The sequence below is a fragment of the Magnolia sinica genome, chromosome 17 (genome assembly GCF_029962835.1).
Source record: "Magnolia sinica isolate HGM2019 chromosome 17, MsV1, whole genome shotgun sequence".
Taxonomy (NCBI): Eukaryota; Viridiplantae; Streptophyta; class Magnoliopsida; order Magnoliales; family Magnoliaceae; genus Magnolia; species Magnolia sinica.
The window spans coordinates 64354596-64426684 of NC_080589.1; the positions used below are offsets into that span (position 1 = coordinate 64354596).

Consider the following 72089-nt stretch of genomic DNA (forward strand, 5'->3'; position numbering starts at 1 on the left):
CCCCCAGTTTGTTCTGTTCTACGAGAGAACGGCAAATATTCCACCCCTCCAGCAAGTCTGGCCAAGATGTATGGCCCCCCACAATGACGAACCAAGGTCAGCCTACCCTTGTTAATGGAGGTGCGAAGGTCGTCGTACCTTGATAGAGAAAGACATTTTTCTTGTGTGTGTGTGTGTGTGTGTGTGTGTGTGTGTGTGTGTGTGTGTGAGAGAGAGAGAGAGAGAGAGAATTCATAGAAATGCGATTTCTGAAAATTGCAATCTCTTGGTTTACACCGGTTCTAAATATAGGCTTTCCAAAGCCTAACACATGTCAAGCAGTCTTTGACTCACCACGTGTGTGGGCGTTTTGGTGGGCCCCACCACATGGGGTCCACGTCCAATACATATGCAACTTGATTGTCATGTATAAATGACACATATGGATGGATGGCGTGGATAAGCACATGCATCAACGTGGGGCCCATGGATGTCATGGATTTCGAAATCCACCAGAAATCTCATGGTATCTCCTATTGGGACTAGATGATATGATACTTGGATTAATCCAATCCTTCCCGTCCTTTCCAAACGCCGGATGAAATTTACATTAAACCAAATGTAATTCCATACCATGTAATCCCTTAATGCCCAATAAATACCCTAGAGAGCCTAGATCCTTTATATCAAACTCTGACTCCAAAAAAAAAAAAGTTTCAGATTCCTTATCCCTCCTATAATAACAATATCACGACATAAACAATCTTACAATTGTTTTGCCAAAGTTTCTCTTGAGGAATAAGGTATGATCAATATTGACATTATCGGCCGATAATATCGGTATCGCGCTTGGACGATCCTGTTAGGGCCTCTGTGGGCCACCATGACATATATGTTGTATCCATCTCATCCGTCTTAACAAATAATTTTAGTATATGAGCCCAAAAAGGAGGCCGGTTGAAGGCTCAAGTGGACCACACCCACAGAAAGCGGTAGGGATTGAAATCCTATTGTTGAAAATTTCTGTGGGGCCCACCATAATGTTTATTTGCCATCCAACCTATTCATAAGGTCATATAGATCTAGATGACGGGAAAACATGAATATCAGCTTTGATTCAAAACTTTTGGGGCCCCCAAGAAGTTTTCAACAGTACGCTTTCTTTCACCATTGCTTCCTGTGGCGTGGTCCACATGATCCATCGATCAGCCTTCTTTTTGGCCTCATGCCATAAAATGATATGTCGAAATGGATGGATGGGTTGGACTGTAAATAAACATCATGGTGGGCCCTAGGATGTTTTCAACGGTAAGAGTTCAATCCTCACTACTTAATGTCATGTGGTCCACTTGAGCCTTCGATATGCCTCCTTTTTGGGCTAATGCCCTAAACTGATCTATCAAAATAGATGGACAGCTTGGATCAAACATATAGATCATGGTGGGCCCATGTCCTAATATGGTCCGGCAAAACTGATGGACGGAATGGATTTCTCACAAACATCACAGTGGACCCCACCTAGCCGGCACGGACAGATAAGATGGATGGGATGGATTTCACTTCTGTCTTATTTTAATGCTCTAGCCAAGCATCTGGCTTCTTACCTATAGCTTTTTTTTTCCCCTCCGTTTACTATGCTTTGGTGATAGTAGTGGTGGACCTTTTCCAATTAAATCTCAACTATATGCTGTACCTCCTCATTATTTTTTCAATCAATCCAATTGCAAGCCACCATTAGCATGGTTAAAATTACTTTGAAAACCCAGGGCTGAATTTTTCGATAAACCTTGAATTGAAGGAAAATTTTGAAATGACACTCTATGGCCCACCTGATGAAAATTTTTAGTTCTCTTTTGCTCTAGTTTTTTTTCCCACATTACAAGCATTTCAAATACATTGGCCCACTTTTATGGCCCACCTGATGATTAGCTTAGGCTAAGAATCAACCCAACTATTCATCTAGATGGGCTCAATAAAATAATATACACCCCTGCTTTCTTATGTGTTAATCTAATTTTTAAATGATTCCCTACTTAAAGCTCTCCTTATTGTGAATATATAACTTATTATCTGTAACTAACTTACAACCTGTAAGTCACTTACAGGCAAATCTTCTAAAAAACTGCAGGGGGATGGGGGTGGTAAGTTACTTCCCTGTAAGTCACTTACAGGCTCAACGTTCAGATTTTTAAAAAGAGGGGAAGAGGGAGAAACGCACCAACCCACCAAATCTCTCTCCGTCTCTACAATCTCTCGCTGCAGTTACAGCCTTCCGTCTCTTCTCCTCCTAAAACGGTAGGATTTCATCTACCCTTTTTTTCTCCTTTGAAAACGGGAGTGGTTTGATGTTACTCTATAAGGCATGTTGGCATCCAAACAGTCACGCACCTGCATATTTTTTCACACGTGTCATGGGCCTCTAAACCGAATGGACCATGTGATGCAGCATCCCATGAAACTGTCAGGGACTGTGGCCTGTGGTTGGTGATCCTGTAGATCGTTTATCTGGTTGGTCTCACTGTGGCCTGTGGTTGGTGATCCTGTGATGTACTCGCAGTGTTGGTGAATCTCTTAGATTGCACAGTTAGAATGCAAGTAATTTAACGATCTACATCAGTGTTGGTGAATCTCTTAGATCCTGAGCATCAAACTCCTCATTAGAGAATGAGAAAAACTTTGATGATAGAGTGGGATTGATGATGCGCTGGCCCTTGGAAATTACATCAGATTGCACAGTTGGAATGCAAGTAATTTAATTATTAGATTTTCTATTAATGTTTTTAAGTTTATTCTCAATGCTTAAATTGAGTTATTACTCCATATTATAGATTTTTTGAATTCGTGGGCCCACTTTTATAGCCCACTTGATGATTGGTTTAGCTTAATAATTATCTCAAATATTCATCTTGATGGGCTTAGCAAAATAACATATTTGATCCCCTGTTTTTTTATATGATTAGAACATTTTAGAACGATTCCTCAATCTAAGCTATGCTCGATGTAAATATACAGCTTTCTACCTGCAAGTAACTTATAGGTTATCCAAACAGAAAAAGTAACTTACCTGTAAGTGACTTACAACTTATATTCAAACAGATTACCTGTAAGTAACTTTCACCTGTAAGTCACTTACAGGTAAGTCACTTGCAACTTAAAAGAACTTACAGGCATCCAAACAGGCCCTTATGGACTCATATAAACCTTTAAATGATTCCCTACTTAAAGCTCTCCTTATTGTGAATATATAACTTATTATCTGTAACTAACTTATAAGTTATCCAAACAAACAAAGAAATTAAGTTATTTGTAAGTAAGTTAGAGGTTACATCCAAACAGGATTATATGTAATTTTCTTACATCTTAAAAAACTTACAAGCATCCAAACGCTCCCAAAATAACTTGTATAGTGGGAAATACCGCACGATGTCACAACATATCGACGATATGGAGATATCATGAGAAATTTCGCAACCCCTCTTTACATATTTTACAATGTATCCAAGTATCAATCGATATCAATTGATAGAGCAGGAAAAATCCCAAAAAAGGAAAAACCCAAAAAGATTTTGAGTTTTCTGAGAGAGAGAAGAGAATAAAAGAGAGACTAAAAAAATACCAGTGATAACCGATCAAGCGATTCTTTCTCTTCTTCTTCTCCTTTTCTTTCCTCTGCTGCGTTTCTCTTGAAGAAGAATCTCTCCCTCTTTTCTTTTCTCTACCTGTGCCATTTTGAAGGACGTGGATTGCCTGTGTCCATGTAGTCGGAGGCTGTGTGGGGCCACAGAGACGAATGTAACAAATCCAGTCCGTCCATCAGCTTTTCAAAATCACAATATGGTATGAGGTTAAAAACCAGGCAGACCCAAAACTCATGTGGGCCATACCACCGAAACATCAGGGATTGAACGACCACCATTGGAAACTTTGTGGGGGGCCACAGAAGTTATGTATCAAGATGATATTATCCTTACAGATTATCTGAGTGGTAATAATCCAATGAACGGTTTAGATGGAAAGTAAACATCATGGTCAGCTCCAAGAAGGTTTCAACGGTGGATGTTTCTGTCCCACTGTTTCATTTGGTGCAGCCCATATGAGTTTTAGATCCACTTGATTTTTATATCTCTGCCCTATCATGGTCTTGAAAAAACTGATGGACGGAGTAGATTTGTCACCAGAATCTATGTGGCCCCACACTGCTTACGTCTATAGGAACTTCCTAAGGGGGCGTTCAGCGCGTGGCATTGGGAAGAACTAGGTGGGATTGTTATGCATAATTATTACACATGGTAGGAATTATCTGAGTTACCGTGGGATAAGCTTAATTTCATGCTAGCACAATGATACATTGAAATGGATATACCTAATATTATTTGAAATTACCGAGAATAACGTGTTATATTCAAACTGTTTATCCATTTTGTAACCTCATTTTATAGCATGGCCAAAAAATGAGGCCGATTCAAAACTTACATGGCTCCAAAGAAGTTTTCAGCGCTAGGTATTCAGTTCCCGCTACTTTCTATGGTGGGCCCACTTGAGCTTTAGATTTACCTAATTTTTGGCCCATGCTCTAAAATGGTCTAGAAAAATGGATGGATGGTGTGGATATAGCCCACATATCATGGTGGGATCTACATAACTTATTAAAATTGAATGAAATTAGCATGGACCCAATGCAATTCCATCTCATCTAATTTCAAGTTTTTTCTATTCTTCCCCAACATTGAGTGGAATTGGCATGAGACCAAATACAATTCCATCCCACCTAATCCCAACTGATACCATGCGCCAAGACGCGCCCCCTAAGGACACGGGCAATCGGTCCTTTCTCTTTCTGCCACCGACACTTAAGATAAAATTGAAAAAAACGGTTGGTGTGCAGTCACTGTTCTAAAAACAAATGGCCTACTAGATGAGTGGTCCTAATTAGATTTAAGCATTGAACATTGATTACAAGACACACCTGAAAAAACGGTGCTATGAAAAGGGCAGCATGTCCCATCGCCATGAAATCACCTGAACAAAAATCAAATTGGTCCTCTCATCAAATGGGGCAGTATATCGGCATCAATGAACGGTCTGATTCACATATATAGGTATGGACCACTTAGTAAGTGGATATTTACGGTGAGTCCTATGGTTTTCATGGCACAGATGTACTGCACAAGGGGCGTGTTAGCGGTAAAGATGGTGCGGCACCACAGCTTGTAGTGCAGTTGCGTGCAGGCGATTATATAAACAAGAAAAAGCGGGTTTTTTTTGGTACGAATGGCCCTGTCCTCTGGTTATTGCGGGAATTCATACTTACCATACTTAAGATTTGCATCCTGGAATCATTTTTTAAGGACGAAAATGTCGGGTAGGCTCTTGTCTTATAAAGAAAAATATGCTTTCAAGAAGGAACTTGGACTCATCAAAAATCAAAATTTGACCCACTTCCTGGGCAATTTGATCCATTCGTTTCAATGAGATGATTGTGAACCATGATAGGTTTTTTCTCTTTTCTATTATAAGTTATTTGTAGCCTACAAATACATTAATGTTGTGCATTAATTTTTAATCATTTTTTATGTGGTTTATATATAATAAGTTTTGCTCTTAAATTTGTACGATGACACAACAAATATATATATATTTACATATGAACAAGTTAAATTTGCTTCATGATAATCCAGTGAGCCCCACATATGGATGAGTTAAAAATGTGGGGCCCTTTCATATGAGAGTCATTTGGCCGTTACCTTCTTCCTTAATTTTTTTTTTCATAGAAGGGGAGGAAGGTGTATGTTTTTCGTTCCATTCATTCTCTCCTTTATAGGTTTTTTGTAGTTGTTTTTTAGATTAATATTTTTATATATAAATTGTGAGAGTCTGCGAAAAGGAATAAAGTATGGAAAAATATTGTAATGGAATAATTTTTATAATACAATGTTGTTGTATTGGATGAATTTTGTAATAAAAGAGTGTTTGTAATGCATGAAATTTATGATGGAAGAATGGTGTATGGTGGATCATTGATATTTATTGTGGATCACCCATATTTACTGTAGATCGTCGATATTTTCACAATGGATCGTCGATATTTTCACAGTGGATCATCGATATTCAAATGTAAATCGTCGATATCTTATGGATTGTGATGTTAAAAGGGGATTATTGATATTCATTGTGAACCACTGATATTAATAGTGGACCACTAATATTCAGGATAGACCGTTGATATTTCTAATTGGATCACAAATATACATCATAGGCTATCGATCTGACGAAAATGCTCATAATCCCTCGTTACATGTCCAAATTTGGTGATCTTATGCTCGTTTGGAAGGTAACGTGATGAAAATTTTAAATAATTTGAAATCATCTTATTTGGATACTATTTGATTGCCAAAAGGTGAGCCCAATGTTTACCAAGATTACCGTGGGTCACTGATATTCACTGAGTCATCGATCTTACAAAAACAATCATAACTCACTCGTTACATGTCCGATTTGGGTAATCCTATGCTCATTAGAAAGATAATTTGATAAACTTTCAAATGGCTTTGGAATCATATTATTTGGATGCCATTTGACTGACAAGTTCACCATTCATTATGGATTGCTAATATTAATCGAGGCTTACTTTTGGGCATTCAAATAATATTCAAATAATATGATTTTAAAACCATTTGAAAGTTAATCAAATTACGTTTCTAACGAGTGCAAGATTACTCCAAATCAGACATGTGATGAGGAAGTTATTGTCATTTTCATCAAATTGATAGCCTGTACTGAATATCAGAGATCCACAGTGATCTTGATGAACTTTGGGTCCAATTTTTTAAAATCAAATGGTGTCCAACTGAGATAATTCCAAATCCTTTTAAAATTTCATTAAATTACCTTCATAATAAATACAAAATCACCCAAATTAAACATATAAGAAGGGAGTTATAACCGTTTTTGTCGGATTGATGGCCCATAACGAATATATGCGATACATAGTGAAAATATCAGCAATCCGCTTTTAATATCAATGGTCTATAGTGAATACCAGTGGTTCATCCTTAGTATCAGCGATTCACAGTGAATATCGACGATTTACATTGAACATCGCATGATCCACAATGAAAATACTGGGTAATCCATAGTATATATGGGCGATTTATAGTAAATATCGATGATCTGATATAAAACATCATCAATTACAAAATACTTTCATTATAAAAATTCATCAATTATAATATTCATTGCATTCATCTATTACAAAATTCATGCATTCCAATATTATTTTCTAACAAAATTAATCTACTGTAACATCTTTTTATTATAAAAATTCATTTGTTACAATATTCTTTCACACCCACTTCTATTTTACAAACTCTCACTATTCATTAAAATAAAAAAAAAAAACTAAAAAGCATATATAAAGGAAACCAATGAAAGATGAGGGAAGAAGAAAGAAGGAAGAATGAACAACGAAGAAGAAAGGGAGCTAAAAAACATCCTCCTCCCCGTGAAAAAAACCAAGAAAGGAAGAAGGAATTAGTCAAATGACCCTCGTGCGGAAGGACACCACCTTTTGAACACATTCACATTTTATGTGGAGCCACTGGGTTATCTTTTAGCAAATTCAACCCGTTCATATGTAGGGAGTTTTAATTTCATGTTATTGTTGTCATAAATTTAAAGGCAAAACTCACTACAGATAGAACACATATGAGAAAATAGTTCAGAATAAGTGCAAAATGATAGTGTAGTTGTGGGCCACGTATAATTCAAACATAAAATTGAAAAATTTTTTTCGTTAATTCACGACTATTCAATTAAAATGAACGAATCAGATCGACCAAGGAGGTAGCTTAATTTTTTTACTTTGAGATAAAAGCCTACCATACCGGTACATTTGTGGCTGGGCATTGAAAAGTCGATTCAAGGCTATAAATTCTTAAATATTGTTTGCATGAGCTTCCACCACAACTACATCAAAATATGAGGCCATCCGGACAAAAATCCATAAAAACGAAAACCAGTGCAAAAAGAACACATTTATTATAGAAGTGCGTCCAATGATACCCAACCACTCACTGATTACTTAAAAATTGGATACGTGGCATAAAATTAATAAAAAAATAAACCATTCAAATTATATGTAATAGCTTAGATTTTTTACTACCAACTTTTTTACTTATTTAACTATTTTAAATATCAGATTAGTTAATATTCATTGGACGGTTAAAAATGAAATTTCCAATGACTCATTTAAACAAACAAATGGGATGAATTAGAGGTTATGATTTTAACCATCTGTTCTTGGATTGTAACGTGCGCTGGGAAGCAAGGTGGGGCCCACCGTAAAGTTTGTACGAAATCAACCCCGCCCATCTGTTTTAAAAATAATTTTAGGACACCCAACCGAAAATGAGGTGGATGCAGAACAGTGGGGATTGAATGACCACCGTTGAAACATTTATATGGCCACAAAAATTTTGTATCAGTCTACATTTTCGGTTTTCTCGGTTCATCCCAGATAGAATGACAATATAAACGGTTTAGATGGCATATAAACATCAAGGTGAGCCCAGGAAAGTTTCAACGGTAGACATTTCTTTCCCTAGTTTTCCCTCTTACGTGGCACATTTGAGATTTGGATCCGCCTCATTTTTGGTGGAATATTCTAGAAATGATCTGGGAAAACGGATGGACGGGTTGGATAGCTTATAAACATCAAAGTGGGCCCCACATAGCTTCCAAGCGCGGGAACTTCTGGTGAAACGCTCTCGCAGGAAATCCGCGTCCTAAAAGAGAAGGGGTAAATGAGGTAGTATACAGGGGGAGAGATCAGAAACCGAAACGGAAGCTGCGTTTCCTTGTGATCTGCGAGAGAAAAGCGAGAGAGAAAGAGAAAACCCTAGCCATGAATCTCAGAAGGTTATTCCTCTAGCTCTCTGTATTGAAGATCCGGAATATCCCAAAGATTTCTCACCGGATTCATAGCATTCGTATCGAATTTTAACAAATCAGCAATCTTTCTTTCTTGATCTTTTTTCGTATTCGATTGTGTATTTTGTGTGAATCTCATCTTCTTTTATTAGGTTATTCATTCTTAATTTTATTTATTTATTATTATTATTTTTGCAATTGCAATCTAACTAGCGGTTCTGAAGGTTAGCACTTTATAAGATCATTTGAGAAATTTGACAGCCGTTGGAATCCTACTTACATTAGAGATCCAGGTTGTTCATTCAGTGGGCCCTGCCATTTATGTGCTGTGGATGTGATGCAATGCTATTGAATCAATGAGATTTTGATATGAAAATTGCTAGACTGGATGAAGATCAGACCCAAAATAATATCGGAGTAGAGAGGGATAAAACGATTTATTGGAATTGAAACTTCTTCAATTCTTACGAATTCATCAATAGAACTCACCTCAAAATCCACATGAATCTTTAATTAAGGTTTTTTTTTTTTTTCTCTTCTAAATTGTAAGGGCCTAAAAATAATAAAAGGATCTTCAAAATCAACAGCCATGATCTTTAGAATCAGAATCTGTAATCATCCAAAAACGGTAGTGATAGTCTCTCAAATTCAGCCTCCAAAACTAGTAGCAAACAACACAATCAACACATGGTGAGCCACCCCCTCTCCCCCAACTTGACCTAGACAAGTTATGCTTAATACAAGTAGCAGAGGTTCCGATTCAATATTTTTAGTCAGTTGGCCATGATCCATGTGCATTTAGAATGGGCTTGTTCTTCCATTTCACCAAGTTCTGCTTGTATCTGCCTCATCGGGTGTTGTAGTCTTTGTGCCCAATATGTGTCAACTTCTTTCCTCCTTTTATCACAGACTTGTTTGTCCATATGAGCATTAACTCTGCCTTGCATGTTAGGCACCTCTCCATGTCACTCGGCCAAATCATCCGCATTCGAAGTCGATGAGATATCAAAGTAATCTGGCAACTTGATCTCATAGGTGTTGTTACCTAGCTTCCTCTTGAGTTTGCATTGCCCAATCTTCTTAGACTTAAGATTGTTATTAGTTTCCTCAAAAACCTTTGTTCTTTTGGAAATAAAATATTACCAAGTCACCTTCTTTATATATCTTCTTGATGGTGTTCATTCGCAACTTCAAGGTACTTGGCATTTCTTATATTGTCAACTAAGATTTTATTAAAAGAGAGGCCAATAGGCTATTACATAGCTAAACATTACAAGAAATCTCTAGCCACTGGAGAGGAGTTCCGACCAAAGAGGATGGAGGAAAGGAACCCGAAGCCTCCACCCAAGAGCAAACAAGGCATTTGACACAAGAGATGGTGGCTGACATTGAATCACTTTTGTCATCAAAAGTGCGGCCATTCCTTTCTTTCCAAACAGTTGAAAGGTTGACCAGAAAGTAGAGATCTCACACCATTTTGTGCTTCCATCCTGAAGGATGCAACCTCCAAGCCGCAAGAAGATGCTGAATCAATTGGAGTATCGTCCAAGCCATGTTGAATTGTTGAAAGTACCAATTCCACATAGCCGCCCCGAACGAACAATGAATGAAGAGATGGTTGTAGTCTTCTGCATCCCTTAGACACATGCAACATCCACTAACTAGAATCATATTTCTTCTTTGAAGCCAATTGATCGTAAAATATGATCCCAACTAGCAAGCCATGCAAAGGCTATAACTCTAGTCCAGATCCACCCCATAGAAACTTCACGGCCACCTTCGTCTGTAACCTTCATATACACAATGTTTTAAATATCGTTATCGCGTAATGTATCGCACCCTTGGGATACGGATAAATATCAGTTATCGCATGGGATATATCGGTTGTATCGCGTAATGTATCGTTGTTGTTGGGGAACATGGGAAATTGGGAAATTGGTCGAATGTTTCAATGAAACTTCAGGGATTGTTGAAAAAGACATCAATACACACTTAGAAATCAAAACATTACAAAAAAAAAGTGCACATAATAGGGGTTTCTTTTGTATGGGGTCCTGATATATATGCTTTCTAACTGAACTGATGGAAGTATATTCAAAGTCTATTCATATAATTTATAAACGTAAGAAGACATGTATGGAAATACAAGTAATACATTCAAAAGCAAAAGAAGAATCACTAGATCAAGTCACACACATGTTTAATTTTGTGTTTAGATACAACGATTATAACTGATTTGTGAGAAATTGAGAAATTTTGTTTTTTCTTAATTTTGCACAACTTGACCTGTCTCCCCCAAATCTCAAAATTGAGGTTCCAAATCCATAATTTTTCATGGAAAACATGAAGAATCATAGATTTGTAACCATTTGACGCTGGTTTAACATGATTTACAACAAAAACATGGATTGAAAATTGAAAATGCTCACTAGATCAAATAGGTGGAATATATTGGCACTACTTTTGTTTTTCGTATCGCACAGGTGGGATACAAGATATATCGTGGGATATATCAGTTGATATCGTCGATATTTAAAACACTACCTATACATTGACTTGACTGTGAAATGGCAAGACGATCCTACTACCAAATCACAATATCCTCTCTCAAGTTATCAATCTTCACCTGAGCTAGGGAATGAGAAAACCTCAAAAAGCTCTTCCTCCGCGGCTTCTAAAAGTGCTTTCTAAAAGTTGGGGTCCAGACAATCTGGTCATCCATGATTTCAACAGTCCCTCACATTGAAAGAAAATTTCAGCGGTGAATCCTGAGACTACCAGTCCTTCCAATATCTAATCAACAGCTTATTCCTAACGTCAATAGCCATGCCTTGTATCACCTTTGATTATGTTGCCATTATATCCTTCCAACAACCTGAACATCTGTATCTAGCTGATAGCATAATGCCTCTCCCATCTTCGTGACACCCATACTTTTCCACCACCACTCTTCTCCAAAATGCTAGATGTTCAATAGAGAACCACCACACCCATTTGCTAAGTAATGCCTCATTGATCAGATTCTTGCCGCCACCTTCTACTCAAGAAGATGAAATTTTTGTTCAAATTCTGACCCATCCTATGAGAAATCCAGCTGAATTTTCTTGATTCTAGATATAACACTCGTTTGGCATCGAAAGAGAAACAAAGTACACTGGCGTGGCCACTGTCACTGTGTTGATAAGAATCAGCCTACCACTGAAGGAGAGATACCTTCCTTTTTATGAGGCCAACTTCTTTCCATTCTGGTTATTCACTGGCTCCTTAAGGGCTTTGGGTGGCGTACTCACACACAATGGCAGCCCTAGGTAGGTGGAGGGAGATAACTCAGCTTGCATCCCATAACATTTGCAAGCTCTTGAATGCTTTAGCTGTCTATATTTATGCCGATCATTTCACTCTTTGAGCGATTCACCTTAAGGCCTGAGGATGCATTGAAACATCTAAGGATACAACACAGATTTAACATGTGCTTGCTCGTAGCATCACAGAAAATGAGAGTATCATTTGGCAAATTGAAGCAGAGAAGAGGTATTCTTTGTCAGTGGCTGACTCCTCACAGCAGCTGGAACTATAATCGACCAAGCTGCCCCAAATGCTTGAATCACCCACTCTGCAAAATGCCAAAGGGAAGCTTGTTCGACTTGGAACATGCCAAGTCACTTTCTACATGTTGAGAGACGGTGGCTGCCTTAACAAAAGTCTACCTTCAATATCTCACGAGATATTTCCTCTTCTCGAATACCGGAGGTGGCGAGAAATGTCCCATCTGCTAGCCTGTCGAATTACAAAAATCATCTAATGCCACGCAAGGTGTTCCGTATCCGTTATGATACGTCCGTAAAGGCCGATACGTATAGGTAACAGCCATGCATGTTACGCGATACGGGAGTGAAACAGGGCAGTTGATTTTTTGGGATTGTATCGGCCGTTATGGGGCATAACGACCGTTATCCCTGTAATGGTTGAAAAACGACCATGTTTTTTTTTCCTATTTAAATCCAATTTTCTCCTATATATATAAACTTTTCTCATTCCAAAAACTCTCCTAGATCATTTTACGATAGATTTCGACCACTCTTAATAGTTTTTAATATGAAAATCGTAGATTGAAGTGATTTGAGTGAATTGAAGCTCCGATGGCCTTTTTTTTTTTCTTCCAAAAAATTGAAAAAGTAGTATTTATGCAAATTTTCTTATTTCTAGTTTTAATGCTTGATTGTGATGTGTAAACATTAGATACATATAATCATGTTCACAAATTCACTAGACAGCCGGATACAACACTCTCACCAAAGGGTAGACCGTTACAGTACCATAAACATGTTCAAAACGAAAAATGAATACATATTTGGAATATTTACATTCTTCTTGATTTTCTAAATATTTTTTTTTTCAGATTTTTTTGGGCAAAAGAAAATTTTCAACCGTTATGGTGGTCGTAACAGTCATTACGCCCCTGTATTAGCCGTTACAGCTGATACCCGCATCGGTAACGGTGGTGACCGTTACGGCCACCGTTACCGATACGGAATACCTATTGCCACGTCTCCTCACCCGATGCCACGCCAAAACCATATCTTACCTTGAAGCTAATGGTTTCCTTTGGTTCAAGTAGTTCATTTTGTTTAACCAAATTAGACCCCTTTTGAAACTTAACAGTTTGCAATTTCTACAATGACCCGGAAAATTAGGTAATTGCAGTTCCCATTCCAGAAGTATCTATCTATGCTTAGGAAAACTGGTGCAACTATTTACTGTGTAATCTCCTTTCATGCAGAGATTACCGCAGCAACAGGAGTGCTTTGCTTGATGGAATTGAGGAGGGTGGAATCAGGGCCTCCTCGTCCTACACCTCGCATGAAATTGATGAGCATGATAATGATAGAGCTATTGAGGGGCTGCAAGATAGAGTCAATATACTAAAGAGGGTAAGCTTCGTCTTTTTGTGTGAGGATTTCACTATTGAATGATTTATTTGCAACCTCTGTCATGGGCCGTGCATGGTCCTTGAGTTGTCTCCCTCACATCACGTAAGTACTGATCCAGGTGCTTTGGTTCACCATTTTTCATGAAATTTTCAATTTGGAATATATGTTTTACTTCCTTGTTTGTGTTCAAGCCTTTTGCATTCATTTCAACCATTGCTGCAATAGTGAGTAATGTAAAAGGGACCGGAAACATTTCCATTCCCAATTTATGTTTTTATAGTTGTTTTTGTTGTGTGAAGGTTTTCCAGTTATGTTTGCAGCACTTCTTCCCAAACCACTAGGATTTAGCAAAAAAAGGTTTCAGATAGAATCTCTCTTTGATGTTTATGAGATCATTGTGTTGCACTGCTGAAGTCAACATTTGCTGGAACATAAGTTTAATATAAAGCAGAATGGTAGCTTGAGAAGTGTAGTGAGTATACGTCGGGTTAACAAGGGTGGAAAGTGGGTTGCGATGGCCTGGCCTGAGCCAGCCTGAGACCGGCCTCCCTTGGGCTACGTGGAACAGGGGTTGGGTTACATATTGTTAGTGTCACTGTTTTTGTGGGGGTATATGGAAGTTTTGAAATACCTAAGTGCCCTTGGTCTGAAAAGGATATTTACTCCCGATTTTTTTTTTCTTGCACATATGACATTCATCTTGGCTTAGGGATTCTGGGTTCTTGAGATTTTTCAGCAACTGGGTTTGAATTTCTGTGATTTTGTAAAAAAAATGCAGCAAATTTGGGGCTTTTGGAGCAGAAGTGGGACTGATCCAAATCATTGAGTTCTTTTGGGTATTTTTTGAGTTGAGGTTGTGTTCGTTTTAGTTTGCAATTTGATATTCGTGGATGAATTTTGACTATTTTATAGAAAGAAGTTGGATTTTGAAAGGCGGGGGTTTTCCAATATCTGGGCTGTTCTTGGTAATTGTTTTTTGATTCGCGGGCGGGTGGACTTCTGAGCAAAGTCTGCAAATGGGTATGTATTTGTTTGGCAAGAGATTGGATCTTTATTTGATATTTTTGGTTATTGAAGCTCATATTGTTTTGGGCTTTGGTGGTTAGAAAGTGGGGTATATTCGATAGCTTTCATGTTGTCCTAATGTGTTGAATTTGCTTTGAATCTTCATATGTAGTTTGCGAAGTTCCAGTTTCTAGAATACATCCGGTGCTCAAATCCTGTAAATGCTTCTTTTTTTTTTTCCCTTTTAGGGCCTCTTTGGATTGTGAATTACGGCCGTAATGTATTATAAAAGTGCAATGATTAGAAATTACAAACCGGTCTGCTGGAAAACATGTAATTTGACTGATCATTTCTGTGTTTCGATAGGCGTGGTAAAATCTTAATGATCATACTTTTACGTTACTGAAATGTCCAATCAACAGGAAAAATACACTGTCCATGTTTGGATAGGAGGTTTCCACTTCAATTCAATATAAAATTGTAATGATTACAAATTCCTTTACATGTCTCCTATTACATATGCGTTTGACCGCTGAATTACATGCCAAAATACTTGTTTAATCAATCGTTGTAAAATCATAACGATGGCGCTTTTATATTAAATTACAGTGTAATTCGCAATCCAAACAGGCCCCATTGTTAATTTCGGAAGAAAAATATATCAAATGTGTTTGCTTTGGATGGTTTTTGGATGCAAGGTTGATTGAGGTTTTGATAATTGAAGTTGCAACGTTTTTCCAGTTAGAAATTATTAGCTATCTTGACATTACTGCATTTATTTTATTTCATCTCGAACTTAAAATGAATTCAAGCACAGTTGGCTGAGCCAAACCTTCCATCTAGGAGGCCTATCTTCTTGACGGAGAGTTGCAAAAAATTTCACAAGTGGGATGTTCCAAACTATCTAACCTCCACTATTGAATATGGATTTTGGTTTTGCCCCTTTTTTTTTTTTTTTTTGGAACAAGTTTTGCCCATTTTCTATTCCAAGCTGTTTGACAAATTGCATATAGGCCCATCCTTGGCCATTCCACACTAGGTGGGTGTTTGACAAACAACATTCTGGCATGTCCAAGCAATATGTCTAGACAAGCTATTCCATAATAAATGTGTCTAGACGGTCTTGTCCAGAACACAACCTCGATGGTTGCCAAACGATCCTTGAAGGTTTGCCAACCCCAAATGCACTTCTCGGCTCGTGAAATGCACACCTACATGCAAGCACATTTGTAGCTTATCTAACATCCAATCTAAAGCTTTGCTCTACTATATTGATGATTGGGTCCAATAGGCTGGTCTGCTCATTCGGTGGGCCACAAATACAAAAATGGATGGCCAACTATCCACAAATAAAAAGAAATTTGAATGAGGAAAAAATTGGATGAAGCTTTAAATGATCGAAGGAGATGTATGCTTGAAGTGAGAGATTCAAAGTGATATCAACGTGAGGTAGGTTCAATGATCGAAGGAGGGTGGACGATCGAGGAAGACAATGACACTCAAGATGGGGTTCGAGGATGGGCCGAAGAGTCTCTCGAGAGAAGGGGCGTTTAGCAAATGAGGGTGAAGGTGGTGAGGGGACTTCACCATTGGGGGTTGGGAAAGGGAAGGGGGTGTGCAAGGACACCATTGCATCTGACAGAGAGACTTTAAGAGAGAATGAGGCTGAGGTCTTGTTGGGGTGAGGAAGACGAGGACAATTGCTATCGATCGAAAATGGGGTGAAGAGGTCTTGTTGGGGTGAGGAAGACGAGGACAATTGCTATCGATCGAAAATGGGGTGAAGAGGTCTTGTTGGACGAGCTGTCAACCTTATTCGTCAAGGGTTTCCCAGAAGGTTGGTTGCTGATAAACTTCTCGAGAGTTTTGGGGCGAGCAAGATCAGTGATGGAGGTGGTGATTTTGTGTCACAAGGGAATGACCATCTCTCATGGATTTGCTTTCTTTAGGATGAAATCGAAGTGGATCTGGAAAAAGCTGTGGAGATATTGGACGCAAGGTATTTTGTAACAGTAACAGTGGCTGTAACGGCCACCACCATAACCTTTACAATATGGGTTGTAATGGCCTTTATGGGCCTCGTAATGGCTGTTACGGCCTCTCTTTAAAAAAAAAATGAAAAAAAAACCCGAAAAACCTCTATCAGTCTTATAATTGACCATTATTGGGCTGTTATGGCCTTTACAAGGGGGTTTAGTGTGCTGTTACGGGGGTTGTAATGGCTGCTATGGGTCATTTTTCCGTAATGACCATTACGCCTCCGTAACGTGTAAAGGTTGCCATTGTTACCTTTTATGGCCCCATAACGACTGTTATAACACACCATGGTTGGACGGGGAGAGCTTCACAAGGAAGAAACTGCCTGTGCAGAGGGTTAGATATGGTCTAGATGTTGTTAATATGAAAGAAGCTTTGAAAGGAAAGGGCATCAATGGGGGGAATAGGAAGGTAGAAGGAATCTGGAGGGTTGAGAGGATACAAGGGAAGTCGGTCTAGGGAAAGTCTCCTGCAGTAGACACTAGAGGGGAGGGAGACAAGCCCAAGTCCTTAAAGGAAGTAGTGGTTGGGGTAAGAAATGAGCAGAAAAAGTGGTCTAGTGGCGATGACAACCAGTAAGAGAAGGGTCTCAAGTTGGAATGAGGGAAGAGGTTGTGGAAGACTAATACTGCAGAGGGCCCATAGGTATGTGTCAACCCTATTGTTGTGGAAGAAGCTTGGGAGGAGCTCCAATGGTTGATGGTGGCTGTGGCATAGTCTCTGAGGTGAAATCTTGGCTGAAAGCTTGTTGCCATTTGGAGGAGAGTGATCACAAGATCAAATCATTAAACAAGAATGTGCTCTGGATCTATACGAGACCGGGAAATAACCTAGATGAAATGGTGATGGTGGCTGCATTGTTCAATAATGGGCCGATCAAGTCCATTAAGAAGTGGGAGGATGAGTCCTTTTTCGGTAGAGAGGAAGCTTGGTTTCTCTTTTGGGTTATTTCTCTAGAGATGTGGAGTAAGGATGCCATCATGATTCATAGCTATTAAAGAATGTATCGGGAAGGTGGTAGCTAGCGATGAAGGCACGGAGGCAGGCAAAGAAGTCATTGAGGTTCGACTCTACATCAGGAAGAAGAATGCCTTTCTTGTGTCAGAGTCGGTGAAGTTATGGGTAGGAGAGTCTCATCTATTACTGAAAGACGAAAGGGAGAGGGTGTGGGGAGTCTCTCGTAGGTGTGGGGAGGACTGGAAAAGGGACAATGCAACGCTATTAGCCATGGCTAGAGGTTAGAGTTTGGGTAAAGGAGCACCATCTCATTGGACCGACAAAGTACTGATTGAAGAGAGGATGCTATGCTTGACGCTGGTTGGACCGTAGAGGGTAGGTGGTTACATGGATCCCTCTAGTCCTTTTGATGCTTTGCGGGTGCATTGGACGCATGCTTCTCTCTCTTAATAGGCTATGTGGAACTGGAAGATGTTTCGCATGGGGACGCTAGTCACACACGTGCCGGGGAGGCCTTTCCTTGGGTCTCAATGGTCGAGGATTGTTATATGGTTCGGTCGATGGTGCAAGCTCGAGATGCGCTTCATGGTCACACGTGAGGGCTACCAATGAGGGCTACGTGGTGGCCTCGAGCAGTGCACTACTACTCTCTTACCGTTTGAGAATGAGACACTTGTAGGTCTTGAGCCGTGCACCGATCTTAGGCGGAAAGGGATCTCGTTGCGTGGTGTCTCTATTCCGGCACAGTATGACAGGTGTATGCTGACCTTAGACGAAGGTGTTAATCTACAACATTTATTAACGGGTAAAATGGAACATGAGAGGAACGATCCTCAGTTCTTGCTCATGTCTCCAAAGGCACTTGTTATTGACTTGGGTTTTCTACTTTGAGAGGAGAGACCCCTCATTCTGTTCTGTAGAGAAGGTCCGAGAGCAATCCTTTTTCGAGGGTGGGAAGATTCTTCTTCTCCTGGAGAAGCTACGATTATTGAATGTAAGCTTATCATCTCTGGAGCCGAAAGCCAAGAACAACCGGGTAGGGAGAATAATGAAAGGGCATGGTAGTTACCTTGAGCTTCGTAGCTGATGGAGGGATCTTGGCGTTAGCAAAGTATCACTCTTAGTCAAATGAGGATAGCAATGCATCGATGGAGATGGATGCAAGCCTTCAGGGTGAAGATCTCACGGAGACATTGGATATTACTCGGCTATAGATAACTGATGCTAGTTTCGGGGGAGTAGACACGGATATAGAACGACTACTTATGATGGCTTGATGGACCAACCTCAAGGCAAGCAATAGTAATTTGATGGCATAAGAACTCGAGTGGTTGAAGGACGTTATAAATAGAGTAGGCAGAAAGTTGTGGCTCTCCTTTTAAGCTTGTGATGAGGATGCAATGGCTTGAGCAAAGGGGGAGTCATTGTCAGAATTCGAGCCTCGGATGTTTGATGAAGTGGAATCAAAAGGGTCAGAGAGCGTTGTTGAGATTGGAGAGCTTAGTTAACTACGAAGTGGGTAGCAAAATCAATACTTCTTAGAGGGAGAGAAGGGCGAGGTCAGTATTTCAATGAATGTTCTAAGTTGGAACGTCAGGAGTTTGGGATGCAAATAAAAAAAGGTTCCAAGTTAGGGAGGTGTAGAAAATCAAAAGCTCATATAATTCCTTTTTAAGAGACTAAGCTTCAGTCTATTGATAGATTCTCTATTGACAGATTGCTTCTCTATTTTGTTTAGGGGGTTAAGAATAAAGACTGGATTTCTTTAGACGTGTCTAGGTCGTCAGGGAGTATTTTTGTGTTATAGAACTCGGATGTCTGTTTTTAGTCTGGCATCTCTACTCTAATTCAATAAGGGCTACTCCAATATCTTTTGTTTTAGCTCTTGTTTTAAATAAGCTTGTTTGGTAAAATCACCTTTTCAAGTCCAAAAAAAGCTCTTATTTGAAATAAGCACGTTTGATAAACTTTCAAATGAGAGCTTTTTTAAAAAAGGGTAGTTGACGTCATTTTTAAAGATTACAACAACTCTATTATAAGAGCAATCCAGATGGTTATTTTGGTGGATCTCACTATAGATGAACCATGCCCCAAATGGCAAAAGAATGGATGGCTACAATCTTCTTTTTTTAAGACATGGGCCATCCATTATGTTGTACATTAGATGTGGATCATCCATCATATGAAGCTCACCTTTGATGTGGACCGTCCATCGTGTGAGCTAAACCTTCAAAGTGAGTTATCCATCATGCAAGGCCCATCTTGGATGTGGACCATTCATCATTAGGGGCCCTCCTTAATGTAGGTTATCCATCATGTGGGGCCTACCATCAATGTTACTTGTCCTTAATGTGGGGCCCCTCAATGTCCACTACACATCATCCATCTCGTGGAGTCCACATTTGATGTGTCTATAGTGTGGGGCCTACCTTTGAAGTAGATTGTCCATCATGTGGGGCCCACTTTTGATATCCACCATTCATCATGTGGGTGCACCTTCTATGTAGATCATCCATCATGTGGCCCACTTTGGATATGGGTCATCCATCATGCGAGACCTTGGATGTGGATTGTTCATTAGGTCAGGCCCACTTGATGTGGATCATCCATTATGAGGGGCCACACTTTGATCTAGGTCATCCATCATGTGAAGCCTAATCTGTCCAATATGTGGGCCCACCTTGATGTGGACCATTCATTGTGTGGGGCCCCACCTTCAATATGGGTCATTCATCATGTAGGCCCACCTTTGATGTCAACCAACCATCATGTGGGCCCACCTTCAATGACCATCATCCATCATGTGGGTCCTGCCTTTGATGTGGACTGCCTATTAAATGGGGCCCGCTTGATGTGGATGTTCCGTCATGCCGTACCACACTTTGATGCAGGCCATCCATCATGTGGGGGCCACCTTGATGTGGACCTGAACATCATGTGGGGCCCTACATTCAATATGGGTCGTTCTTCATGAGGGGCCCACCTTTGATGTCCACCATCCATCATATGGGTCCCACTTTTGTTGTGGAGCATCTATCATGTGGGGCCCACTTGATGTGGATAGTCGATAATATGGGGCCACATTTTGATCTGAGCCATCCATCATTTAGGACCCATCTTTGATGTCCACCATTCATCCTGTACGTCCCACCTTTGTTGTGGACCGTCCATCATGTGGGGGCCCAACCTTCAATATGGGTCATTCACCATGTTGGCCCACCTTTAATGTCAACCCTCCATCATTTTCACACATCCAATGTCCACCATCCATCATGTGGCTCCCAACTTTGATGTGGACCGTCCATCAGGCAAGGCCTGCTTGATGTGGATCGTCCATCATGTGGGGCTCACCTTTGCTGTGGACCATTCATCATGTGGGGCCCCACCTAATATGGGTCGTTCATCATGTGGGCCTACCTCGAAGAGATTGTAAAGAGAAGGAAAGAGGCAAGATGGGAATTAGTTGAAAAGTTCAAGGACAAACTTGTCCAAAAAATACCCAAAAATGTCTATCCGCCTAAGCCAAATATGCTCTTTTTCAATAAGTAACCCCTCCCCGACTTATAAAATTGGAGCTTATGAATCTTGCCCTGCCCTCCTAGGAAAATGGCTATGGTGCTTCGGAAACCAAACATGCAGCTTTTGGTGTGAGATCATTGCAGGCAAATATGGTCTCAAGGATGGAGGTTGGGAAGTGAAATAGTCCTCTCTTTATAGGACCTCAAACATTTGGAAATCGATTCTCTTTGAAGTCAAAGTTTTGAGAATGTGTTTCCCTCTCGATAGGAGATGGCTCATCAATTAGATTTTGGAAGGATGTTTGGTGCGGTAACCAATCCTTGCAACAGGAATAACCTAATTTGGCCTGTTAGGCTCCTTCCAGCGATATTAAAGTGGCTGACTGTTTTTCTCTTTGCGAGACCTATACGATTTGGATGCCTCCATTTAGGTGGGGCTTATCTTACGTGACTGGGAGCTGGGTGACTTCATCAGATTATTGGATTGTCTGCAGGCCGCTCAAAATCCAATTGGAGGTGAAGATTTTGTTGTGTGGCGAATTCATAGTTCTGGGAGATTCTCGGTTAAATCCTTTTATTGGTTGCTTTGTGCATTCGGGCTGGGTGAATCCTGTGCTCATGCATATCATTATGGTTTTATGGCGTGCCTCCCAAGGTTGTCTCGTTCACTTGGTTTGTAAGAAGGAAAAAGGTCTTGACAATAGACAATCTCCAAAAAGGGGTCTATGTTCATTCCAAATATGTGTTCTTTATGCATGAAAGCGGCAGAAACTGTTTATCACCTATTTATCCATTTTCCCCTTCACCTTTAAGGTTTGGGTGCGTTTCCTTGTCATTTTTTGTATCACAATGGGTAATGCCTCAATCTGTGAGGGGAGCTTCTTTGGGCATGGCATGGAAAAATAGGCAAGATGATTTTGGTATCTCATGCTTCCGGTTATCTGGTGAGTTAGTTGGGGCGAAAAGAATGGTCAGTGTTTTCAGAATAGTGCAGGCTATGAGGAGCCTTCCATTGCAACTTCGTATTTAGAGGTATGGATAAGCCCACAATAATTCCCACCACCACATGCGATTGTTGCATGCTTAATAGCAGAAAATTGGCATACACTTTCTATGGGGATTCTTCTTAGATGCAGAAAAGTGTCCATTTCTGTGGATCAGCAGGATAGCACATTTCCTTTAATCTGCTGCCTTTTGAGTTTGTTCTTGAGGATTCACTACTCTAGAGAAGAATTCTATTGGGCCTTTAAAAAAAAAGAATAATTTTATTTGTTACATTGAATAACTAAAGAAGAATGCTGTTTGGCCATTGCAAAAAAAAAAAAAAGAAAAAAAAAAGAAAAAAAAAGAAAAAGAAAAAGAAAAGAATAATGCTATTTGTTCAGTTGAAATAACTAAGTGGTTAACTTGGGTTCAAGCCTGTAGCCCAATGTTGGATGGTCTGCATTTCAACATTGAGGTCTTTGTTCCGAGCTCAAGATTACCAATTTAAAAACAAGTGATAGCCTTTACCATGTACTGTTGGATATGTGATTTTTGTGTGCGCGCGCGGGCGCGTGTGTTTTGAGAAGGATATGGAATATGAATCTTCCCATCTTATCAAAATGGCACTGTCAGTAGTTAAAGATTGTGATGTTCTGGTTTTGTTTTTCCGGCCATTACATCCCAATTTCTTATTCCTAAGATGATGATGTATTTGAATAAAAAAAAAGAAATTGAATGTTTCTGTTTCGACACTTCAGACCTTCACAGATGCTTTTTCACGGTTATCCAGTTTAGAAAGGCTACTGAAAGTGCCTTCTTGACTGTGAGTTCTTTCCCATGCATCATTTCTGCAGCAAACTTGACTGTGCAGAAATGATATCTCTTGAAGAGACATTCATCAAAATAAGGTGATCCTTCTTTAGTTGGGATTCTGTCTTGCAAGGGTTTTCCTGTTTTGGTAATAGCTTCAGCTTGTCAACTGTGTCGTGCTTGCTAGAAGTTATTATACCCCTTGGAGTTGGCATCAAATTGGTGGTTGGAAACTCAATGTTGGAGGTTGACCATACTATGGAACAGCGGCATAAGGAAAGCGACTAGTCACTTCTAGCAAAGCTTCTAGAATCATTCAAAGGAAATGTTTCAGTGAGCAGAGATTTCTGTACAAAATTGGAAAGAGTACTATGGTACAGTACTATAGTACCTGCATTGGCAGCAAAAGGCATTTGGGTAGTTACTAGTTGCTTCTGGCGAAGCTTCTGAAAGACATTCCAAGGAAATGCTTTGGCCTGCAGGAGAGGCGTCTGATTTTCTTATTGACTGACTCACCTGAATCAGTTGGAGGTTTCTACTGGAAGAGTAGCAACTCAGCATTGAAGCAGACCAGGGCCATGGTGGGCCATCAAGATCTGTTTACCTGGTCCTGCAGCTTGGTGGCCCCTTTGAAGCAGAAGCAAATGCACTTTATCGCACATCTTCCTTGAGTCCTTTGTCAGTTCTGTTGCCATCATCGGGGTTTCTAAGTTCTAACTTGATCTGGAAAGGAACTTCTGAGGCCTAAGAGACTGGCTTTAATTTTCAGTGATACTAGGAAGTTACTTTGACTCTAAACATTTCATTTTCCTTTGCTCCTAGCGAAGCTAACTTGTTGGCCACGTTAATAGGAAAAGATGGGGATCACAATCTTCACTTCATACTGGGATTCAATCCCTTGACACAATTTTGTTCTTTTTCTTTCCTCCTTGGCAGAAGTTTTGGTTATCCACCAATAAGAAAAGACGGTAAAAGAGAATAACAGAGACTAATGGTCAAGTTGGTAGAGTGTATAGAGCTATGCTGTATAAGTAAAAATTGGATTATGGTTGGATGGTTTAATCATGCAGACAGAGAAAGGAACACTTTTCTATTGCTGGATTTAATCAGTTGTCGTGCAATTAGCCTTAAACAGTGTTTTTAATAGCGAGTAACGTGTAGTGTAGCATCATACCTCCAAAGCATGAGGTGTAAGCTACGTAGCATATAGCTTAATGCTACATGCTACCTCTAAATTTTTAATTAGGGTTGTGCTTGGTTGCACCAAATATCAAGAAATTTCATCAACCAAACACACCCTAAATGATAGGAAAAAGAGAGCAAATATTATGCATAAAGATAAAGAAATAACAAAACTGATTCAACACTGTTATGTATATTATTTTACCAGAATAATTGAAAACATTAATTGATTCTTATTGAAAATATAAAATATAATAAATCATTGAAAAATATTAATTAATTTTTATGTTTGGTTAAAACCATGTTTTAAGTATCACAGTATCGGCCGATATATCCCATGATATATCTTGTATCCCACCTATGCGATACGAAACGCACTAGTGGGATATATCCCACATGTTCGATCCAGTAAGCATTTTCGATTTTTGATCCTTTTTTTTATTTCTTCTATAAATCATGTTAAATCAATGTCAAATTGTTACAAATCCATGATTTTTCATGTTTTGATTTGGAGATTTGGAGGAGATGGGCCGAGTTGCGGAAAATTGGAAAAAATAAATCAAAAATTTTCAATTTCTTGCAAATTGGTTACATTCTGTGTCCAAACATAAAATCAAACATGTATGTAGCTTGATCTAGTGATTCTTCTTTTGCTTTTGAATATATTGCTTGTGTTTCTGCACATCTTCTTACATTTATAAATTATATGAATAATCTTTTAATATACTTGCATCAATTCAGTTAGACAGCGCATAGATTAGGATCCCATACAAAGAAAACATATTATGTGCACGTTTTTTTGTAATGTTTGGATTTATAAGTGTATATTGATGTCTTTTTTAACTGTCATTGAAGTTTCATTGAAAAATTCGACTAATTTCCAAATGTTTCCCCATGTTTCCAACAACAGTGATACATTACGCGATACTACCGCTATATCCCATGCAATAATCGATACATCTCTGTCATTGAAGTTTCATTGAAAAATTCGACTAATTTCCCAATGTTTCCCCATGTTTCCAACAACAGTGATACATTATGCGATACTACTGCTATATCCCATGCAATAATCGATACATAGCTGTATCCCAAGGGTGCGATACGTAACGCGATACTGATATTTCGAACACTGGTTAAAACTAACTTGCAGTGTAAGCGTAGGCCACATGAATTAAGCTAATTTCATGAGCTACATAGTGTGAAGGCTAAGCTATGCTATGTAGTGTGAGCTATTTTAAACACTGGTCTTAAATACGATTTTAGTTGCCACTGATTTATCCCCACAGCTCAATTATGTAGGCCGAGCTTTTACTGCTCTCTTGGGATCGTTGTCTCTCATGAATTGAAATTCCTTTCTCACTGGGAAATTTGTTTTCATAATGACTTCCAGTTGATGTTTGGTTTTGGATATCTCCCAACAAGTCCTGATAGAATGATGTTTTCTGTTTGAATTTTGACAGTTGACAGGTGATATTGATGTTTGGTTTTGGATATCTCCCAACAAGTCCTGATAGAATGATGTTTTCTGTTTGAATTTTGGCAGTTGACAGGCGATATTCATGAAGAGGTGGATAGTCATAATCGCATATTGGATCGAATGGTATGTGTTCTACCCCTGAAGTGTTTTCCTAATTAACCAAAAATAGTGACATGAATTTTTATTCTGTGGATTGAATTCAGGGCAATGATATGGATTCATCAAGAGGAGTCCTGTCAGGAACCATGGATCGATTCAAGATGGTAAGTGAAATAGAACCCTGTTCTTTGAGTTTAGTTATTCGAAGAATGCTATTGCAAGCACCAATCCAAATGCCAGAAATGTGCACCATACGTGCCAATCAGGCATGCATTCAAAATCTGAGTTCTTCATGGGTGGGTTCCATTGCTACTTGCTCTGGCCCCAAAAATCAGGCTGGCGCAATCACTGATATGACCACACATCTTCTGTTGATTGTGAACTGCGGGAAGGGAGTATACCCATCGGAATGGCCAGAAGAACAAGTATTGCATTTATTGTCTGTTCATTTCCTTGATACAGAAGGGTGGACTGGCTGATTTTAGTCAACGGCAAGGTATTAAAAAACGGTTACATTATAGTAATGGTGGTGCCTCTTGTATTATACATTGTGATACTGCCCAATTTGAAAAAAAAAAAAACTCCGTAACAGGCCGATACGGTGCTGATACATTTTTTTTTTCTCCTTATTAAAAAAGAAAAAAAGAAAAGAAAAGAAGAAGAAGACCATTACAGGGCTGTAATGGCCATTACCGCCTGTATCATGAAGGTCATAAGCCGGCTGTCACACCAGCTGCTACCAAATATGATGGTCCATGTTACATGTCATGATGCCCCATGCGATGTATGGCCTGCATCTCATGCACGTGTTCGATGTTGGAACATGTTGGGGTGCTCATGGATTGGCATTTGCTGGTGGGGGCTTGCGAGGAGCATTCTGCTTCTACCATGTCACAGAGTTACATGCTTACCTCTATTGCAGGTGTTCGAGACGAAATCAAGCCGCAGAATGGCTACCCTCATTGCATCCTTTCTGGCACTCTTCCTGCTCATTTATTACTTGACCAAGTAGAGCCATCTTCTGAAATGAACTAAGGTACTATTGTTAGTGTTTTACAAGGACTCAAAGACTCCTTTTCAGCTTATGACGGATCCTTACCTTACTAGTTCCCTCTGTGTGATATTGTTTTTCTTTTTTCTTTTCTTTATAACCATTGTGAAACAAACTCTTGTCAATCTATACATATCTTTTCATTTGAAATGTTTGGCATGCATGGATGACAGTATTGTTTGTGATGCCACAGATATTACGTGTTATCTTCACCTTTTAATTGCATTTAGGCATTCAAGAGGTTTTTTTTTTTTCCATGTGACTCTCTTCAACATTGTGACAAATATTGTGGGGATTTTTAAATATCTCACAATATTTTTTGTGAAAAATAATGAAACAATATTATCACAATAATCTCATGAGATTTTCAAAATATCACCACTTTTCAAATTTCGTGATTTTATCCTGATATTATCCCGGTATTGACACCGCAATTATTTAGTATCTTAACTAATTCACTAAGAATAATGTAGGAGAAATGCCCCAGAGCACTCGGAACGCTATTAGTGCTCCTAGTTGCATCAGGACACTCAGACATTCCAATCAATTGAACTAGACTGTTCTTTCAGTTTTTTTTTTTTACATGCACACACACCCCACACACTCACGCTGCAGTGGGATTTCACCACCTATGGATACTCGAACCCTTGACTGGGTGTTGAAACTCCTAAGAGTTTACCACTGGAGCAAGAGTAAGGATCCTGTTCATTAGGTTCTGTACACAATTCATGGGCTACCATGTAAATATGGCATGGACCTGACAAATATAAACCATTTGATCAATGGTCTTTAATATGTACAGTCAAGACAATTTACACAAAATAGGTCCAATTGATCCATCTATTTGTTAGGGGGCCTATCATGGATTGCATATGATTCTAAAGAATTCACTTGTTGTTGGGTAATGGTAACAATCCAATCTGTGGCTTCGAAAATGAATGGCTATAGAAAATAAGGCCAAATAAAAGATGTATTGGATCATTCAACTAATAAGATTTCTGTAAGATAGCCCATGAAATGTCTTCTGAACCTAATGGACAGTTTAGGTCAACTGAACGGCCTGTCCAAGCGTACCAATCTACTAGGAGCATGATAACTTATAGTGCTCTAAGAGCACTGGTGCATTTGACATTAATATATATATATATATATATAGCAATATTTTCCTGATAACATCCCAAGAAAACTGTTTTGAAAATCACGAGAAATTCCAAAGAAAGAGATTTGTCCATATTATCTTCAATACAGTGATTGTAACTCTCAATTTGTGCAGTGGTAATTCACATTCAACTGGAAAAAGGTTAAAGATTGATGGCTAGGATCTCTCCTGGAGATTTTTGGGGTGTAATCCTTCGATGGAGGGTATGATCAAACCAAGGGTTAGAAGGAGAGGGAACTTTGGATTAGGTTGTAGGTTGTAGGTGATTAGTTCTCAGAGACTATAAGGGATGGAGGTTATGAGACTACTAGAAGGGAAGGGATGTGAAGTCCCGTTGGCTTACCCACGATAGGGCCTTGGTATTTTTGTTGAAGTAGGATGATGGTAGCTTTGCTGAAGGAGCATTTCCTCCAACAGGAGAAACCATGGTGTACACACCAGGCGAGCGTCTGGGGATCCAAGAAGAGATTGGGAAGATAGTGACCCTTGGATCAAAGGCCTGCAGATGACAGGGACTGGGAATTAATGGCTGTGAGAAGAGATTGGGAAGATGCCTCAGAATGGATCTTCCAGATGGTAAAGATCTTATATCAATGGCCTGCAAATGACAGTTAAGGAGAATAAGCCGTTCACATTCAGTGGGAAATAGTACAAATATTGGGTGGGTTGGAGACTTACAATCTGGGAGATGGGTGGGCCATCCCTGCTCATGGTCCGAAGCTTGGGCACTGCATGTATGGATCCTGTGCTGCTTTTGCTGATGGATGTGATCCTACAAAGTCCTCTTGCTAGATGGTGGTCTGTTTTGTCTCAAGAACTGATAACCTGCTATTGGTTGTAGGCTACAACATTCTGTTCTTCAGAATTTCAGATGTGGGCCTGTCCATGCACAGGTAATAATAGCCCATGTCTTTTTTATCTACTTTATTAGCCGTCTGATTGGTGAACCGCTAATAAACACTTGAGCCCCGTTTGGGAGCTTGTAAATGGAGGTAAATGGGAAATGGAATTGGAGGTAAATGTATTGGGAGTAAATGACTTAAAGTTGTGTTTGGATGAAAGTAAATGAAATTCAATGAAATTCAAAATATTCTGTTTGGATGAGAGTAAATGAGAGGAATTGAAATGTGTTTGAAATTTTCAATATATTTGCAGGAACATATGTGATATTCTAAATAAGCTTTAATATTCTAAATTAGTGTACAAATGTGATATTTAAAAAAATAATTGTAATTAAGCCCATTGAAGTATGCCCTTTTAGCCAAAAGTGAGGAAATTTTGAGCCTTAAGTGGGCCACAAATGTAAGGATCACAAACAATTGACTTGTCAACTTTTTTAACCGTCCATTTGGATGGCCAATATTTGAACGGTTTAGATCATTCTACTGGTGTGATTTTAGTGATATAGCTGATAAGTGACTTGTTTCAAAGTATCATCAACATGCCGCATGTACGGTGGACACATAGATGCATAGTGACACTTTTGTTTACTCGTGCGACTCTCCAAAGAGAACCCAAAAAGGCATTTACCTCCATTTACTCTCAAATCTCTACATTGAGTGAGGATTTCATATGCATCCCCATTTACTCTCAATTCATTTCATTTACCTACATTTACTTCCTTCCCGACCCAAAAAAAGCCATTTACTTCCATTTACCTCCGTTTACTCACAGTCCCTCCCATTTATTCTCATCCAAGAATGAAATGCAGCAGTGTTTTCGCTGTGATGAAACCATCTTTGGTTCAGCATAACTGAACAGTGACCACAGCCCATGTTGGTCTGCTACAAGGAATTCAGATCGTCCATCTAGTATGCCCCATGATGCCCATGATTACCATCCATGCAACCTTGGCCGTTGGATTTGTGGTCATCAAATTGATGTGTATAGAAGCATGTTGAAGGGATCACATCCAAAGGGGTAATTTGACCATGCCCATGATTGGAAGTATAGGTTTCTTGAAACAATCATGCTCACTGCATGTGCAACCCTGGCCGTTGGATTTGTTGTTTTCGAACTGATGATGAGTGGAAATATGTTTGATGATAGCATTTGAAAAGATAAAAAGTCCTGAAATGACTTGAAGCGGAACGTTATTTCTGCGGCCAATATCATTTTGTTTTTAATGCAAGCAAACTGCCTTGAGTAGGAAGATTAGTTACAAAACCAAGTTTAGGGCCTGTTTGGATGCAAATTTGGCAAATGCGTTTTCATTGACTAGGCAATGGGACTTTTTAGCTTCAATTTCGTTGGGTGATTTTGAAAGCGGCAAATTCAGGTGGGTTTCCAAACGAGCCACAATCCTCCGTTTGGATCTGAAATGGAGTGTCCTCCACAAACAGCTGTTTTGATGTGTATCCAAACACGCTGGAGTTGTTATAAACCTGAGGAAACTAGAGAGAGTTCGTTTTGCCGACATTTTTGTTACTATCTCATCATTAAATGAAACTACGGGTATGGCACATGCAATGCATGTGGTGAAATGAGGGGAAGGGAAAGGTGTTGGTTACAAGCAGTTGTGACACGTGATACATACGTGTTTAAAGAGAGTGAATGACATATAATGATTTCAATGTTGGGTGACCTATCTCCAATCTTTCTCATATTGTGGCTCATTGGATTTTCCAATCTACTTCGGTTGTTTTTTAAGATAATATCTTGACACAAGCTGACATTAAATGTATGAAGTAGATGTCATAAAATTATAATGGTAAGTTTTATAAAGCCTTTATAACACTAGCTTCCTAGTTAAGGAGGTTAATGAGCTCAGTTGACTTTCAGCCTGATCTACCCAGGGTCGGGCTTGGGCTGGAGTATCAGGTTCGATGGCTAGGCTCAGGTTTAAAATTCATGCCCGTTTCTCAGTTGAGCTGGGTTTAGACTGTATAAAACAACCTATCAGTCCAGCCCAGTTTATTGCGGTTTGCAAGACAATTTTTTTAATACACTATATAAAAATCCTCATTTACTCATGTTTTCGTTGCAATCCTATATATATATATATATATATATATGTGGGGAAAAGGTTCTATGCGGTCGAGTTGTGTGGGCCCCTCCTTGATGTATGTTGAACATCGACACCGTGCATTTGATGGGTCCCCTTTAAATTATGGGATATGCCAAAAATCAGCCATATAAGGAACTTAGGTGTGCCATACCACCTAAAATCATGTGAGGACATGTCTAAAACATATAAAAGCACTTGGTGGGGCCCACCTGAAATTTAGATGCATCTGAAACTTGGTTTGACCTCTCATCCAAGTGGGCCACACATAATGGATGAGCTGGATTTGTGAACCACATCTCGGTGGGCCCAACAAATGATTATGAATGTTTTAATGGATGGTAACCCCTCTCAACTTTTGTAAGTGGTGTAGCTCACACAAGTCATGGATTGACTTGATTTTTAAGCCCTAGGCCCACCATGGAATGGTGCATCTGACTGATGGGTAGATGTTCAACACACATCACGGTGGGCCCACACAACTCAACCTCATGGGAAGTTCCCGTGAGCAGAACCACACACACACACACATATATCTCTATTTATATGGAGGAATTCTCAATGGTTCTAAGCGGTACACCTTATGGGATCTTCCCATGAGGTCCAACTATGTAGGCCCCACCATAATGTGTGTCGAACATCAACACCATGCATTTGATGGATCCCCTTTAAATTAGGGGATATCATAAGAATCAGCCGTACATGGAACTTAGGCGGGCCATACCATCTAAAATCATATGAATTCATGCTTAAAACATATAAAAGCACTTGGTGGGGCCCATCCGAAATTTGTATGCGTATGAAACTTGGTCTAACCCCTCATCCAAGTGGGACACACATAATGGATAGACTGGATTTGTGAACGACATCTCGATGGGCCCAAAAAACGATTATGAATGTTTTAACAGGAGGATAACCCCTCTCAACTTTTGTATGTGGTGTGGCCCACAAAAGTCATGGATTGACTTGATTTTTAAGCCTGAGGCCCACCATGGAATGGTGCATCTGACTGGTGGGGTAGATGTTCAACACGCATCACGGTGGGGCCACACAGCTTGACCGAATATATATATATATATCCAACCTGACCAACCTTAAGCTTGGGCTGCACTATTTTGGATTGTCCTAGCCCAAGCCTATGCTGGATAATGCGAGCCAAGCTTGAACAATGGATTGAAGGGACAACAATGATCTTGTTCTCATCCTGACCATTCTCAATCTTGTTGTTCTCATCCAATAAGATTCACCATTGATTGAAAAGATAATCAGTTTCATTGGCCAATATTACAAAACTGGGGAAAAAATAAAAATAAAAATACAATTTAATTGTATCCCACCAATTTAAAGGTTGAGATCATCTGAACACCGTTGATTGAAAATATAAAAAAGGAATGCACCAGCCGGGAATCGAACCCGGGTCTGTACCGTGGCAGGGTACTATTCTACCACTAGACCACTGGTGCTTCGTATATTTGAAACTGCATATGAAATCCTCCATTCTATAGAATAAAAAGAAAAAAAATTCAGATACTCTGAAAGAGCATGACGGATCATATGCAGGCAATTACCAATTACTTATAAATTGTACACGTCGATTATAGGTCCCACTTTAGAGGTATGACGCCTCTTGACTGTAAACTCCAAGCTCTGTGGGGTCCACCGTGTTGTCAGTGTTATATATCTTCTCGGTCCATCCGTTTCTCCCGTTCATTTTAAGACATGAGGCAGATCCAAAATTCAAGTGGGCCACACCAAAGGAAGCAGTAGGGACAGAAACACCTACCGTTGAAATCTTCTTGGGGCTATCCATGATGTTTATATGCCATCCAACCCGTTCATAAGGCGGGTCCCACAAGGACGAAGGGAAAACACAAATATCATTTTGATCAAAATTTCCAAGAGTTTTCAATGGTGGCAGTTCAATCCCCACTGTTGTGTGGCACACTTGAATTTTGGATCTGCCTCATGTCCTAAAATGAACTAGAGAAACAGATGGACAGAGTAGATATAACACAGACTTCATGGTGGGCCCCACAAGCAAGTAGCGTCCCATGTTTTATAAACTAACTTATTGGATTGGTGGACACTCATGGACCGTTGAAAATGAAAAATACCCGGTGATCCTATTTTAACAAACAGGTATCCACGAATCAAAGGTTAGGATTGTTCATCCAATCTGATTTGGGGTCCGGGTTTGCGACTTAAGTGACTGAGAGCCGTGTGCAATTTTTGGGTGCCTAAGTATCAAGAGTCATACTCTCCAGAATATCAAATAACTCCCCAATTAGAAAATCCCAACCGTTAAACCACAAAATCTTTGGTCAGATTCAAGGAATTATTAACCAATTTTATATCATGATGTCTATTTGTGGGCGGTGATGGGATTGATTAGATCATCTAATGTTTTTGAATTTTGACCGGCCTGGATCATCTCAAGTACGGCTATCAATTATGAGCGGTTGTAATCTCATCCATGCTTGACACTAGCGCTTAGGATTCAATCCCACCGTTGAAACGTTTGTGGGTCCACAAGTTTTAGATAAGGCTGATGTGTCTTCCATTCATGCCAGTCAGAGTAACCTTATAAAGGGCTTGGATGGTATATAAACATCAGGGTGGGCTCAAGGTCTTAACTGCGGCTGTTTCCATCCCCACTGTTTCGTGTGGTGTGGCTCACTTTATTTTTGAATCTACCTTATTTTTTGGCTCATGTCCTGACAAGATCTTGCAAAACTGATGGACGGAGTGGATGTCACACGAGCATCATGGTCGGCCACAGCCTCAGGAACAGTCAAGATTGAATGGAGAAACAAGCCACATCGACTAACCAACCCGTGGGCCTGGTCTGACTTGGATCCAGATATCGGATGTCTGATTAATTATCGAGTCCGATCCAAATCTAGAAATAGGTTTGGGTCCATATCAAGATCGTGGGTTCTGATCAGGTTCAAATGTTGTGACCATCTATTACAGTTTTAAAAGAGTCGATCAGGTTTACTGAAATAAAAAAACAAGCCCCTTTAGGATACACCTATATAAAAAAGCCTTTTTAGCTAAATTCTACTTAGCATTGTGCATTTGGATACATTTTTACCAATCTTGTATAATTTTCTATTTATTGCACTAAAATGCCCACCCCCAATATATATATATAGTCAAATTTCAGTTAGTATTGTGCATTTGGATACATTTTTATTGATATTAGATAATTTGCTATCTACTTTACTAAAATGCCTATTGCCCAAATTTATTTATTTTTATTTTTATTTTTAAAAAAACCCATCTTTTAATAGCAAAACTCCGGTTAGCATTGTGAATTTGGATACATTTTTACCAATCTTGGATAATTTCCTATCCGATGCACTAAAATGCTTGCCCAGGAAAAAAAAAAAAAAAAAACTGCCCAGCCACAACAAAGAGGAATTAGAATATGTGGACACAGTAGGGCCCATCATCAAGAATTATAGGACCATTAATAGCCTGGGCTATTTCTACTGAGCCCCAACCAAACCTTAAAGCCATGACCGATTACGATGCGCCATTAGTCTTGGCTCAGGCACAAACATCAAGATCAGATGACAGGCTTAGGCTAAAATTTTTGCTGGAAAAATAAGAAAGGTCTGCCCTAAGGTGGACATCAGCCCCACCGATGGTCAAGATTGATGGACCGATCATACACATATGGACAATTTGGTGCAAAAAATAAATCCTTCAATAAAATAAAAATAAAATCATAGCGGGCAAAAATCAAGTAACAAATTCCCTAAATTGCAGTCTGGTCTGTATTTACAATCCAAACTCTGATCACCCATATCAGAAACCCTAATCAAGTATCACCACCACCATCTAAGCCTTAAATGCCAATTAATTGGGGTTGCAAACCCTAATCGAGCACAAAAGAAGAAAATAGACACATGAATGGTATGATGTAGAGAGGATCCAATGTTATAAAAAATATCATCTTGGTCATCAGGCACTCTAGATCCTATCACCGATGAGGCATACCCCAAAAATTCACAAGGAATGAGTTGATCTTTAGCCACTGTTCAGGGGATTGTTCGAAATTACAAATGGATGGCTAGAAAATATTCCAATCAATGGTATGCAAAAGTCATCAAATCGATGGCTAGGATCACATCACGGGTGTGCCATAGGGTACAATGTATGAACAGTCCAGATCTTGTGTACTTGTCTCACATCATTAGCGTTTGGCGTTGGATACTTTATCATCAATATAAACCATGGGTAGAATCCTTCCACAGTGAAATCATCCACACCGACCATCCAAGGCAGGACTGTCCAATGCCCATGATCGACAGCGAGGTATGCTAAGCTCACATGCAACTCTCCATTAGGAGGGTCAAACCGACTGGATATCCTAACCCAAAAATCAAGCTCGTCAACTCATTAGGCGGACCACAGCTACTGGTTAAATGTGGACTGTTGCAATATTTAAACTGCCCGTGGTTTTGGTGCATGCTTCATGACCCACCTGATGGATTGAACTTCCGACTTTTGAGTCAGGTCATCTAGATGATGGGCCCCACCTCATCCACGTTTGGGGTCCCAGATGCGTTCCTGGGAAACAAGATGTGGCCACACGTATATGCATGGGATTAGCAAACTCAATTTCGATATAGAAGAGTAGTGAAAAATATAAGTTGATTACTTCTCTCATTACCTCCAGTAATGTGCTGATGCTTGATAGGCAGCTTCAGATAGGCTTCTGGAACTTTGCATGAACCCAAACCCGCCGCATGTCCTTCCCACTTCGGCGATTCACTGACTTGACACAACAATACTCAAGCTCCAGCTGCATGTATAAGACAAGCAGTTGTTACAACCAGCTTTAAAAAGGACAATGGCACTACAAAATACAATCTCAACAACAGGAGTTTTAAATACTCAAATGGGTTGACTCAATCAATGTCAAGTTGGCTCGACAAAAATCTTGATTGTAACTGGCTCTTGTACATCTTGGAGGAAAGTCAATGAGTCTACTCAAAAACCCGACTGAGTCTATTTGAGTCACCAGAGTCAATCGAGTTTCATTAATTTGTTTGAACTTAAAAGGGAATTTGTCCAGTTTTTTCTTATAATCTACCCTATATACAATGCGAGTAGCATTTGACCGATTTAGCCCCACAATTAGTTTCCTAGAGAGGGGAACTTTGAATATTATAAGGGCATGGAAAGACATTTTAAATGAAGTTAGAGCCTTATGGGTATTTTTGGGAACTAGAAAGTGTGGCTGGTGTCCAATGTATGGTTCAAATTCCACCTGCAAAAAGCCACAAATGACTTGGATCTCACTCGAAAGCAGCACTTGGCTAATTTTATCCCTACAATAGTAATATGAAGAGATGTAAGCTTCGTTTTTTCTAAGAGCATTTTTATCCTTTCAATTCCTATATGCGGTCTCCCTCCTTCCCTCCTCCCTCCCTCAAGCTCATTACTTTATGAGAGATTCTATTTAAGAAGATCATACAAATGAGAATGCCGCAGATATGTTGACAAAGTCGGTGACCACAGAGAAGTTCAACCACTACTTGGGCTTGATCAATGTCACCAGCCATTTATGAGATTAGGCACCTTTGCACATGGGTGTAGATGGAGTTACGTTTTAGGTGGAGAATGAAGGGAGCAGTTTACGCTCGAGGTGGATGTTGCATAGGAGGTCTTCAAGGTGACTTGGCAAAATATAAGTCAAGGTGGAGATTGTTGTGTAGGATGCCTTGCATTATGACTTTAGGTTGCAGGTGCAGTTCGGTCGACCGAGAAATTCAGGGGTCAACCAAACCACGCTATGTTGTTCGTGATCGACCGAAGATTATTTTGGTCGATCGAGAGTCTCTATTGAAAGCTCGGTCGACTGAAGGTGCGACCAACAGTTTGCGTAAGTGAATGGTATTTAAGCCTAATTCTGAATCAGGGCTTGTACCAGACAAACGTTTCCCTCTAAGGGCAAGGGTTTCCAATGTTTGTAAGGTTTTGGAAAGGGTTTTCCATGGGTTGTGGATAGCAAGGGAGATCAAGCGATCCTGTAATCGAAGAAGGTGAGTGATGTACTCTAAGGTTTTGATTATAGTTGAGATATTTGTTGCTTTGTGCTGTGGTCTTTTCCCGCAAGGGTTTTCCACATAAAATATCGTGTATTTTGTGGTTGATTACTTTTGGTTTGGTTATCTACTTTATTATATTGTTTTATCTTCGTTTATCATGCTTCCACAAAGCGCACGAATTAGCAGTGGTGTTAGAGCCGAATTTCTAATACCTAGGGTTTGATCTGAGTTTGTTGTGGCTTGGGTTTACATCGTTGTGATGTGATAAGGAGCTGGTTTACTCCAATACTTATCATGTATGCATTCTTTTTGCAAATTTTTTATATTATTAAATACGCAAATATGTGTATTTTAGCATCTCTTGAAGTTTCATTGAAAAATTTCACAATTTTCTGCATGTTTCGCCGCATGTATGGGTGTCGGCGTATCGATATTGTTTCTATATCCCCGGCCAACGAAACTTGTAGTGATATTGATACTTCGAACATTGATAGTGACACATGCATGATCCATTCATCAATCAATCCATGCATATATATATACGCACATACGCACATACATGGATCCATCCATCCATGCATGCATATATACACACGCATACATGCATGCATTTCATCACACAACCATGCTCCTATAAAAAAAAGTTTTTGAAATTGATTTTTTTAATTAGTAGATTTCTGGCGATATCGATAAATTGGCAATACTATCCATATGCCAGCTCGGTGATACCTTTAACAGTGGTAATATCAGAAATTCCATGTATCGGCAATATATCGTTGATATATCACAAAGTTTTGCCAATGTGCGATATTTTTTACTATATAAATTTCTAATGTCGCTTGTATCACCAATGTATTGGTGATATTATCAATAATATTGCCAATATTCGGAACAATGGGTTGGGTCCTCTTGAGGTCGGGTATGGCTTAGTTGACCATCAACCAGACTCAACCCACCCAAGTTGCACCCCTACCAGGTAGTATTCTGCTTGAGAAACTGTGGAAACTACTTTAAATAATGGCTTGGACAGATACCTTAAATAGGTCAGTATTCTTTTCCATCAGGTTTTGAATCTTTTGATAGAATGTGGGGCCATGCATCAAAGCCACCATGCCAGGTAGCTTCTCACTATTGGATGACATGCATGTCATAGATTCGGACCATTCATCAGGTAGTGTGAACATGCCCTTGACCAGAAAATAATATTGGTCCACACTGATCAGGTAGATCACACTTGTTTGAGAAAAATGGGTGTTTAGGAAAAAAAGAACAACAGTCCAAATTCAACTTACATGAGGCATACTTGATGAGTGTAGTGTTCGAAATATCGGTATCGCACTACGCAAGACAGCTTTGGGATACAGAAACATATCGGTTATCGCATTTGCATGGAATATATTGGTTGTATCGCGTAATGTATCGTTGTTGATGGAAACATGGGGAAACATTGGGAAATTGGTCGAATTTTTCAATGAAATTTCAATGATTGTTAAAAAAGACATCAATACACACTTACAAATCAAAACATTATAAAAAACCAAGTGCACATAATAGGTTTTCTTTGTATAGGGTCCTAATCTATGCATTGTCTAACTGAATTGATGCAAATATATTCAAAGTCTATTCATATAATTTATTAAAAAAAAAAATGTAAGAAGACGTGTGGAAACACAAGCAATACATTCAAAAGAAAAAGAAAAATCACTAGATCAAGTAGGTTATATACATGTTTGATTTTATGTTTGAAAACAAAAATTGCAATCGATTTGCGAGAAATTGGGAAATTATTATTTTTTTTTTCAATTTTCTGCAACTTGGCTCATCTCCTGGATTTGTAACAATTTGACAGTTGACACTAATTTAACATGACTTACAGAAAAAAGGATCAAAAAAATCGAAAATGCTCACCAGATCGGACATGTAGGATATATCCCACTACTTGTGTGTTTCATATCGCATAGGTAGGATACAAGATATATCGTTCGATATCATTGATACTTAAAACATTGGATGAGTGTACTAGCCTATTTTTGGTATATGGCATGTTAACAGTGTGCACTACCCAGTGTTCGAAATATCGATACTATCGGCCGATATATCGGCCGATATTATCGTTATCGCACCCATGCGAGACGATACACCCCCGATAACCCCCGGAAGATACCAAAAAATCCCAATTTCAAATGTCGGCCGATATATCGTCGATATCGCATGATATTTTGACGATATCGCGCGATTTCCTCGAAAAAATCGAAAAAAAAAATCGAAACTATAATTATCCGAAAAAATCGAAAAAAAAAACAAGAAACTGGATTTCGGTACCTGTACAAGAGATCGTCATCATCGAAAGCTTCCATTTGGTGGGCCATTCCAATCGAAGCTTCTTTCGTAGATTAGTGCAAGCAAAATCTTCGATTTGGGAGAGAAATCCGTCAAAATCCGAAGAAATCCGGGTATTTGGGCGACATCGGGGGAAATCCTCGTCAAAATCCGAAGAATCCGAAGATTTGGGAGATTTGGGGGTCGGAATCCGAAGATTTGGGAGATTTTGGGGCCGGAACCCTCTCTGCTTAGAAAAAAAAGGGCGTCCTGCCCTGTTTTTTGAATAGGGTGGCGTCTGCATGAAATCGGATTGCGTACTGAGTTACTCAGTGCACTCTTATCGTACTGAGTAAACTCAGTTGGGCCCACCTTGAATGTATGTGGTCCATCCACGCCGTCCATACGTTTTTCCGGATCATTTTAGGGGTTGAGCCCAAAACCGAAGTATATCAAAAGCTCAAGTAGAACATACCAAAGGAAACAGTGGAAATATTGATTTCCACCGTTGAAACATTTCTAAGGCCCCCAGTGATGTTTATTTGTCATCCAAACCGTTCATAAGATCACATAGACATGGATGAATGGAAAAAACAAAAATCATCTTGATCTAAAACTTCTGTGGGCCCCCAAGAACTTTTCAACGGTAGACTTCAATTCACATCATTTCAAGTGGTGTGGTCCACTTAAACTTTGGATATGATTAAATTTTGGTTGAAAGCCCTAAATTTATATAACAAGGCGGATGTACGGAGTTGATACAATGCAAAAATGACAGTGGGCCCCACAGAATTTACTCAGTACGCTTAGCGTACAGAGTTGCTCAGTACGCAATCTGCTTCCGTACCGCACACCACCGACGGGTGTGTTGACGTCGTCACCCAATTTTGTGGGTCCCATCATGAGGTATGCGTTATATCCAAACCGTTCGTCCATTTGGTGAGCTCGTCGTAAGACTTGAGCCACAAAATAAGACAGTTCCAAAGATCAAGTGGACCACACTGAAAAAAGCAGTGGAAGATTAAAGGTCTACCATTGAAACCCTTTTGGGGTCACAAAATTTTTGATCGATATGATATTTGTTTTTCCTCATTATCCAGATTTGTGTGACCTAATGAATGAATTGGATGAAAAATAAACGTTATGGTGGGCGTTATGGTGGGCCCTACAAATGTTTTAACGGTGAGATTCAGTCCCCACAATTATTTGTGGTGTGGTCCACTTGAGCTTTGGATATTACTCATTTGATCTAAAATGATCTCTCCATATGCATGAACAATATAGATATAATAAATACATTACTGTGGGGCCCATTTCACTTTGAATCGTTCAGACAACCTGAGCGGGAGGAGTGCCTGCGACGGACGCACATTTCATGCAAAAGACTTTCGCATTAAGTTCCTGCGCTGGGAACTCAGGTGGGACCCATTGTGATGTTTGTGAGAAATCTTATCCGTTCATCCGTTTTGTGAGTTTATTTTAGGACACGATGCCAAAAATGAACCGTTTCCAATGCTCAAGTTGGCCGAAAACATGATAATTGAATGTCCACAATTGAAATATTCATGGGCTATAAAAGTTTTGAATCATGCTAATATTTGTGATTTCATTTCATCCCTGTTGGAATGAAGTTATTAACGGTATGGATGGCACGTAAACATCACTGTCGAACTCAGGTAGGTTTCAACGGTAGGAACTTCCCTAACCACATTTTCCGTTAGCACGGCCCACTCAAGCTTGGTTCATTTTTGGCATATTGTTTTGAAATGAACTCACAAAACTGATGGAAGGGGAGGATTTCTCACGAACATCACAGTGGGCCCCATCTGGGTTCCCAGCGCAGGAACTCCATGCGAAAGGCTTTCGCAGGAGATCCACGTGCGTGGGGTGGGAACGACGTAGTGAGTAAACTTTGTGGGGCCACTATAATTCATGTATTTTATCCGCTCCATCCATCCATTTTACCATATAATTTTATGATTTTAGCCCAAAAGGTGAAGCATATCCAAAGTTCAAGTGGCCCACTAATGGTCAATTACCATTGTTTCCTATGATATGGTCTACCTGATTATTGGATCTGCTTAATTTTTTGCAAAATCTCCTAAAATGATATAGAAAAATAGATAGACGGGGTGGATACTGGATATAGTTGTCTTAGTTCAATCGGACAGCGCAGAGCTTAGGACCCTCTACAAAGGAAACCTATTATGTGCCATTCTTTTTTGAGATTTTATGATTTAAAAGTGTGTATGGAGGTCTTTTTTAACAATCCCCAAAGTTTCATTAAAAAATTCAACCATTTTCCCGATGTTTCCCCATATTTCCCAAAAAGTGCGATAAACTATGCGATACAAACGATATATCCCGTGCGATAACCGATACGTATCTGTATCCCAAGGGTGCGATACATTGTGCGATACCGATATTTCGAACACTGGCACTACCTACTAGATGGCCCATATTGATCAGATGTGTGCCATCCAACAATGGGAAAAGAGGGCCACCATGGAGCATGTAGCTCTATGCATCCCTGTATTATATCAAATCCACTTTCTCCATCACATCGCCCTTGCTTTAAAGTGGGAAATTAAAATGTAAGGTGGATGATATGTAGTAATACCTCGATGAAGCCTGCACCTAGGAAGAGTTCCCTCACAGTATCTAGAGAGAAGAAATATGAGTGAGTTCCATCAGACCGCACATACTCTCTGAACCCCACTCTTTTGTTTGGTTGAAATCGAAGCATGGTCATGTCATAAAGACCTGACAAGCTCAGAAAACATATAATTTAGCAAATACTTAAATATCACGATGCACACGGCATATTCAAACCAAAAAATGACAAAAAATTCAATGGCTAGGATCTTCAATCCAGGAAATTTTTGATGCACACGGCATCCACAGTGGATCATATTAACTGTTCGGATCATTGAACCAAGGGCTCCACTCATACAAACTGAAAATCCATGCATATTATAGATTTTCTTAGGCCAAGATTTGTATAATATCTCTTACTTAAAAAGAGCTCAATGCTTCAAAAAAGTGGCTCTTACCATAATCCCGGAATAAGAGCAGCCCCCCGGGCTTTAAAACAGAGATGCATTCTGTAATGACTGGAGGCATTCTCTGAAATGGTACGGCCGATAAAGTAAAGATCTACAAAATAACACCGCAAAAGAGAATTGAATTGGAATGCTAGGACAGTAAATGTATTGCAAGTATAGAAAATGTGCGCCAGATGTCATTAAAGAGGGGATAGAGTAAAACATAGAATATGAGGAGCTAAGCGGTCATTTGCTTTCCAAGATGAATTGGATTGCTTTAACATAAGGGCTCGATTGGGAGCTTATAAATGGGGGTAAATGGGAAATGGAATTGGAGGTAAATGAATTGGGAGTAAATGGCTTAACCAGTTGTGTTTGGACGGGGGAGTAAATGAAATGCATTTGAAATCCAAATATTCTGTTTGGATGGGAGTAAATGGAAGGAATTGGAATGCATTGGAATTTTTCAATATATTCACAGGAACGTATATGATATCCCAAATCAGCTTTAATATCTCAAATCAGTGTACATATGTGATATTTAATAGAATGATTCTAATAAGTCCATTGAAATATAAACTTTAGCCAAAAAAGAGAAAATTTTGAGCCTCGGGTGGGCCACAACCGTAAGGATCACAAACAAGCAACTTGCCAACGTTTTTTAACCATCCATGTAGATGGTTAACCTTTGGAGGGTTTGGATAATTTTATTGGTGTGATTTTAGTGATGTAGCCAATAATTAGATTGTTTTGGAGTATCATTAGCGTGCTGCATGTATGATGGACATGTACATAGCAATACTTTTGTTTAGTCATGCAACTCTCCAAGGAGCTCAAAAAGGCATTTCACCCCATTTACTTCCAAATCCTCTCTCGTAGAGAGGATTTCATTTGCAAGCCCATTTAATCCAATTTCCTTTCATTTCCATGCATTTACTCCCATCCAAACACACTTCAAATGTCATTTACCTCCATTTACTCCCAGTTCCCCCCATTACCTCCATTTACTCCCATCCAAAGGACCCCTAAACTATTTAAGCAGTTTAGTAAAGGTATGTCACTCATGCATTACCCGATTTTTTCTAATTTTGGTAAGAATAGCACAATTTTTTCCTGCAGCTGTGGTAGCTGTTGTTTTATTTCTTCTCAATGAAATCTTGATGTTAGCCTTCAAAAAATGGAGAAAGATAGCAGATCTTACACAACATAAATGGCAAGATGTACTCTCAAAATTAGAAACTGATTAAATTGGCATTCGATTATTTGAAATGGAAAGTTGGAAACATCAAGCACATAACCAGTAAGAACTGTGATAATTTTAGAACTGACTTCCAAACTTAGCATTCTAGGGTACTTCCTTTGTTGGTACGTAAGATGAATAGAACTTGAGACCTCGAGGTCACAATGATCCTCCAAAATCAAGAGCCTTGAGCACTAGATAGTTCCAAAATTTGGCGCATCGACGTGAAACTCGGCCAAGTTGACTCAACCAGGCAAGATTTCGAGCTGTCTCTTGGAAACTCGCTGGTGAGCATGACTCGGTCAGGACTCAACAAGATATCAGAAGTGGTCATCTTGGGAAACTACCCAGTCAGCAATCCTTACTAATTCCTCGTTCCGACTCCTAATGTTATTAAAATTACACTCCATATATTCTGTTTTCGTCCAACTAATTTTAAATCCTTTGATTCTAAAGCACCTCTCCATAAACCTAGCTTTGTGTTTATAGTGACTTTACACCATTTCTTATCTTGACAATCAAAACTATGTCACCTGCAAACAACATGCACCATGGGACCTCTTCCTGCAAATGCCTCATTAACTCGTCCGTAACCAGTGCAAGCCTATAATAATTGGGAACTCACTTGTCTCTCAACTACTGGTCCTCACATTTGTTACTCCCTCATATATCCTTAATCATGTCAAGATATCCTCTTGAAACTCCTTTCTCCCCCACCCACCAAATTAACTCTCTAGGAACTTTATTATAAGCTTTCTCTAAGTCCATAAAGATCGTGTGGAGATCATTTCTTCTATCCTTATACCTCTCCATCAATTATCTAAGTAGGAAAATATCACCAGTAGTAGACCTCCCTAGCATGAAACCAAAATGATTTTCTAATACATTCATATCATGCTTTATCTTTGCTCAAGGCTCATATGCTTAATGCAATGTTTCAAATACTGCTCGTAGCGTAGCTAAAAAGCATAAATCCTCGTCGTGTGCGCTACAGGGCTCGTAGCGTACGCTATAGCTACGTAATGTGTGCGTTTGGAGCGTATGCTACAATATATTTTTTATTTTTGAAAAGTGATGAGAACATTTAAAAAAAAAAAATTAAAAATTTTAGTTTTGTTTGTTAAAAATAGTGTAGAACTCATATTATAAAAAATTAAAAATAAAAACTTAAAATGGAAAGTTAAAACCAAACATTTCGTTGTTTACTTTTACTTAAAATGGTGGTGATCATTTGTTAAAGTTGGTGTGAAACTAAAAAGGGTTTTTTTTTAAAATCCTAAAAGTTAAAACCTAAAAGAAAAAGGATTTCAAAAGGGTTTTTTTTTGAAAATCCCTCTTTGTATAGATGACATATGTATTATACTTAATACTCTATTACTCTTAACCTGTGGGATTTTTATTTGTTTTCATACTAGCGAGTTGTGACTTGTGGTTTCAATTAGACATTATTAATTAAAGTGGTTTGATTAAAAAAAAAAATAAAGTGGTTTGCTTAGAAAGTTGTTGATGTGATAGTTATTTTATTTGGTTTATGACTTTATATGTGGATTGGCTTTTGATAAATGCTAATTAATAACTTACTTGAATATGCTTATACTTGAAAAAATGAATAATCTTTTACTCATTTTTATATTTTTTGATTTTTTCTTACTATTTATCATATTTTTCCTATATTTAAATTAAAAATTAGAAGTATCATGTAGCTTACGCTACATGCTACGGTATTTACGCTACATGCTATAGAGGATTGAACGCTACACAACACACTACCGTTATTTAAAACAATGGTTTAATCCCACGATAGATATAGAGCTGTACACGAACCAAGTTAACTCGGTTGACTTGCTCGACTTGACTCGAAAAAGCTCAATTTGACTTGGTTTGAAACTGAGTTCGAGCCGAGTCGAGCTGATTTTTGGAGTTCGATAAAATTTCGAGCCGAGTTCGAGCATGTCTGAGCTCGAATCGACTCGGACTGAATCAGTTCGGTGACTCGGTTATTTTGATATTGACGCTGCTCACCAAGTGTTTGATGAAATGACTCAACGAAGTGTTGTTTAGGGTACATACATTCTTTGCGGGATCGGCTGGTGGTGAGGAAGGTATGGACACGAAACAAATCACTGCAAAAATAAATAAATAAAACTTTACATAATAAAACTACCCTCGTATCTTGATTTTGACGCTTCCTGCTGAGTGTTTGATGAAATACTTGTAAATTGCTACTGCTGTTTTGCATATTGTGAAAAATTGAAGGTGCACTCTATGTTTGAGAAAATGTTACACAGGCTCGAATTGGCCCGAGTTGCTAACCGAACTAAGCCGAGCCGGGCAGTCAGGCTCGAGGACCGAGCCAAGCTGAGTCGAGCTATGTCAAGCTCGACTTGGCTTGACTCGTGTGCAGCTCTGGATAGATAGTACAACTCTGTATGTCTCCTTTAATCTTATAAATAGGTATTGCAATACTTTTTCTCCATTTGTCTGGCATTTTCTTCGATCTTACAATCTTGTTGAACAACTTTGTCAACCAAAATAACCCAGTATGTCCCATACACTTCCAAAACTCTATTCATATACCATCTGGTCCAAGGGCTTTTCTTGTTTTCATTATTCTCAAATCTATGGACTCTGATGTTATTTGGTTTTATGGTTCCTTGTATCTCTACGCTCTTAAGTGATTATCATCTAACATGTTTTGAAAATGCTGTCTTCACCTTTCATAGATCTCATTGTCTTTGACTAGCATCCTTTGGACATTGCTCTTAATACATCTAATATGATTTAGGTCCCTAATCTCTCTCTCTCTCTCTCTCTCTCTCTCTCTCTCTCTCTCTCTCTCTCTCTGTGGTTTGTAAAATGCACCTAAAAATGTTCATCTCATTACATACTTAAAATTAATTATTAAGATATTGAGTCAAGTTCAGTAAAGACACAGTTTAATCTTCAAGTTGACCCGACCCAGATGGACATCGAGTTGAGTTGAGTTTTCAAAATTTTGAACCACGCGAGTGTGGGCCGATTGAGCTATATGGGCTTGACTGCAATTTGAAGGTTTGCTGGAAGGAAAATGGAATTAATATATATCATTCACCTATCAAGTATAATACCCAAATAGATGTTCTATGGAAGTCCAATAGATACTAAAGGTTTTCTTTCATGTGATTAGGACATCAATCCTACAAAATTTAAGGATGTTTCTGGGCAATATAGTGAAAGAAAAACCTAAATTGGGTAGAGCCCACCAATTTGCTTAATCCAGATTGTTGTAGTAACTTAGACATGTGGAACGATGGCCCATGATCAGCGGCTTGGACAAATATTCGCTGTAGATTTTCTACTGTTGCCGACCCATGGATGACCAACCCGATGAATGTTAAGATCATGAACTATTCTGCCATGTGTCGGATCTTTGTGGGAGCTCACAAGGAGGAGCACCAGTGCACGGTGCACTGAATAAATAACCTCATAGTTGAAACCATAAAATAGTCAGATATTTGGTAAAAACCACACTTACCAAGGTAACAAAATCAACTCCGCCAATGCAACACATGGCTCCTTGCAAGGAAGACAATTCACTTGGGCTGGCCTCATTATTCACCTCAACATCTACAAGAGCAACACAACAAACCCATCAAAATTCATACTCAACCATGTCATTTTCCCATAATATCAAGAGGCACAAACACCCTGTAGAATCTAGAAAAGAACTGCACCAGGAAAGGCTACACAGTAACCTGCTAGGCAATCAGGTCGCTTTGGGTAGGTTTTTTGGCATGCGTCGCAGAACAACCAACTTGGAAATCCATTCACAGAGAAGTCACAGAAAAAGGCATGGAAACGATGCTTGATAGAGAGCCCCAAAACAGCATCAACCATCTCCCTTGCCTTTTCAAGAGCTTTTGTGCTACAGTCACAAGCATAAACAACGGCAGTCTGTTTTCCACTACATAAGAGACACTTTTTAAGGTGAGGAGAAAAAGTAATAATTTCTACCTTAGGCATATTTACCTTAAAATATGTAAACCATATCATTGGCTCATTGCTTTATTTCACAAATCAATAAGCAGAATCATCATCTTCTTACAGATGGTACCAACCACATTAGTGACGGTGATATAATGTGCTCTTGAATTTCCAACTATTGAAAGACTCTGAAAAGTTGTTGTTAAGACCTCACATTTTAAGTCCTCATCAAAATAGGACATCGAACGCGCCATAGAAGGTGTTCCTGGAGTCTTTACCCATACACAAAAATTTCTACATATATTCCATATGCCTTCTAGCTCCATCCTAAAGTCATGTACCTTACATGCTTAGTTGCCCACCAAAATGCTTGTTTTGAAACTTTTCCAGCAAACTACTTGAAATTCATTTACATGTGAAATACACAGAATTAGTGACTTCTATTAGGAAAGATAGTCATCACTTCACCGAGAAGCTCCTTCTGCCTATCTGATATAAATTTCAATTCTCGATCAGACAGTACAGCTGCTCTCTATGATCCTGCATTGCTTACTTGTCCTTCAAAGTGTGCATGTAACAATTGGGATGGGTTCAATACTGGGTGCAAGTGTGTTTGCATGTGTGGTGTCAATATGAGCCGTTCTCACGGCCAATTCCAAGAGCTCATGGAAAAGAGGAAGGTTGATGTCTGGTGGACATTCAATCGTAAAACTTTTTGCCAATCTACCATTCAAAAGCCAACCCCAGATTGCTAGTGTCGGAGAACAAATGACACATGACAAATTGCCAATCTTTAGCACTGGTGAAAGTCAGTTGAAGAGTACTTTGCAGTACATAAAAAATAAGAAGATCCTCAGTACGGTGCATCATAGGACTATACAAAATTGTGACGCATGAGACTTTTTCTGCAACAGCCTGGAAATAGGCTAACATGGTGATGATGATGGATCTGCGAATCCAAATTTTAAAAGCCATTGTGTCCACCAACTTGTATCCATGTTCGACACCCGTATCCATTTTCTAACACTAACACAATCATCTGCATCTAAGTTAAATGTGTTATTCCAAGCAATAATAATCAAAGGTGAGTTTTAAGATTACCGCAAAATGGGAAGCACAGTGCTTCCATTCCCACATCCGACCTCCAAAACCTTTGAAAAATCACCACAGGAAAGTAGTTCTGGAAATTCCTTCAGCAAGTACCTCCTTTCCTGAACCCAAAATGGGGGGGAAAAAAACAGGAAACTCAGAAAATAATAAAGAAAGAAAAGAAACAAAACTTAGACAAAAATCCATTTCAATCATGCAAGGAATTACTATGGCAAGCATTCACCACAATGCATTGAAAAGCAACCGCTCATTGGCCACAAACATAAGCATGTATCTTCGCCAATCCAAACTTTCCAAATCTTGGCCCCTATATTGGATGTAGCATGGCCCAAAAATCACATTGATCAAACAATCCTAATCATAAGGACTTTCCCCATTGAATTTGGACTTGCAAGTTAGGACCTTTTTCTTTCTAACAGTCCAACTTGATGGCCAGTGACTGATCAGTTGATTTTCTGACCAACCATTTTGAGCTACACTCCGTCAAATGGTTGGTTCACTCACCATGTATGAGTGTGATTAGGATTGTCGAACCACTCTATCATCATGAACCTGATCTGGTTGATTGTCGGGCCACAAGTTTCAGATCTGGTTGGTTCACCCACTAGGTGGGCTAATGATTCAAGTCTATGGATTCGGACAATCCATGGGTTCATATACCTCTAAAACTTGGATTCACATACTTGGGTTCACATACATCTGAAGGCGTCTGACCAAACCCTAGGTTCACTCACTAGATTCGAACACCACATAAAAGACGAGAAATAGAATCACTTTATTTTTTGTCTTGTCGTTTTTATATATGCTTTCGTTTTATGTCATTATTAAGTATTATTTTTTGTTATGCTTTGCTTTTGTAAAAAAATTGTATGTCATGTCAAGTCTTACTTTATGCCATTGTCGAGTATTGTCTTTGTTTATTTGGCTTTACTTTTGTAAAGAGCCTTTATGTCCTACCAAGACTTGTCAAATCTTGTAAGGGAACCTTAGCCCATTGTTTTATGAAACCAGCCCATGGAATTACAAGGCAGTTTGCGGTTTTGTAAATGTCTATATATTTAGTGCAATGAAATGAAAAGAGCAAGAGTTGAAGATTTGGCGGGAAAAACCTTTTTTGTATCCAAGAAGTTATCTTTAGAGATTTTCTACAATACATCCTTTAGTTAAGAGCTCCCTTGAGTGGTGATGTGTTTTAAGGAAGAACTTTACAGGTTGTAAGTGGGGGGAGAAGCTCTCATTGTATTAGAGTTAAGGCTCTTGTGAGAGCCTCTTGGCCGGATCAATTATCCAATGGACATAGGAAAAAGCGAGGGAAATCTTCCACGATTTCTCATTGGTATCAGAGCTCGAAAAGGGGAAGAGACATTATAGATGGTTTCTTTAGTAACTAAAGGAAAGGAAATGTTTCCTTCATACATATCAACTTCTTGTTCTAAGAGAGTTTCATGAATTTGTAGGGGGTATTTTCTCCTGAGGAAGAAATGATAAACATACAATGAAGTGTTTCTGAGAAGACGTTGGCTGCAAAACCTTTCACCGTTCAGTACATGCACGCATCCCATATGGGTTCCATCCTAGTTTCTATTCTGCCTCCCAGGCAACCCTGTTACCAAAATCGATTTCAGGAGCTGGGAATGACAGGTTTGGGTTTTAACGAGATCTTTTTATGATTAGACCCCCAAATGGATTTATACATGAGAAATTGCATGTTATCCCTAACAATATCGTTTGGTATAGAGTCTATGATATTTGCTTGTATTGTAGATTTTTTACACCTCTTTTGGTAAGATTAAGATCCATGACAAAGTCAAAATTATTTTCTTCGGATGGGTCATCAGTTGTTGCCCATCCTGAAGATGTATGCGGTTCATGCTCATCTACCCTATCCAATTCTCTGTCTGTATATCCGACATCCTAAATGTGAGGTAAGTTCTTAATCTTTTCCCTTTTCTGAGTATGATAGTGGAGTGATTTTGTCCATATCAACATATGTATTCTCTCTTCATGATTTTTTGCAAGTGATTAAGGAGTGGGTGTGCACAGAATGCGTTCAATCCATGGTTTGTACTGTGAGTCGAAAGTTAGTAACCATGGTTTATTTCAAATCGATTTGTAAGACCCTTCTTCACATCTGCAACCGCGGTAAATTCAATAGAGATTAATCTTCATCATGTCGGAAGTTATGTATATGTGTTGGTACTTTCATAACATGTTCAATGTCTCTGCTTGTTCAGCTAATTATGGAGATGTTTTATACGCAGATCCTTGAACAGGTATCTCTGTCGGCAACTCTCTCCCTTTATTATACTTGTTCTACAATTACTAGGTATGTTCTAAATCTTTTTAATATTTAGATTAACACCCATTTTCTTCCCTTTGGTAGAGATCAAAATTAAGAGCCATGTTCTAATATTGATGTACACTTGGGTGGTGTCTTAACCAATGGCCATCCATTGTTCAATTTACTTATTTAAGGGTCCTAATCGAAAGCCCACCCTACCCCGTGTTGGGGAGGGAGGCCTCTCTCACATGTTATGGAGAATTTCTATGTAAGAATATTGTGGTAGTGTACGGGATTGATCCGCAACACCCATTTTAAACCGTTAATAAGACACCCAAGCTATGTGGGACACCATGTTGTACATCTAACTTCACTGTTTCCATCATCTGGGAGCCCTTGGATGACCAATTGTGCATACATATTAGGCTTCTTTTTCTTTTTTTCTCTTCTGATGTTGGCGAAAAAATAAAAACCAAAAAGAGCTACAACTTTGAACAAACTGGAATGTATGGTTCTTCTCTTCAGCTAATGATGTACGTGTTAGATGAATAATGCACATGATGGTGACCCCACACACACAGTTATGAATGAAATCCTATTCCTCAATCTTCACCTTTGAAGTGTTGGTCATCTGATTATTGTTTCCCTGTCCGGCAGCCTACAATCAGGCAACGAACGTGAAGATCGTACAAATGCAAATGAACGGGGATTGTGTCACTCAGCTCAGGATGAAATGAGAAGCATTCTTCCAACTATGTAATATAGTGCGTGAGAGGACACACCAACGCAATACTCGTAATGTTAGTCTGGAAGAATAACTAGTCATTTTCCTACATACGGTCGGACATAACATGTGTAATCAGGTGAAAGGACAAGTTCATACATTCAGGTGAAACAGTAAGCCGTCACTTTCATTGAGTTTTAAATGTAATAGTCTCTCTCTACCATGAATACGTTAAACAGGCCGGCGCAGAAACCACGGCTGAGATTCAATCAAATCCATATTGGGCCACTTACTTCCAGGTACCATTTTCGATCTAGGGCTCTTTCTTCATATGGTAGTTAATTTTAAAGTCCTTCATATTATCTTATAAATGAAATTCAATAAAATTCCTTATAGGATTGCATTGGTGCAATTGACAGGACGCATATTCCTGCTCATGTCCAAGCATTATAGCACGCAAGCTTCCGCAACAGGAAGGGTATCTTGTCTTAAAATGTACTTGCTCTTTTCGTTTGATATGACAATATTATAAGTGTTAGTCGAATGGGAAGGTTCTGCTTCAGATGCAAGGGTCCTACATAACGCTTTGACGCTAAGTGATGATCCCCTAATTGTGTCACATGATAATCGCTTTTCACTAACATATGATCATCATTTTCTTTGTAACATCGTATTGAACAGGCGCTGAAAAAACAATTCATGCAAATATGTAAGAAAATATTTCGTTGTCGACATGGGTTACGCTCATTCATCAGGCTTTATGGCCCAATACCGTGGTGTTCGATACCATTTGCAAGAGTATTGAACCGGAAGAGCACCCATGAATATGAAGGAGTTATTCAACAATCAATATGCACAACTACGAAACGCAATTGAGCGTTGTTTCGGTGTAATGAAGGGCATATTTCTAATTTTGAAGACGGTTGTGCAATATCCATTCCAAACACAAGTCAAAATTGTTGTTGCTTGTTGTGTGCTACATAATTTCATACGAGAAGAACACAAATCAGACCAAGATTTACGTGAAGTTGGTATACATGTGGGGGACACAGAGTAACCCTACACCAAATGAGGTATCAAAAAATTATGAGAGGCAATAGCTAGTTTAAGTCACTCAACGGGAGAAAGATGCTTGGATCAGAGTTTGCGATGAGATTGCGGAACACATATGGGGCAGACGCCCAAAACAATAGTAGGAATAGATAAGCATACTCTATTTTATAAGTACTTTTGACTCTTGACATAGACAATATTGCCACTTTGAATAATGTAAAAGCAAGTATGTGTGAATTAGGAACTTTCATTGGATATGATACTTTTGCTTCGAACCATTATTTAGCCTTTATTACATTCTCATTGTCATATTTGCTGCTTGTGATCTACACTTTACACCATGTTCTTATGTAACTGGCTCCATGTATGCATACGTGAGACGTCAGACATCAGGATAAGTACTACACCGACACCGACACAGTCGTCGGTGAGAACTCCAGTTCTACCAACGCGCTTTTCTCCTCGTGAAAAGTCGGTGAAATCCCTTGCTGAGCCTCCATCCCGAGCAGCAAAAATCAAATGGACCAAAACTATGGATCAAGTACTGTTCGACACGTTGCTTGAGCAAATTGAGTTAGGCCGAAAGGTAGATAATGGATTCAAGAGAGAAGAGTATCAAGCTACCGCTAACGAGGTGTTCAAAAGAACTGAAATTATTGTCAACTAGAAAAAAGTGCATAACCGATTGGGGTCTCACAAGAGAGAATACAATGATATAAGGGACATGCTGGCCACAAGCAGGTTTAGGTGGGATAACGAGCGAATGGTCATCACGTCCCGGACGAGGTTTGGGAAGAGTATCTAAGGGTAAGGATAGCCCACAGTCTGCTTTAACAACACTGTTGTTAATCCGGCAATTTATATCTCATTTTATCTTTATTTTCATACAATATTGAGTCGCATCTAATAAGAAACGATCTTCCTTGTATGTAGTCCCATTCGAGAGTAGAAAGATTGCGTGGCAAGCAGATCGAAAGAATGAATGATTTAGCGGTGATCGTAGGTACTGACCAGGCTATAGGACGCTACGCACAAGGAAATAGAAACATGGCCGCGTCTTCATCTCATATTCAACGAGATCTGAACGAAGCATGGACAGTCCTGGATGATGACGTTGATGTTGTTGTTGACCTATCTGAGGAAAACCTCGCGGATTCAACCAGGAATTTTCAACTGATAGCCAGTCAAGGGAAAATCAATCATTCCAAAACTCTCCCAACCGTACATTTGATTTTGATACTAATCATGTCGAGAGTACTTCAAAGAAACAGATGCAACCTGCTCGTCCCTGTGACGTACTTGGCATGTCTCTAAAAAGTGTAGGAGAGGCAATGCGTGATTTCGGACTTGGTAAGGAGGTCAATCGAACAAGTAAAGTCTTGGATATCCTTGAAGAGATTCAAGGGCTGACCAACTCTGAGTTCATCGATGTTGGTCAGCTCTTAAGGATGAGAGGCTTGCATCCTTCTTTGTTAGTCTTCGACCAGAACGTCGTGTTGATTGGTTGAAGAAAACTCTGTCCGATTTGAACGACAATGTTGGTGGTTTTCATCAGACAGAGTTTTCTTCAACCAATCAACATGACGTGTGGTCGAAGACTAACAAAGAAGGATGCAAGCTTCTCATCCCTACTTAGGAGCTGACCAACATCGATGAACTCAGAGTTGGTCAGCATCGGAACCTCTTTGAGGATATCCAAGACTTGTTCGATTGACCTCCTTGCCAAGTCCAAAATCACGCATTAGCTCTGCTACATTTTTTAGAGACATGCCAAGTACATCATAGGGACGAGCAAGTCGCATCCGTTTCTTTGAAGTACTCTTGGCACGATTAGTATTGGAATCAGATGTACGGTTGGGAGAGTTTCAGAATGATTGATTTTCCCTTGATTGGCTATCAGTTGAAAATTGAATATTCTCGGTTAAATCCGCGAGGTTTTCCTCAGATAGGTTAACAACAATATCAGCGTCATCATCCAGGACTGTCCATGCTTCATTCAGATCTCGTTGAATACGAGATGAAGACGCAGCCATGTTTCTACTTCCTTGTGCGTAGCGTCCTGTAGCCTGGTCAGTACTCACGATCACCGCTAAATCATCCATTCTTTCGATCCACTTGCTACGCAATCTTTCTGCCCTCGAATGAGACTACATACAAGGAAGGTTGTTTCTTATTAGATGCAACTCGTTATTGTATGAAAATAAAGATAGAAGGAGACATAAATTGTCAGATTAACAATAGTGTTGTTAAAGCAAACTGTGGGCTATACTTACCTTTAGATACTCTTTCCAAACCTCGTCCGGGCCATGACAATTATTCGCTCATTATCCCACCCAAACCCGCTTGCAGCCAACATATCCCTTACATCATTGTATTCTTTCTTGTGAGACCTCAATCGGTTTTGCACGTTTTGCCAGTTGACGATAATTTCAGTTAGTTTGAACACCTCGTCAGTGGCAGCTTGATACGCTTCTCTCTTGAATCCATTATCAGCCTTTCGGCCTAACACAATTTGCTCAAGCAACGTGTCGAACAGTACTTGATCCAAGTTCTGGTCTATTTCATTTTTACTGCTTGAGATGGAGGCTCAGCAAGGGATTTCACCAACTTTTGAGAAACCAGGTAGTTCCTAAAGAACTTTGATATTCTAATAGAGAGTGATGGATGATACACAAGCACTTATAAATTGTCCGAACCATGGACCCTAGTTTAAATGATGAGCAATACATTGATGCACTCATTTAAGTCCATAAATATAGTGGATAATTAGGTGGGGCATATGCTTAAGCGGCGAATGATCTTATTTGACACAGGTGTGCCATTAAAAAACCTTGATACCCTAGAAGAGTACGGTGATTCAAAAACATGAACTAGCCAATTACACACTAATTGCACATGTGGCGTATACGTTACTTAGCTTTAACTCATACACCCCTGATCCAACCCAGCCTTGTCCTGGCCTTGGTCCAACCCTCTAGGACAAATGTCAAGGTTGGGGCTTCTTTAACCCATTAGGGCTTGTATCAGGCTAGGATCTAGGGCTCTAGGGCTGATCAAAGCCAACCTCGGCTAGGCCCTAGCCCAACCCATTGTCACCCCTATTGACAATCCAAACCATTCAAATACATCGCCCTAGCATGGGTGACACGTGTAGTCTACCTCAAGGATAATGCTAAATTTTCAAGTAATGTGCTGCTTGCTTTAAACTGCAAAAGAACTTTAATTTGTACATCAAATGTTCAGATTTTTGGGTCACGAAACCTTCAGGTTGCTCCATATAAATGTTTTCCTTTAAATTCGTTTTGAGGAATGCAGTCTTACATCGACCTAATGCAGATGAAGATCATAGTGAGCGTTTGATTTTTCATGAATTAAGTATGGGCGTTCATAGTGAAGGTAATAAAATACTTGTCTTTTCCATGAAGCCTAGGAAATGGACCACAAATATAGGTGTATCACCTCTGAGAACGGATGAAGATCATAGTGAGCGTTTGATTTTTCATGAGTTAAGTATGGGCGTTCATAGTGAAGGTAATAAAATAATTGTCTTTTCCATGAAGCCTAGGAAATGGACCACAAATATCGGTGTATCACCTCTGAGAGACTTAAACCCCTGTTGGTACTAATTTCCATATTCTTGTCTACTTCTACTTATACAATGCACACAAACTGAAATCTAAAGGATCCAAAATTCTCACTTTCACAAGCCTTTTCATCCTCTCATGAGAGATATTACCAAGGCGCCTATGACATAACATCGATGAATTCTCCTTAAATAGTTTCTCTTTATACCAACATTCATGTTCTCATTCTCATGCATAGAGGTCACTGATCGAAGGTATGTGTTATTGAAAGATTCAACAAATATAGGTTATTTGCTAACAAGCCAAGACCGATTTTATCTGGACAATTTGATAACAAATTAATTCCGTTTCCAAAGGAACATGTAATACCCTTAAGTGTCTAAATATGGTATGGGTAACAGACTGTGCCTGATGGAAGGCACATAAAGGGTATTATCAAGGTCCAAATAAATTCTTGATTGTAACTTTAATCGATAAACACCTATAGCTTTAACTTTTGCCTTAGCAACATTGCCCATGATGATGTAGCGCTCCACATCTGTAGGCAGACACCTTAGAAACCCTTGCATGGAGCTTGAAACATGAGCGATGGCTCTTGAATATAGACCATGAATTGGACATGATTTGAAGCAGACAAGTACCTTATCCTTATGTTTAGCTAGTTATTCCCTTTTGATGGATATGACCCTACAAATAGGTTTAGGAATGGAATGCATTATGATCTCAACGGTCCCCTTCCACTTTCGAAAGTTAAGAATTAGAAAGTAGTGAACTGTAATACTAAGGTCTGTAGCAACTGCTACAGCCTTTAAAAAGAAAAAAGAAAAAGAAAGAACTTGTATGGCTCCGTGACGGGTTGTTGTGGGCCTTTTTTTTCCATAACGGTCATTATGACTCCATAATGTGTAGCGCTTCTCACATTTACTGTTCTGTAATAGATGACTGTTATGTATCCATTTTTAATACCTTGGTAATGGAAACAACACTCATAACTACAGTATTTCATGCTAACCTTTGTCTATCTACGAGGCAATCAATTAGATCGCTTCAAGATGATAGGCCTAAAACCTACTGTATTATCGCAATTCCTTTAAACTGAGATTGCAACATCGAGTGATTCTCACAACATGAGGCTTATTGAATGCCAACGGCATGAGCCTAAAAAAACTCAACACCTTTGTGGCAAGATGACCCTTGATCCCATTTCATTAACACCATCACGCTCACCATTTGGCTCCCCACCAAACAGTGAACTCCTTTGGGTTGAACACCACCGGTTTGGAGACAAATGTCACCTTATTGATTCTTAAAGCAAAATGACAATGCAAGATGCCATGCACTTTGAATCCAAGGGCAGGAGCTTCTTTCACTACCGCCACATTGGTAGAATACATAACCAATTATACCCTTTAGTCTTATGTCCTTTAGTCCCAAGAAACCAGTATCCCACCCGAATCCATTGCCCCAAATGGATACACTCAATATTTCTAGGCAAAGAGTTGGGTAGCCTCGCCATTGAGGTGACTATACTTATTTATATAGCCACTTTGTCGGGCTATAGACCTTTAGAATCTGGACAGGCACAATACCCAGGTTTTGTCTAATGCCATAGGCTAGGATGGGTAATTTAGGCCTCTACAACCTATACCCAATATCTTAAGTCACACAAAGCATTGTCTAGAATGCAAACCATTTACTTTATATGGTTAAAACAGTGAACGTAAACATGCTCCATATTATTCTTAATAGATTCAAGGAAACTAGTTTACACGTGTCATTAAACTAGTTAAATATAGTGACTTACATCTAATCCACATCCTTCAACCGGATAGTAAACTCATTGCAGTCTGAAATTTCATTCATAATTCGCGAGATTAAACTAATTAACACGACGGGTAAAACCTAACAAACACCAGTAATCCTTAACATATTCAACCATTGAATGACTACAACATCTTTGAATCATTAAATGATCAATCACAATCATAGACAGTCGTGAATATGGAGTGAAACACCCTTTTATGGCCTTTATGATATTTGGCTTCAAGTCCATAATGTATAGCTGAATGACTGGATTAATTGATAGAAAACCAACATCTGATATTACCTTCTTGATAAAAATAAAATAAAAAAGAGCCCACGGACGGTTTGAATAGCTAATGGTAAGATCATCCAAGATCAATGCATCAAATCCAATCCCATCAACTCCTTTGATTCCCAATAAGAGATCATGATTGGATTTCAAAACCCAAGGATGCAGTTATGATTAAATTCAGCAATTGGACCAAAAACCAAACGCTACAAACAATTTGGGTGATCAACGTTGAATGGGATTGAAATTGAATCTCATCAACTATCATCTCGAAAGCTGAAACAGTTGTTCATGTTTCGTAGTTGGAAGTGATACTTGGAGAATTACAACAGGTCAGAGAGAAACGCCGGTACTGAACTCAGTGAACGGCCTCCTTATTGAGAGAGGAGAAAAATCAATCTAATTTAAACAACTACTGATATTCCAAGTACTTTTAAGTGTAGACTATCGTGGTTCTCAACCCACGAAATGTTGATAATAAGGCCCACCTTCTCATGGCTCAGATGCTCTATACCAACGAAAAATCAGCACGATAGGAAGTGTTGCAGTGGAAAAATCCACTTGCATATGGGAAAAATTCCCAAATGGGAAAACCCCAAATGATGAAACAGCAATATGATGAAGAAAAGATGAAATTCAATTGGAGAGAAAGAGAGAGGGAGGGAGAGGACCTTGAAGAATCTGCCAGAGGAGTGGCGTTTGTGGAAGGATTTCCAAGGCTCAGAAAAGAAATCATCATAGGAATTGGAAGTAGAAGATGTTGCAGTTGTAAAAGGAATGGAATGGTGGGAAAGAGATGGATCCTTTTCAACCTCTTCTCTAACCTCTTCCCATTCAAAATCTTTACTGTGGTATTCCGCCTCTTTCTCTTCTTCTGACCCCATTCTCCCTCCCTCTCTCTCTCTCTCTCTCTGAAGTACGGTAATACCTCTTCCACACTCTAGCAGGGTCTGACGGTTGACACGCAGGCCCTGCTATGATCGGCGAGTGGGATGTTTAAAGCCGGGTTAGTTTTTGAGGGCGGTAAACGAACCGAGGTAGCTCGACTCGACTCGAAAAAGCTCGATTTGAGCCGGTTCGAAACAACGTTCGAGCTGAGTTGGGCTGATTTTTTGAGCTCGAGAAAATCTCAACATTCGGTGACTCGGTTACTTTGATATTGATGTTGCTCACCAAGTATTCGACAGAATGACTCAATGAAGTGTCAGTTGGTGGCAAGGAAGGTATGTATATGAAACAAATACCATTTTTCTTGATTTTTATGTTGCCTACAAGGTCTTTGATGAAATATATGTAAAATCGCTGTTGCTATTTTACATACAGTGAGAATTTGAAGTGTAGTGCATATGTTTGTGAAAATGTTGCACAGGCAAACTCGACTCGATCTTTGCTTAAACTGGCCCGAGCTACTAACCAAACCAAGCCAAGCTGGCCAAGCTGGCTCGATGTTCACAACCCCAAGTATAGGGTTGTGATGTAATAATAATCTCGGTGAGACCCAGGTTGAATCTACGAGGACTAATCTTGTGTCCATTCTGAGAGTAATTAGAATCAAAACTAGGAGAAAATCTAACCTAAATTAGAAAAGTATAGAGAGTAATTGTGAGATGATGAATTGAGAAACTTGAGAATTTAAAGGTAGGAAACTAGGGTTTTTAGGGATCCGCTTGCAGCTATTAGGATGTTTCCTTATTCGATTCAAGACACTCAATTGAAATTGGAGTCTTATCCTATTCAATTGGAAGATATTCAATAAGATCAGATCTAAACATCTGTTAACTTAATTCTCAATAGATGAAAGTTGTGAGGATTGAAAGTAATTTCATCACTTAACCATGCCCAACAACCAACATACGAGAAATGTGAACAAGGTATACCGATCCAACAACCAACATACGAGAATTGTGAAGAATAGAGGGGACTCCATTACTTAGTCATGCCTAAGGGACGATAGAGAACAACAAGATTTCCTATTTTCACAAACTACGAACAAAAAAGAAGATACTTCAAGCTATTGCAGATCCATTGTAATTTCAGTCACAACAAACCATTAACCACTAAGTTATTCTAAATATCAAACTAGAATCAAAGGAGTTCAACAATAACAAGAATCAAATAAGAAAAACACTTCAATCATGCTACAAGCTTAACCCCTTAGCCCTAGCTAAGGGATCTAACCAACCATAGACATGATTGAATTAAAAACCCTATAAGAAAGCATTTAAAAACTAAGGAGAAGGGAAGAAGAATTCTTGGAAAGTGTCTCCGCCCTTTTGCTCTACTTCTTCAAACCCTAGATATCCTAAAAAGCCTTAGGAAACCCCTATTTATAAGCAAAGTCTCGTAAAATCGCAAAATCGGATCAAATTTATGCAAACTGCATAACGCCTTCGATGTCATCGAAGGAGTTTGAATCCAGAAGTCGCGCCTTTTCTTCTTTCGCACTGCGTAAGTCTCTGTGTCGTCGAACCGTCCTTCAATGTCATTGAGCGAAGTTTCGATCCATCGAACAGGTCTTCGAGTCATAAAAAAATGGGTCCAAAATAGTCCAGTGAGTTGCCTCAATTTCTTCAATAAATTCGATGTCATCGAGCAGTCTTCGATGTCATTGAGCACCCTCCTTCAAGTCATCGGATATGTCTTCGATTGATCGAAAAAAATACCCATTATGTCTAGCAACCAACTCGATTTTTCCTCATAAATTCGATTGATCGAGAAAAGCACCCAATAAGGCCTCAAAAGTTTTGGATCAAACTTATGTTTTCCCCTTATTTATATTTGTGTGACCTTATAAATAAGTTAAATTAAAAAAAAAAAAAAAAAAAAAAAACTGTCTCCTAAACCCTACAAAGAAAAAAAACATTACAACAATAGATTACTTGGACTTTAGATTTACCTCATTTTTGGGGTTGTACCTTAAAATGCATAAAATAGATGAATAACGTGGATATCTTACATACATTACGATGGGGCCACAAATTTAAGTCAATCCTTTACTTAAAATGTTCTGGATAAATAGATGAATGATGTGGATATCTTACATACCGAATGGTGGGGCCACAAATTTAAGTCAATTCTTTTAAATCAATTTTCAAGATTGAAATACTCACAAAAATCAAATACGTATAAAGAGTAACCGTAACAACCCTTCTTTTTTTTGTGGGAACTAACCCCACCGTCCGCTTCCGTGTGGCCCACCTGAGTTTTGGATAAGCCTCATTTTTGGCCTTATATCTTCTCTTAGCCAGGCCGAGATGATGGACGGAATAGATTTATGTCATCGTTAGTAGGACCCACCACATCTAAAATTTAAAAATTTTAAAATATAAATAAAAATATCTTCCGCACGCCGACTAAACCACTTTCTCCATTCTTCCTTCCTTTTCGTACGGTAATGGGCGCCGAAACCGTCCCATATTCCCTACTATTCCATTCCATTACGCACCCCTTTAAAAAAAAAAAAAAGAAGAGAAAGAAACGAAGGAAATAATCAAATAAAAAATAGAGAGAGGGAGAGAGAGAGAACTCTGTAGATCGAGAGAGAGAGAGAGAGAGAGAGAGAGAGAGAGAGAGAGAGAGATTAAAGCGGAGCCGGATCATCAGACTTTTAAGGTAGGTGATCTTATCCTGAAATTTATCATTTTCACTTATTTATTATGCTTATTTAATCTAAAATTTTAATAGGAATATTATTGTTAGTTAAATTTTTATATAGGAAATCCTACTCATTTATGAATTTCTATTTTATATATTTATAATATTTAATGCTGAAATTATATATATATATATATATATATATATTTATATATTTATATATAAATAAAATAAAATAAATTCACAGAATAAAATACATAATTTATCTAAGTTTATATTTTAATTTATTAATTCTTAAATTTTTGTTAAGATTAAAAATTAAATATGAATTATTTCTAAATTTTAAAAAATTAATTAATATGAAAGTAAATTATAAAAAAAATAGATTAAATTCAAATTAATTTATGAATTTATTTAAATTAGTAAATTTGAATTAATTTTAAAATATTTTTAATTAATAAGTATGTTAGTTATTAAATTTAATCGTTTAATTAATCCGAATATATATATATATATATATATATATATATATATATATATATATATATATATATATATATTAATTCAAGTTAAAAGTAAATTAAAAATTTAAATTCGAATTAATTATAATAATAAAATATATAATTAAAAGTTGAATGTAAAAAAAATAAAAAAATAAAAAAAAACAATAGTATCCAAAGTCCAAATTAATAACTTCCTTAAATTTATTAAATTTAGATATAAAAATAAATAATAATAAAATCCCGAATATCTACTAGAAAATACTTAGATAAAATTTTTTAAGATAGATTAACTTAAATTATCAAATAATAATTTAATTACATTACTAATGTTATATTATAGAAATCAGTGTAATATTTTTGTTTCTGTAAATATTAAAATTCAAATTTTAATTCTAAAATTTTAAAGAGTTAATTAAATTAAATTTAAATGAACTTAAGTTTAAGAAAATTTTCAAAATTTTGGAATTGAAACTAAAATTTCTTGTACATTATTTCACAGAAATTCCTAAATTAAATAATAGTAAAATAATATTTTATTTAAGTATTTGGATTATTAAAGTTTCAACAAAATTTAAATCTAGAATTATTAATTAGAATTATATTGTTGATATTTGATTGTAAAATAATTATTCATCTTACATGTATGTCTACCATTCATTGAGCATCAATTTTAATATGTTGGATGTAACGTAAGTAGGTAGGGCAATCGTGTCCCTTGGGTGAAAGACCCTAAATTAGTAAGTAAGACAATCGTGTCCTTTAAGTGAGAGACCCTAGAGCCAGCAAGTAGGGCAATCGTGTCCCTTGGGTGAAAGACCCTGGAATCCACTAGATCGTTTGGAGTCTCATTTGTGTACGGCATATGAGTACAATTGTATACGCAGACATACGTCAAAGGTACAACTGGAGCAGTAGTCTGACCACTTAACGTATAAATAAGTCCATCACCATGAGGTACCAATGCGTGTGCGTTAATGCAACGTGACCATCCACTTGGGTACGGTATTGTAAGAAATTATATAAATGTTATGAGTATTCATGAAAATATCACATACATCTCATTTTCACAATTCTGTTGTTAAATTTCATTATCTGCATTCTATTTCCTTCATTGTTATAAAATTGATATTATCTGAACATGTTAACTTTTGGATAAGAAATGACCCTACTGGGCTGTTATACTCATCCTACTAAAAAAATGCACAGGTGCAGAGCTGGAATAGTATGAGAAGGTGGGCCTCTACTATGAGCTTTATTAGGTTTAGTTTTAATTCAATTTAGGTTTTTTTGTTATTTAGGTTTAGTTTATGTTCAAATTTCGATGTACAAAGGAAAAACTATCAAAAGAGTTGAATTTAATAAACATTTCAGCTGTATTTTCTTTTAGATGACGGTGAATATTTATTGAATTTGATTGTCTCAATTGGATTATAATAAATGTCATTATATTATAACTCATGAACATTCGGATTCGGATCCCGAAGACCTTAATCGGGTACTCGAATTTTGGGGCCTGACAGTAACAATGACCCATTTACTTAAAATGCTCTGGCTAAATAGATGAATGATGTGGATATCTTACCTACTTAATGGTGGGGCCACAAATTTAAGTCAATCCTTTTTAATCAATTTTCAAGACAGAAATACTCATAAAAATCAAATATGTATAAAGAGTGCTAATGACCCATTTACTATGCATTTTCAGTGAAAATAAAAAATCAACCAACCACTAAAGGAAACTTGAAAATGACTGGAATTACATAACATGGGTCAAAGAGGTCACTTCCATAATGGCTTTTTTAAATCCATTTTCCTCTTCTAGGTTTGCTAGAATACAAACTTTAGTTGTGGGATTTGAATTCTTTTCAATGGCTTCAATTGATTATGCGATAGGAGCTCCCTTTGTATAGAAATGCCCAAAAGAATCTCCAATTAAATTTTTTAATCCTTTGATTATAGGAGGTTGCGATGGTCATCTTGTTCAAGGCTAAAGAACCACATTACCAAAGGATTTAAATGATCATAACCCGAAGATTTTATTTATTAGTGATACCCAACAAGCACTATATTGTGGAAAATGTCCTATGTGCATTTAATTAAAAATAAGAAGAATATATAGAAGAAGTGGTGGATGTGTAGAAATATTTATGAGATTTAAACAAATATGCATATATTCATCATATACTACAACTATACATAAATATCCTAGTACTATAATAATTAGCATCCACCGTACAAAGATATGGCCCATCATATAAATGGCTTGGATTATTGGAAGATAAATCAGATTCAAAGGCTAAAATCTTGACATATCATATTACAATAAATTAAGATATATCCAAAGGTTAGATAATCCTCTTCATGCTTTGGAATATGTGTTGAAAATTTTGAGTTGGGTTTGGGCCTGCAAGGTTAGGCCCATTTGAGTCGGGTCTTAGGTCTTAAGTGTTAAGTCGGGCCTAGCCTAGCCTGGCCCAGCCAACCCAACCCATTGCTACCCTCACATCCCAACCATGAATCATTTGTCATCCATGATGAGATGAGACACAAAAAGTCAAGCCAATCCAAAACACAGGTGGGCCCCACAAAAGGAAACAATGTAAAATGTGCCCCAAACCTCTTAAATTGAAGGTTAAAGCACAATTTCCAGGGTGGCACGTGTGGAAGATTGTAGCCATTCATCAGGTATGGCAGAACATTAGCATGCCCTGTCTCAGGTTTAAGACTGATCCTGGCATCAGGCTAGCCACACCTGTGTGAGAAAAAAATGGGCAGGTTGAAAAAATGATCAGTGGCCCATATTTCACCTCACACATGCAGCTTACTTAGGAGTGGGACAACCTGATTTTCACTCTAGATCATGCTGACAGACAACCCCACCTGATGAATGGTTTAGATCTCATTGATGCATGTGCTATAAAGCCCTTGTTCATCTAAGCTTCTTGTTGACATGCCTGGTTCTTGCATGTCCAAACATGGCCATAGGAAGAGATTTATAATTGCAATACCTTAAGCATGTTTGATTTTCCACATTAATGGTAAATGCATTGCAAATATCTAATAAGTACTTCCCAGGTAGTTACCTCATCACTCCGAGAGTTGATTTGACTCCTACTTTTTTCAACACTAAAATCGAGGTTGTCCACAAATATATATAGAGTCCATTGTGATATATGTGAATTATTCACATTGTCCATCCGTTGTGCCAACTGAATTTAGGTCATGAGTCAAAAAATGAGGCAAATTCAAAGTTCAAGTGGACCACACCATAGAAAAAAGGGAATTGAACACTCACCATTAAAAACTTCTTAAGGCCTTCGTTTACTTTGGTGTGGACCATGTGAATGTTGGATTTGCCTTTTTTTTGGCTCATGCCTTAATATGTCGTGATAAGATGAATGGACGGAACAGATATGTAATATATATATCACAATGGGTTTAGAAATTTAAACTACCCCTTTTAAATTGGTTGTTGAAACAGAAGTTCCATAGATTTTCAAACAGGTGAAAGGGTAATAATTACCTATTTATAGGTTATTTACACCTGGTTTAAAAAATCAAACAGGCTGTTGCCTTTGGCTTCATCCATGATAAAAATAATTCGTGATTTTTGAGAAATATGGATATCAATGGGCCAAGCTAGGGGTCTAAGCCTGGCCAAAACAAATAGGCTTGAGCCGCGCCTATGATGATTATGCACAGCTCGGCGCAAGCCCAGACACCTACTTATGTGCAAGACATGTCCTAATCATTTTGGGGTGTTTAGATCATAAGTTTACATAAGTTACTTATGCCTTAAGTAGTTTTTCTTGGTTTCTACTTATTTAGCAAATAAGTATGTTTAGCAAGCAACATGCTCACTAACCAAAAAGTAGAAATGTATATTCGATTTCTAATATCACATAAGTACTTATTCCTTGAGTTTATTTTGTCTACCCTTAATATCCACCATCCATCATGTTGACCCAACCTTCGATGTGGACCATTCATTATGTTGGCCCACCTTGGCCTTGTCTTCAATGTAAACTGTGTATTGTGTGGGGCCTACCTTCACTGTGGACCGTCCACCTTGCAAGGCCCACCTTCGATGTGGGCTATCCATCATGCGGGGCCTACCTTGGATGTGGTCATCCATCATGCAGGCCTCACCTTTACTGTTAATTATCCATCGTGCAAGACTCAAATTTAACGTGGGCTTTCCATCGAATGGGGCCCACCTTGGATGTGGATTATCCATCATTAGGGCGACCTTTGATGTGAACTTTCCTCATGTGGGGCCTACCTTGATATGGATCATCTATCATGTGGGGCCCACCATCAATGCTCTTGTTCATCATGTGGGGCCCACCATTAATATCCACAGGCCATTGTGTGGAGCTTGCTTTGATGTTGTTTGTTCAACACGTGGGCCCCACCTTCAATGTATATTGTCCATCATGTAAGGCCTACTTGGATGTGGGCCATTTCATTATAGGTCTTTTGATGTGGACTATCCATTATGTGGGGCCCGTCTTGATATGGATAATCCATAGTGCACGGCCACCATCAAAATAAGTTGTCCAGGATGTGGGGCCCAACTTCAATGTCCATCACCCATCATGTGGAGCCCACCTTCGATGTGGACCGTCCAACATGCATGCCCCACTTTCAATGTGGGTTGTCCATTACATGGGGTCCACCTTTGATGTGGACCATTCATCATTAGGGGCTGCCCTTTGATGTAGATTGTCCATCATGTGAGGCCCATCTTGATGTGTATCGTTTGTCGTGTGAGGTCCACCATCCAAATAAATTGTCCATGATGTGGGGCCCAACTTCAATATCCATTGCCCGTCATGTGGAGCCCAATTTTGATATAGACCATCCATCAAGTGGGCCCCTCCTTCGACATGGGTTGTCGATTGTGTGGGGCCTGCCTGGATGTGGGCCCCTCCTTCAACATTGGTTGTCCATCATGTGGGGCTTGCCTTGGATGTGGGCCATTCAAAATGTGAAGTCCACTTGATGTGGGTCACCTATCGTGTGGAACCCACCTTCAATGTTATTGTCCATCATGTAGGGTCACCTTCAATATCCATTGCCTTTCATATGGAGCCTACTTTGATATGAACTATTCATTGTGTGAGCCCCACCTTGAATATGGATAGTCCATCATGTTCATGTAGACTATTCATCATTAGGGGCCTACTTTTGATGTGTATAACCTTGATGTGAGTCATCTATAATGTGGAGCCAACCTTTGATGTGGACCGTCCATCATGTGGGCACCACCTTTGATGTGGGCTGCCTATCATCTGGGGCCTCCTGTGATCTGGACCCCCCATCACGTGTAGAGAAAGAGAGAGATGCCCAAGCTTAGGCTTTGCTTAAGACCCTAGCTTTGTTTAAGACCCCGTCAGCTGGGCCCAAGCCTGGCCCGACTGGCCTGTCAGGGATTCCAAGAGCATTTCTGTCAAATATCATAAAAGCATCCTTGGACACCACCCAATAAGTAACCCTTTTAATTTATGTAAGTTAATAAGTTACTTTTTAAGTTGTACCTTATTAGGTGGTATGGTGCAGGGGATTAGCCGGCATTAAGTGGGATAAAACTTCAAATCCCTCTTAAGAAAAACCATCCTTTTTTCGGTTCGTCCTATCAAAGTTAGGATTTCCAACATAGGGTCCTGCGTTGGTCCAAATGATGGAGTCACGAGGGCTTTGTGCAATCCTTTGGGCTGCAAGTAGGATTTTCAATCTCCCGTAGGAAAAACCATCCCTTGTTCGGTTCATCATATCAAAGTTAGGATTTCCAACATAGGGTCCTGCATTGTTCAAATGATGGAGTAAGGAGGGCTTTGTGCAATCCTTCCCGTTGCAAGTGGGATTTTCAAAATCCTTACAGATTTCCTGCGCCCAAGTTCTTAGCTGGAAACAGAGTTGGGACTCACCTTGATGTTTGTAAGGAATCCACCCCGTCCATCTGTTTTACGAGATCATTTTAGGGCATGCGACTAAAACTGAGGTAGATTCAAAACTCAAGTGGGCCACACAAGAGAAAACAATGGAGATTGGTGATCATCATTGAAACATTCATATGGCCACAAAAGTTTATGGGCCCGCCCTGCCAATTACATCCTTATTTAGAATCATAGAAATAATGATGTAGATGAAAACGAGTCTTGTTCCTGATATTTGGATATTTTAAAATTCCAAAAAACACAAACTATTGTAGCCTACAATTTTGTGGCCCACCATCAGCGAAGTGCTTTTATGGCCATTGATTTAGAGTCTTGAGCATTGATATCATTATCCTTATGTTGGTGCCTTAGGGTCATTTGGATAAGTGATCTTACAAAATCGAGATTAAAACATTATCCTAATTTTGGTAGGCCCCATGCCTTTCATGTAAGATTTTACGATCTAAGGTGGAACTTTCCTCCACATAAGTGCAATCACCAATTTATTTAAAAGAAAAAAAAGGGACAAAAAAGAAAAGAAAAGAAAAAAAAAGACATGATATCGCTAATTGCATTTATGCAAAGGAAAGCACCATTTTAACCCGATGAATCCTATATGAAAAGCATGGGCCCACCAAAATCAGGATTAGAGATAATTCTAATTATGTATGATTCCTTACGTAAATGGACCCTTAATCTCACTTAACTGCACCAAGGATTGAGTTAGGATGGGTCTAGGCCGGCCATGATCGGGCCACCATCGATCAAGCCAAGAAGCTACTTGGGCCTGAATTTTAGGCCCAAACCCGGGCCATAGTAGATCGACTATCCCTAATGCCTGAAAGGTAGCCGGGACCGTCTTCTCTATTGTTTTTATTGAGCTTGATCAGTCTTTGTGCAGACTCAATCAGCCCTGATGATGATCTCCATCTCTACTAGGCCCACATGCATGGAGAGCCCCACCCATCTATATGCAACACACTTGCCAATGTGGCATATGTGTGAATGATCTTTGCTTTCCATTAGGTGGGCCACATTATTTGAATCTTCTTGCAAAAAAAAAAAATTTGTTTTGTTGGTCCACTTGTTTTATTCACTGTGCCTCAACTGAGGAGTGAAATGGCTTAATTTTGAGCCAAGAGATCTAGTAGTAAGTGTGGCTCACATGATGTAGAACTCAAATTGCACACACATGTGGTTGCATGTGGATGGGTAAAATGCGTGTGGGATCAGTAAACCCTATCACTAGGAAAATGATAAGAAATTGACCTAAAACTACTAATATTTGAGTCGTTGTCCCTTTATTTATTTATTTATTATTTAAATTTTATGGTATAGCCCACATTATTTTTGGACCGTCTGGATTGATTGAATGCCATGCACACGGTAGGCCAAGGGTATCATCATTGCATATATATATATATATATATATATATATATATATATATATATATAGATCCGAGCACCTGCATAGATGAATGACAATGGAGACCTTAGTTATAGCAGGGGACCATCCGATACCAAAGTCAGGCCAGGAATCTGAGTCTAAGTAGTGAAGATGGGGTTTTGGGTAAGAGATTTTGCGTACATGTCCCATTAGATGGGGTCCTTATTTATACTGTTTGATTGAACGTGGGAGTTCGCTAATCTCGGCACGATCTCAGCCATTAGGTGATAACTGCGCATGCGGTGATGTTGTCAGTTATCCCATGATCGTGGCGAAGCAGTTAATGTTATCGTGCGTTACTGGATTGAGTTCGGCTTTACTGACAGAACTTAGCTAGTCGACTGAAGATGAGCCGAACAGAGCTTTCCTGAACTGAGCCCGGGCTATGCCGAGTGGGCTGAGGGCGGCCTAGGCTGGAGTCGTGAGGGCATGACCTGATCACATACTTGAGGATGGTTTGGACTGATCCATCCGAGCCTATATCATTTTAAGTCATGGCTCGAACCTATCTTACTTGTTGGTTCCTTTTGGTGAAGTATCTTGAGAATGATCGCTCATTTGATTGAGCCGACCTTGAAGGTAGTTTGGTCGAGCTGTTTATAATCGTAACTAGGCCGAGCTGAACTTAAAGGTGGTCGAATCATATTCTCGCATAACATTAGTTATAAAATCATAATGGTCAATTATTTCGTAGAAAAATTAATAGATGCTTTACGATGGCATCAAAATAAAATCTCAATCTATTTATTGTTGAATCAAGTCCAATGATCACATGGCCCACCGACCATTTGCATTCTTACGGTGAATTCGGGATTGGGTGGGGATCAATTACTACCTCCATCAAGACCTAGCTAGAGACGGACAATCTTATCAGAGGATATATGGGCCTTACCCTGATGTATATGTTTTATCCCGTCGTTCTTTCACTTTGTAAGATTATTTTAAGGCATGAGACTAAAAAGAAATTGAAGGCTCAAGTGGACCACACCATATAAAGCAATTTGGATTGAAAGTTTACTGTTGAAATCTTCTTTAGGTCACAAAAGTTTTGGATGAAATTGATATTTATGTTTTCCCTCAATAAAGGTCTACTTGACCTTATAAATAAATAAAGATTACGGTGGGCTTAGAAAATTTTCAATGGTAGAAGTTCAATCCTCACTATTTTCTGTAATGTGGTCTCCTTATGTCTTCAATCTGCCTCCTTGTTGTGCTCATGCCCATAAATGATCTTTCAAAATGGATAAACGGCATGGATGAAACATATACATTACGTTGGGGCCCATAAATGATCTTTCAATGATCTTTCGAGACATGCACCATCTTGCATGCATCAGCACGTGCACACATATGATTGTGCTCTTGAGGGGCACGTGAAAGTAAGTACCATCACTCCATGAACACTGAGCCCCACGTCAAGATGCCAAACCCAAGAGTCACTTGGAATAGATGATCCTAGCCGCCCAAATGATGACCTCCAAATCGATGGTTATAAATGAAAACCAGCGGTTTTATGTTCAACATGCAAAAGACATCCAATCGGACAGATTGGATTACAGCCCATCCTTGGTGAGATTATCAGGTGAAAGGTCCACCGTTGATTACTTGAGGACCATGAGTGCGAGTACACAAACTTTTGATTCCAAGGACACTAAAATCTATCCATACAATAACAAAAAAATAAAATAAAATACAGTGGCCCCGGTTGCATCGATATATATATAGAGTAGGTCGTACCCAAATTCCAAGCCCCCTCCGGGCAAATATATACCCATCAGATGATCCTGTCCATCCAAAATGCTGGATCCTTTTTATAGCCATCCATTTTTAAAACCCTGGATGGGAGGCTTATGATAATCAATCAAAGGATCATATGGACGGATGGTGCATATTATTGATTAGAGTTACTTTTCCACAAACAATCACATCCGTCCATATTTTCAGTCTATGGATCAGATGGCTAGAACCGTCAGATCTTTGTGATTTTTCGCTCAATGGCTGATGAATTTTCAG

At 38.8% G+C, this 72089-nt stretch overlaps 2 protein-coding genes and 1 non-coding gene across 5 annotated transcripts; 1 reads left to right on the forward strand and 2 right to left on the reverse strand.

Annotated features, from left to right (window-relative positions):
- Positions 1-8741: 8741 nt before the first annotated feature.
- LOC131231282 (bet1-like SNARE 1-1) lies at positions 8742-27108 on the forward strand. The gene is made up of 5 exons (XM_058227427.1): positions 8742-8895; positions 13688-13838; positions 25875-25931; positions 26012-26071; positions 26830-27108. Exons 1-5 carry the CDS (start codon positions 8882-8884, stop codon positions 26917-26919), a joined length of 372 nt encoding a protein of 123 aa, XP_058083410.1. The 5' UTR covers positions 8742-8881; the 3' UTR covers positions 26920-27108.
- Positions 27109-32513: 5405 nt separating this feature from the next.
- TRNAG-GCC (transfer RNA glycine (anticodon GCC)) lies at positions 32514-32584 on the reverse strand. The gene has a single exon. It is a non-coding gene; the product is annotated as a tRNA-Gly (tRNA).
- A 2284-nt stretch (positions 32585-34868) lies between these two features.
- LOC131230841 (uncharacterized) lies at positions 34869-59575 on the reverse strand. 3 transcript variants are annotated; one of them, XM_058226852.1, is made up of 8 exons: positions 59265-59575; positions 48851-48960; positions 47521-47690; positions 47301-47392; positions 42556-42658; positions 42123-42265; positions 35803-35934; positions 34869-35699 (listed from the first exon to the last, which is right to left on the reverse strand). In XM_058226852.1, exons 1-7 carry the CDS (start codon positions 59475-59477, stop codon positions 35836-35838), a joined length of 930 nt encoding a protein of 309 aa, XP_058082835.1. In that variant the 5' UTR covers positions 59478-59575; the 3' UTR covers positions 34869-35699; positions 35803-35835. The 3 variants fall into 3 exon arrangements, with proteins under 3 accessions (XP_058082835.1, XP_058082832.1, XP_058082834.1); XM_058226849.1 differs by having other exon boundaries at positions 47521-47729; positions 59265-59573; XM_058226851.1 differs by having other exon boundaries at positions 34869-35934; positions 47521-47729; positions 59265-59574.
- Positions 59576-72089: the final 12514 nt, after the last annotated feature.

Coding starts and splice junctions, on each gene's coding strand:
- LOC131231282 (XM_058227427.1), top strand. Junction 25,932..26,011: donor ATCGCATATTGGATCGAATG/GTATGTGTTCTA, acceptor GATTGAATTCAG/GGCAATGATATGGATTCATC. Junction 26,072..26,829: donor CCATGGATCGATTCAAGATG/GTAAGTGAAATA, acceptor CCTCTATTGCAG/GTGTTCGAGACGAAATCAAG.
- LOC131230841 (XM_058226851.1), bottom strand. CDS start 59,477: ATGGGGTCAGAAGAAGAGAAAGAGGCGGAATACCACAGTAAAGATTTT. Junction 47,393..47,520: donor GCGACCTGATTGCCTAGCAG/GTTACTGTGTAG, acceptor TTGCTCTTGTAG/ATGTTGAGGTGAATAATGAG. Junction 35,935..42,122: donor TAGGTGCAGGCTTCATCGAG/GTATTACTACAT, acceptor TTATACATGCAG/CTGGAGCTTGAGTATTGTTG.